Here is a 67,414-nt window from a genome sequence, read left to right as displayed (position 1 = left end):
GCACAAGGCAGATCTGTCTTAAGTTCTCTGGAAAACTGTGAACGTCCAGAAAATGGGAATTTGATCTTTGAGTTACTTCTGCATCTCTAGCTTCTAGAGTAGTGTCCAATGAACTGTGTCAAATGAAATAGTAACAAAACAGTCTTTTCTTGTTTTCCCCCATTCCTCAATTTTATACCATCCTGAGACTTACACATCCATCCAGCCCAAGCTGGCCCAAGTATTGTTCCCTGTGGAATGAAGCATTATGACATTATCTTTTAACCCATAAAACACCTACAAGTAGTATCTACGCTCCCTAAAGAATCAAAATTGAATGTGCGGTACATAGGAAACTTCACATGCAGGGAGGGCTGTTCATGTGTGTAGTAACAAAAGTCCAGATAGATGATAAAGTAATGACTCACTCTCTTCATTTAGAACTGTGAGGTATGATGAGAAGGGTACATGTATGGAACAAGGAGAGCTATCTTAAGGCAGGAAGAAGTAATGTTATCAACTGGAAATGGGGCTTCTCAAATTTACTTGTCTTTTCACCGTGAAAAGTCAGTTATAACAGGAACAGACAGACCGGAATTCGGAGGCAGTGATGGAGAATGCGGAAAAACTGTAGCTTGAATACAAAGGCAACATCCTTGCATTTTATAAAATTAAATGTCATTGAGGAAGACACTAAAGTATACTGGCTATGTAACCACTGCCCAGAGCACCCAGGTATCTCAGTGTTAGGCAAGTGTCATGACAGATTCATTAAACAATCACTCCTCTAATCATGGAAGGCTACATCAGGAATAAAAAAAAATAATCTATTTTTCCATCATCTTTGAGACACAATTAGATCTTACACAGTTACTCTCCAGTGTCTGTAAAAGAACACAACCTATAGGTAAGAGTCCTCTAATACCGTTCATTTGTCCACCTATAGGGTGAAGCCTTGTCACGTCCTGCTAAGCCCTCCTCACTGCCTCTCCTCCAGAACAGAGGCAGGACAAATAACATTCACTTGGCTCTTTTGTTGCTCTTCCTAATCCCACACTTCATCAAACTTCCAAAACCATTCCCACAGTGAGCTTTCTACTACTTAATGATTGCCTTCTCACACAGCATCAGACCGGGAGCCTGATTCCAGAACCATGGTGATGGAGTCCGTTGTGAACATCCACGTATTCTGAGCATCCACTTCAAGGCCAGCCTAGTAGCTGCTTCATGTTCAAAATGCCTATGACCCACACCGGTGTCTGAGTTCCTTAGCTTTATGTGCCCAGTTCCTCTCTGAACACTTTCTTTCAAGATATAAATACTGATGGCATTCTTTCTTGAAGCTGGAAGTTGTAACTGCCCTCTCACTGGGAGAACTAGAATGTTTGAGATAACCCATCTAATATATTCTGCCAAGAGAAACACAGGACAGGTCACAGCATAAAGGCCTTCTGTGTTTTGCAGGAAATTTCTCTCCATTAACAGATTTTTATTTTAAACATTAACTAGAAAGTTTTCCAGTCTTGCTCTTAGAGGTCAGGACCAAGCTGGGGAGACAGGTGGGAGGGAGAGCCACTTGCTGCTGGTGTCGTGGGCCTAAGCTGCCGGTACTCCCCACTTTCCTGCCAAGATTGTGAAGACCAACATTCCCCTCCTTCAGATGATCCTGAAGTGGACATCAGATGGAGTAGTTGAAACAGACTAAAGGACAGACTTGGTTGTTGCTTTGGGAGGAAGAAGAAAAGCAAAGATTAAAAATACTTGCTTCACCCCAGAGGAAGAGGAGACAGAAAGGGTGTAAGAGTCAAAGGAAATGGAGGACCCCAAGAAACCAAGGCCTTCTAAATCAACATGAACAAAGCTCATAGGAACTTAAAGACTCGGAGGCAACACGCACACGGCCTGCACCAGTCTGCACCATGCTCTCTACCTGTATATTATGGCTTCCGGTTTACTCTTTTTATGGGACTCCTGACTGTGTGAACAAGGCGGTCCCTGATTCTTGTGCCTGTTCTTGGGCTCTTGTCCTTCTGTTGGTTTCTCTTGTCCAATTTCGATGTGATGGTTTTTGTTTTCTCTTATTATATCATTTTATTATATTTTATTATTTATCTCTTGGAAGCCTGATCTTCTCTAATTAGAGACAGAAAAGGGTTGGTTCAGGATACAAGGAGAGATGGGAAGGGACAGGAAGGCGAAGAGGGAGGGGAAGCCATAATCAGGATATTATTATGTGAGACAAAAATCTACTTTCAATCGAACAAAACACAGTTGGCTCACCCAGAGTCATGGCCAAGATAGAAGTCTTAGTCCATGGCTTCTCTGGAGGGGAAGCTAAGGGGTAAGTCTAGAGGCAGCTGATAGGAAAAAAAGAAAGAATTTCACCAGTTGTCGCTCACAAAGAGCTAATGTTTTAATATGTAACCTGAGTTTCTACAGGGCCTCCAGGACATTGGAATGCAGTGACAAATGTGTTCTCATTACCCCACATCACTAACACTTGCTCCTAACCACACGCTCAGCAGAACTTTAGTTCCTCACAATGTCTCCCACATATGTGACATTTCTAAAGAGTCCTGAGGATGGGCTGGAGAGATAACACACTCATAGAAGCAGGGAGAGGGAAAGAGGATGGGGAGTTTCCAGAGGGGAAACTGGGAAGGGGGATAGCATTTGAAATGTAAATAAATAAAATATCCAATTAAAAAAAAAAAAAAAAAAGAGGCCTGAGGAAGGCTTTCATAGATATTGGCAGCACCAGCTGCCAATGGCATCTCACACATCCTACTGACATGGGTTCTATTGAATTGGTAATGGCTACCAAACTACTTTCTGTACAATATAACTAACACGCTCTATGGCCAAATCATTCTACATATGTGTGTGTGTGTATATGATGTATATGTCTATGTATAAATAAATGATAGATATTAAATATCAATAAGATACATACACATTTATTCTTATATGGTAAGACTCTTGGATGGGATCAGTAATACAGGAAACTCTCACTCTGTTACTAATAAGAAGAATAATTGGAATGATGGATGTAATCTCATGTTATACATAATTAGTTTTTGAACAATTTAACAGACTTTCCTCCTGCCCTCTAGATTCTCAACACAGTTTGGATCAATTTTGCCTGCTGTTTTTGTTACTCAGGACGGTTCTCACTAGAAGGAACTTGGTTTATCATGCCCTTCATGGGAACAAGCGGCTACATGTGATGGAGCCTAGCCTCTGAAGTCAGAACATTACTTTGTTTCTAATACGAGGGAAGTCAGCCGAGGGTACCACAAAAAATAGCTCCTGGATTCCTCAACGGTTCTCTGCCCAGCCTAATGGCAAGCAAAGATTTCTTTCAGTTGTTTAGTTGATATCTGAGAACTGGAGTAAGCAAATCTGCTCTAAGAGAGATGAGGATATAAAAAGCGTTCGGTACCCACTCTTCAGGTCCCTGGCTCCCTTCACACATAGCTTAAATTCGCCTCTCAGTACTACCTAGTCATTGACCTTTTCTCTCTCCATTCACAACTCTGTGTGTTCCACTCTACACAGATAAGTTTAAAACTACAATCCCTTCCAATTCATCTAAGTAATGTATTTCCTGAGGTAAAAGAGAGAGAGACCACGTCCACCACGAACACCAAAGACAGAAGCCCGTGTCAGATGCCAAACAGATGGGCAGCTTCAAATTCTGTAGCTGGCACACCTGCTTCATAGAAGACTCCACGAATCCACAGTGGAGCTCTCTGACTCCTGGCTCTCCAGCCTGGAGGGATTTCTCCTACTCTAACATCTGGCAGTAGGCTGTGACTTTAGGCCACGAGCTGGTTGTTCTGAATTTAGATATAAAGATGGATAGAATGTCAGGAGTCAGGGCAATTTTAATTATTGATCTCACCTCTCTTGTGCCTGTTTTTGAATAGGGTATCGATGCTAAGCTGAGTCACAGGAAATTGAACACAAATATTAATATGAAAGCATCTTGTCATGTTCTTCACTTTTCTACACCTGATTTGAAAAGTAAATTATTAAGTGTCTGTTGATGAACACACAAAGGGACCTGACACAAATGTAAATAACTGAACAGTGTTATGAAGTTACCACAATTGACTTTAGACAATCTTTTACAAATTACCAATGTTTATTAGAAAAAAAGATGGGCAGGCGTTTTGTAGCAGACCATAACATGTTACAGTATTTTAATAGTTAGAATACTGCTTGATGAAGAGAGAATCATGCCCTTACATACATGATTCATTCACCCAGCAAATATGAATAGCTACTAGGTTCCCAGCGCTTCTCAGGATAACTAGGATATATTTGAACAAGACAAGAACTTATGCTCCTCTCCCCTTAGTTTATAATCTCTTAATTAAAGACACAGAGGAGATATCAGTTACCTATGAATAACAAACTTCCCCCATGTTTTTTAAATTCAATTTCAATGGATCAAGAACTGAGGCACAACCTGACTGGATTTTTACCTCTCAGCTACTTCAGTTTTTTACAGGGTCCTGGGTTTGTGGTCCCAACCTAAAAGTTACTCCTGAAGAATTCATGAGTAAATTCTCTCAGCAACTGTTGAGCGTAGGCATTTTCTTGCAGTTTGGTACAATGGGAAAACTTGGTTACCGCCATGTTATTGCCAAAAGCCCGTGGATCCTTGCCACATAGATCCCCCCACGTGGATACTGGTTTCATCCAAGTTCACAGGCTGAAAAGCCAACAGAGGCTGCTAGCAAGATAGACATTAAATTCTTATATAACCTAATTACAGAAGTGGCATCTTCGCTATGTGCAATTAGTTGGAAACCAGTTCCATGCAGTAAAAGGGTCACACACGCTTTGACTAATGTGGGCTAAAGATCACTAGGCACTAACTTTAAGGTTGTTAAGACGGATTATAATGCTAAGCCAGTGAATACTGGTGACAATGTTTAATAGCATTCTCAGATGGCATCTCATGGAAGTGACAAGTGAACGTATTTAAAAAGAAGTAAAGGTGTCCGGCATGTGAATATCTGTGGGAAACATTTCAAGCTGGGAAAACAATAAGTGAAAAAACAAGTGAAGAATTTCTGCCATGAAAAACAGAAAGAAACAAAGCAAACGGCAACAACAACAAAACCTAAAGAGGACAGTCAATTTTGTTGAACAATGTAAGCAGAGGAAGAAAGACATACATTATGTAAGCAGAGGAAGAAAGACATACATTCAAGTACCATTATATGGCCTGAACAGGCTATATTTAGGAGTGTATGTGTGCATGCATATGTGTGTGCATACATGTGTGTACATGTATGTGTGTGTGTGTTTATATGCACATACAATAACAATTAGTGAAAAAAGAGGCCACGTATTTGAAGAAGAACAAGGATGGTTATATGGGGGTTTAGAAGGAGCAAAGCAGAGGGGGAAATGTTGTAATTATATTATAATCTAAAAAAAAAATTACAACAATGTGGCATACTCAGAAGACAGAGGAGGAAGGTGGAGACCATGCAGGACCATGGGAAGCATCGCAAAGACCATAACTTTTGTTCTGCACAAGGGACCATGTTGTGAGGCGCAGAGTATGAGTATAACTTTTCATACGTTTCTCAATGATCTCTTGAGCCCATCACTTGAAATTCAGCTGGAAAAGCACACAGCAAAATGCATGGAGATGAGGGAAGGGTGGTGGAGAGAATGAGAGGTGGACTTGGTTTGAAGGGGAACCCACAGGACCTCACAGTGACTTGGATTAGGGGTAAAAATGAAGACAAGGAGGCTTCAGGTAGTGTGCCCTTCCCCCACGCTGCCAACCTGTCCAGGTTGAACAGACTACTAGAGATAACAAAGGACCTGGGAAGCTGGAGACCTACAGTCTGCCACAGGAGTTGAGCTGAAGGGATTGCCTGCTGAGCTTGCTCCTACACCTCCAGGTAATTAAGGATGCACACCCCTCACCCACGCTGCTGCTGAGCTATCCTTGACACCTCCCAGACTGCTATCTCCTTGCCCAGCCCCTGGGCTGAACCGAGAAGCGACTCTGGGGGGGGGGAGGGCTTCCCCTTTCCCTTTATATGTGAAAGCCAATTATTAAATTTCAAGCCTTGATCAGAGAACTTTGTCTTGGCTTCTTGTCTTTGTCTTCTTGCCCTCCATCCCCTTTCATTCCCAGCCCCACTTTCAGGTGAACCCAGTTGACTTGTGGCAGCAGGCAGCTACAAGGTAGAACAATAGTGGCAGAGTTGTTACCAGCAAGATTAGGAAGGCTGGAGATGGAGTGGTTTTAGAACTGAAGATGGGTCCAGGTCTAGGGATGATGAGTTTGAAAGCTGGCTGGAAACATGGAGCTAGATATCTGGCACATGCGCAGTATATGGCTCAGGGATTGAGGAAACATCCTTCTCAAAGATAATCAGATTCTGTTCTCATGTGTCCTGTTACTTCATTGAAATACCGTTCAGCAAATGCCAGCAAAAATTATAATGGACAAAATATCTCCCTTACAGACTGATGGATTCAGGGATTTTTTTTTTCCCATTCACTCCTAAAAAACTAATCAATATGCACATTGCAGCAAAAAAAAATTTTTTTTGTTGAAAATTATGTTATGTCTCCATACACGTTCTAACCAGGCTCAACTCCATGTTGTTTCTAAGACCAGACAAGATTGGGCACCTTCATGGTAGCATGGCCATAGAGAACAATGAATTGTGGGGAGGCCAGCCCCAATAGATAGGTCTGCAGCACAGCTCCTACGTCTGTGACTCAGAGGATGTTGTTGGGGAGGGAACTGAAAGACTGTTACAGCCAGAATAGCAAGACATTTGCCATGTTTCAATAGATATGCTATGTGGAAGGGTAAATATAAGAGGGTTCACCCCTAGACAAAGAGCTACAGGCATCCAATGAATACTGAGAGTAGGAGAATTCGCCTCTCCAAGGGATGAGTCCCCTGCTTGGCTATCTAATACAAAGTGGCCAGCCCTGAAACCATATACACACAAACAACATAAATCGACACAAAATGTTGTGTTTTTATATTTGTCCACATATGTAATGATCACAATCAAAAGAAAAGAGGGCTATCGATTTGAGAGTGGGACATGCGAAGGGATGGAGAGAGGTAACATGGAAGAAGCTGGATAAAGGAGAGTTAATGGGAGAGGTTTTGTGATTATATTTTAATTAAAATATAAATATGTATTTAAAGAAAAACGTTTTGTTAATAAAAATAATTATTTAATGAGCGTAAAAAAAGAAAGTAGATATAGTGTCCAAAGAGCATCCTAGGTATACAGTTGGAGAAGATAGATTGATCTGGGCCTTCTATACAAACAGTGAATAAGAACATCTATCTCTGGAAGTCTTTTAATAACCAGGCATAGGGTAGAGATGAGGAGGAAGACTCATTGTTTACCTTCATGTCTCAAATGTGAATGAGGTCTGTTGTAGAGAGCCGCCTGCCCGATGGCAAGTGCTCTCTATGAAAAACAAGTCCCAATATGGACAAGGCTGGTGATCTGTGCTGCTTCTCCTTACGTGTGCCTATCTGCTGCCGCCATGTAGCTTGCCGGGGTAGGTTGCTCCAGGAGTATTTAGCCTGTGGGTGGGCTTTCCCTGGGGGTCAGAAGAAGATACAAAGTTCCTGAATAAACTGCTTGAGGAAGAGCTCCAGCGTTGCATCTTCCTTGCTGGACGAGGTGGGCGTGACAGTCTGTGGAGATGTTCAGTCAGTAAATGCAAGCTTGGGATTAACCCCTCAGAACTCATGTATAAAACATCTGATGCGGAGGTATTTGTTTATAATCAGTGCTGTGGAGGCAGACGGAGGAGTAGCCCCACAGATCACTGGCCAGCTTACCTGGCAGGCTCTGGGATGAGAGACCATGTCTTCAAAGAAAGGAGAGATGGAGAATGGTTCCTGAGGAACCAGATCCAAGGTGCTACCTGTAATCTCAGCCCTTGGGAAGCAGAAAAAGGGAATCCCCAAGCCAAGCTGGCTAGCTAGCCAGACTAGTTGGCATTGGTGAGCTGAGTGGACTCTGCCTTAGTATATAAAGTGGGAAGTAATTAAGACCTCAATGTCAACTTCAAGCCCCTATGTGCACACACATACCTGTTGCCTCCTACAATGCATGTGCACCCACATACATGCCAACACTCATATAGATGCATGCACACCGTACACACATACACAAACGAAGAATATTGCAAATTCTCATGCTTATAGTAGCTGTGATTAACGGTGAATTTCAAGTTGCTAGGAATTACATAGCGTTAAATGTTCTTTGAAGAATATGCAACATTTGAACGATAAATGTCAGAAATTGAATCATTTGAATAATCACAATATAAAAACCTCTACCTACAAAGAATCAGTTTATAGATCAATTTAAGTAGCACACAAGTAAGATATGTTCTACATTTCTAAAATTCTAAATTAATATAATTTTCTAGAAATATTAATCTGGATACACAAAAACGCAACAAAATATGAAAAACAAGACAACTCCCACACTGAGTTAGCACCTCTAGAAAACAGTCTTGTAATGGCTAATCAAGAACAACCGTGAAAGCATAGAGCTATCTCAGGCTAGGGACCTCATAACCTTAGCTCCCTTGTAGCTAACTAAAACCTTCGTGCTGCTTTGAAATTACATGTGCTTGGTTATATAAAGGAAATGCATGGTGAGGCTGGTAATCAATTTTATCTTAACATTGCTGCAAAAGCTAAGGAGAGTTAACTCACCTTCGAGTGCCTTTTAAAGTCCAAACAGCCCTCAAACATTAGTGCTTTCTCTGCTTCCCAATTTGTTTTAATTGTCCTTTGCAGGATAAACCTGGAACAGTGTGCTGCAGGGAGCAAAGCAGCTTTGGTTTGGTAATGGTAGGTTCAGGAGTGGTGCAGTTTGTCTGAGGGCATGATAGCCTCATGGGCAGTAACTTTACTTCAGGCTCATCCCTGTGCAGTAAAAACATGAAGTCGTGAGAGTAAAAGTGATGTATGCATGTGTGTGTGTGTGTGTGTGTGTGTGTGTGTGTGTGTGTGTATGTGTGTGTGTGTGTGTTTGTATGTGAATATATCTGTGTATATGTGTGTGCACTATGTATATGTGTATGGTATATATGCATGTGTATATGTGTATTATGTGTATGTATTTATATATATGTGTGTGTATATACATGTGCTCGCGTGTGTATATGTGTGCATGTATGTGTGTGCATCTATATGTATGTGCATGGTATGAATGTTTGTATGTATGTGTGTGTATTATGTATATGTGTGTATGTATATGCATATATGTATGTGTATATGTATGTGTATGTGTGTGTGTGTGTGTGTGTGTGTTTACATTTATAATGCACATTTGCAGTGAAACCATAACTGGGCTCAAAACCCAGCAGATGTTTGGTTCCTGATTCATGACGTTATTAGGTGTTTTTCTTGTGACCATCTGAGATCAAATCACCGGACTGTGAGCCATATTTGTTGGGAGCATAATTTGAGACAAAGTATCTTCAAAATCCCATTACTGTAGGAGACCCTGGGTGAGTGCAGAGCCTCAAAGCCTTCCATGCCAGCTGTTCCCAGGAGGTTTCCCACCCCTACAACTGTCAGCTGTGGGATAGACAGGCTTAGAGGTGAGGTATTCTTCGAGGAGGTAGGAACCAGTAGGAACCAGTTTAGAATCTCAGGTCAAAGGCAAATCGCTTGGAAATGTTTGGGACATAGATGTGAAGAACAGAAAGCCCATTTTGCTAAATGTGTGTTCAGATCAGCACAGGAGTTACCCCAACTGCTCCGCTTTCCACCTTCTCTTCCCTGCCCCGCTTCCTCTTCTTCTAGTAACATTTGAGGACTGGTAGGAATTGAAAAGACACTGGAAGGTGAGTTAACTCTCCTTAGCTTATGAAGCAGTGTTCAAGTGAAATTGATTACCACCCTCGCCATGCACGCCTTTTATATAACGAACACATGTAATTCCAAAGCAGCATGAGGATTGTAGTTAGCTACAAGGGAGCTAAGGTTATGAGGTCTCTAGCCTGAGATAGCTCTAATGCTTTCATGGTTGTTCTTGATTAGTCTTTCTGAAGCTCTATGCCTCCTAGAGCTCTCAGTGTAGAGGGTGTCTTATTTTCCGTAGTCTGTTGCATTTTTGCGTATCCAGGTTAATCCTTTTGGACTATTAATTATACTGATCATTAATTTAGAATTTTAGAAATGTAGAATGTATCTGACTTGTGTGCTACTTAAATTGGTTTTTAAACTGATTATTTGTGTAGAGGGGTTTTTAAATTATGAGTATTGAAATGACAATTGCTGGTATATTGTAAATATTGACATTTTAGCTCAAACGTTACATCATTCTTCAAGTCCCTATTAGGGGAGGTTATCACATTATTATTTTATTATCCCTCCATTTTAGAAGAATTCAAGGTTAAAAAAAAAAGAAGAAGTCAGCAATTTTTGGCAATCATATAATAGATACCAAAGAAGTCCTTTGTTCTAAATTTAAGGAAACTAAATTATCTTGGGGGAGAAAATCACACGTTTTCTGCTAACCATTAGATATATAGGTGTCTGGTTCTACAATTGCCAAACACTTGGGTAAAAACAGGATAACCACCTTGGGCACATGGTATTTTTTTTGAGACCTAATTCACTGAAACCAGTTCACGGAGCTGCACACACCTGTGTCAAAGCTCTAAACTCGTTTGCAATGGTTAACTCACAAGGACAGAGACGATGTCTAACTTGGCTCCCTCACCTCCCTGTGGCTCTGCCCCCGCCTGTGTCCTGCATTTCTTGTTGATTTGTTTCTCCTATAATGGGGTGGGTCTCTCCTTGACAACTGGGGACCACATTTAGCCAAGCAGCTGTCCGCTGGCATCTGAAGCGTGCAGTGCTCAGGTCTGGCAGCATCTCAAAGGATTTATTATTATCATCCTATGATTTCATTTAGTATTATTATTGTCGCTCCTATGAAATTCCAACTCTGAGCCTGCCACAAACCATCAAGAGACTGCAGGACGTGTGACAGTCTGCTCGGTGTGTTTCCGAGCAGCTGTCGCTCCTCCTCCCGGTCCAGTTTCCACTTACTACTGAAGAGCTTGAAGAGGTGACTATATCCTCCTCGGTGTTCTTTTTGTGGCCACTGCTTCTCGGTGGTGACCTTGGGAAGGGGAACGTACTTCAAAGCAGCTTTATTCAACAATCATGAGAGTTAGGAATCAAGAGATGCTGGTTCTGTGGCAATGGGAAAGTCCCTTCTGGTCATGGTTTCCTCATACACTGAAGAAATAATGTCTCTTTTATGAGTGGGAGTGTCTTGAAGTCCTTGAGACTGGCTCTACTGAGACTGGGAACATCTCAGGAAGAGCCTAGGCCCAACCTTTACATCTTCACTCCAGAACCTGCATCATTAAAAATAAAACAAAAATTAAAAAATAAAAACCTGATTTATATAAGACAGTAGGATGGTTCTGCAACTGGAAATGCCAGGGTCTTTGCCCTACAATCTATTGAGGTTTATAAAAATAAAAATTAAAAAATTAAAAAATTAAAAATAAGGAGTCCTAAGACTTGCTCTCACTCCAGAGTAAGTTCTGTGCATTCAGCAAGTCTCTTGCTGCTGAAGTGGCTTTCAGGTCTCATCTTCCAAATTTCAATACCTACACATCTCTGACGCATCTGCCTCCGACAGGGCTGGAGGCTCACTTTCAGCTTCAAGCATTAAATGTAACCCTACATAAAGACATGTTGTCAAGTTAATATCAGCTGTCTATTGACTCTGACTAAAGCTCAGAAGCACTAGTTCATGGATGTATTTGAAAGAGGCTTTAGTCCTATGGGAATTTCGTATTGGCGTTAAGCTGTAGATTGATCTGACTTAACCTTTAAGCACGAACTGAGAGCTTGATGTGTACCATGCTCCATGCTAGAAACAAAAAGGGAAAGGGAAAAATCAAAATCAGCACGAACTGGGCCTTTAGGAACCCTCGGTATTACGAATTCTAGACATACTTAAAAATATAAAATGGTTGGGTGGTGGCAGTGCATGCCTTTTATCCCAGCACTTGAAAGGCAGAGGAAGGTGGGTCTTCATGTTTCAGAACAGTTTGGTATACAAAGTTCCAGGATAGTCAAGGCTACACAGGGAAACCTTGTCTCAAAAGTCCATGTATATATATATATATATATATATATATATATATATATATATATGTGTGTGTGTGTGTGTGTGTGTGTGTGTGTGTGTATGTGTATGTATATGTATACTATATGTATATTATATTATTTCTATCATATATCGTATATAATACATCATACAGTATACAATAGATATATATAATTATATATAGTATATATACACTATATATAATATTTATTTAATATTAATATATTATGATAATATAATAATATAAGGTAATATTTATGTACATACATGGCAATATATGGCACTATATGGATATATATATATTAAATTTTAAGGCAGAATTATAGCAGGTTAAAGTGTTTATAGACAGACTCATAACAAATGCATAATCCAGCCAGGTTGGAATCTGAGCTATCAGTAAGGCGTAAGCTGTACTGACCAAAGTGTAAGCTGGATCCCTAATAGGCTAGAAATGGGTAACACTAGAAGCTTCTACATTTACTACAGCAGATCTTTATATAATTAATTATAATGCTTTGGTGACTGGAGAGAAGTATTTACTTCTCTCTGATTACTCATAAACAACAAACTTCAGACCAGGTAAATCCATTTAATAATGACCAAAACATCCAAATTCATATTTACTTAAGTTGTATAACCCATTCCAAGCTATAGCGTTCTTTTTAAGCAAAGTTAACCAAAGAATTGTGTGCTCTCTAGAGACTCTTAAAAACTTGGCATTTTCTTCCCTAAGCCTATGCAGAATGGCTGCTTTGTCAGCAGTCTCTGTCTCTGTGCCTTTGCCCTGGCCTTCCCTCATCTGAGAGAGCCCTTCACAGCTCTATCCATGTGTGGAAGCCTGCTCCGTCCCTCCTCACCCAACTGAAGCCCAGTCTCATCCATGAAGCTCTTACAACCTGGCTTTCAAGCCCAGCTTTAGGTACTAGTAGAACTTACTCTGGATCGTCAGTCTAAAATCATGTTCTGTTACATATAGTTTCCTAGATTTAGGTTCTAGCCCCAAAAGAATCAGGATATCTCTCATGGGCATGGGTAGTTCTTCCCAACTCAGGTGTCTAATAAGGTGCACAACAGTCGGGCAAGCACTCACCAAGTACATGCTGCTGAGCATAGACTGCCCAAACTACTCATATTTTCCACAATAAGTATCTCCCCACCAGACAAATATGCAAAGTGAGTTTCAGATGAGCTAAAAGAAGCTGCATCTCAAGTAACATACATTGATGCAAACCTAAAAATGAGGATCCACTTATTTTTTTTTAAATTATACTCCGACTCTTTAAAACAATTCATGTATCGCTTTAGTACACTCTATAAATAGGAACATTAATATGGACTTGCCTATTTAAAAGGGGGATTTAGCAAAGGACATTTCTCTTTGCAGTGGGACAGCTGAAGAGGTGTAATTTAACAGCTTTCAGAAGCCCGTCACTGGAGTGATTGAGATGAACAGAAGGCAGGGACATGACCACGGTCCTTAAAAGACACAAACAGGTGGGAGAGCACACTGGGGGGTGGGCAGCGGGCTGGAAAGTACAAAAGGGAAGAGGCTTGCCTGGAAAAAGCAGAGACTAGGGGAAGGAGGGCTGGCAGGCGTGAGACTGACTGGAAAGAGAGAAGCCCTGGAAAGAGAGAAGCAAGAGAGGAGGAGAGAGGAGCAGAGAAAATGTGTAGGAAGGAGATCAGGGATGAGGAAGAGACAGAAAAGACAGGAAAGAGAAGATGGAAGAGAAGAAGAGAGGATAGAGGAGAGAAGAAAGAAGAGAAGAGAGGAGGAGAGAGGAGAGGAGAGGAGAGGAGAGGAGAGGAGAGGAGAGGAGAGGAGAGGAGAGGAGAGGAGAGGAGAGGAGAGGAGAGGAGAAGAGAGGAGAGGAGAGGAGAAAAAGACAAACCTGAACCCAGAACACATTTGGACAGGTGACAAGTCAGATGCAGAGGTAAAGCTAAAACAAATGACAGTCATTAAAAAAAAAAAAATGAAAGAAACAGGCATGGGGACGGAGGGTGAAATGATAGACTGTCAAAGAGGACAGAGCACATGAGGAAAGGAAAGACCCTGGCTTCTCTGTGAGTGGCTAGAAGGGTAGATTGTGGAGGTAAGAGTGGAACGGAATGAGGGGGAATCTGTAAGGACACAAACAAGGAATGAGTGCAGGCATAGCGGTCTAACTGTTAGAAAGTCACCGGGCTGTTCAGCTGGGCTGCTGGAAGAGCCACAGCTTTACCCAAGAGGGGACCATCAGAAAGACAGGAGCAGGCAATTTAAGCAGCTACTGGGGGGAGAAAAGGAAAAGGAAAGAAAAAATAGATGGAAAGGTGAGAAGCAGGCGAGGGAAAACCCAAAGGAGACACTGGCCCAGAAACCTTTTTAACTTTCTGTAAGAATCTTCAAGGCCCCAAACTAGGCCAAGATTCTGACTGACATTTCTGAGCTCACCAGCTGCTGTTTCCTTGAGAGGATTCTGACAGGAAGGCATAGAAACGCAAGCCAACCCTGCCAGCTCTGGAAATAAATAAATAACAACCCAGGCTCTACACTTCTCAATGGGGGCAGAAGCCTGCGGGGCAAGAAAGCCCACAGAGGAGGAGGGACCCGCCTGCAACTTTTCCCCAGGTATGTCACTGAACTGATTCTGCATGCTGCTTTCTTTTCTACTTGTCCCCTGGCTGTTCCTGATTTATCCAGCTGTCTTTCTTTCTTTGTGAATTTTTTGGGAGCCCTGTGGGTGATCCGCTTCTGTTCTGTGAAGCCAGCAAGGCAGATCTAGGCAAGCAGGTGAAGCTCTGGGTTCTGCATCTCAAACAAGCAGGAGTGGGGAGTGAATGAGAGAAGGAGCCCCCCCCCATGGGGGTGGTACATCTGGCTGACTTGTTGGCTGGTACTGAAGTGGGGTTTCTGTGTGCAGGAGCTTGCAGCAAAGCTCAAAATGAGAGATGTGGGCCCTGGGACACCCAGGGACAGTGAGAGGTTTCCAGAATCCAACTGTGGGGAGAGATTCCTTCATAATCATCCAAGGGACTGGCACATTACCTCAGGAAGAGCTAAAGCTTTAGGGTGTTAGGTATAAGGGAGAAGAACTCAGTATCATGTGACCTTGAACTTACAGCACGCCTTTTGAGTGACTTAAAAAATGTTTTAAACGCACGTTCAATTTTTTCCAAAAAAAAAAGTCACGGAAATATATAGTGTGTGTGTGTGTGTGTGTGTGTGTGTGTGTGTGTGTGTGTGTGTGTAATGGATACATCTCAATGTATATTACAATTACACCCGCAAGGCTGAGTTTCCGGTGACTCCACAAATGTCCCCACTAAGACAATGTGGACAGTGGCAACATTTTGAAAACAAAGAAGCAGTCCCTGAACCATGTAGTTCTTTGGAAAGCTTGGACCAGAATTCAATGCTCCTGACTTGCCCCTTGGACTTTAAGTAACTGTTAGTCCTCCTTCAGTTTAGTGACTGTACTGGGAGGGAGGAAGTGCGGAGGCGGGGCACAGATGACTTGAAAGTAGTGACATTTGCTGTTACTCTGTGCCATTACATTGTTACAGTGCACATTATCATGACAGTCTCTCTGCAAATGGCACTTGAGGATGTGTGAGCCAGTGGCCATACGCTGAGCTGTCTTCTCAGGAAAACCTGTTATGTCATTTTGAACTTACTCTTCACCAAACCCCAGTGAACACCTTACTGATAAACATTGGCACAAAGGGTTCAATTTCAAGTAACACACAGCAACTCAAGTCAAAAGACTTGGCACCCTTCCCACATGGGACTTCCCTCTCTTTGTGGCATGTTGGCTGGCTGTGTCCTCGCTGTTAAAAGAGCATCTAAGGCTTAGAGTCAAAACACAACTTTGAGACATTTCTTTGAGACAGATCACTGTGTCCTGGCCTCTAATAGTTTTTCCTCCTGCCTGTCGCTTCATTTTGTAAGAGGCCAGAATGTCAGGTCAGTTCCTTGCCTTTGCCCTGTACAGCAGCAGAGATGCTAACCTAGTAGTCATCAGTGTGGCCCCCCAGACCAACAACATCAATATTTCCCAGAAACATGCTACAGTCGCCACTTCCAGATCCTACCCCAGACTTACCAAATCAGGAACTCCGAAAATGGAACTTGACTATTCCTGTTTAAGCTGGGTGGCCAGGAGACTATGCACTGACTTAGAAACTCGTGCTTTTTAAAGGTGCTCAGATTTCTTCACAGGTGTGATGTGATCGGCTTCAGGGCCAGTTGTACAAAAAGAGACTCTTCAACAAACAGCACTCATTGTGTTCCGGTTGGTTGTTTCTTTCATCTGGAGCACTTATAATACAGGTTACTTGTTACAGTGCTTACAAGAGTATCTGCACACACATTGCTTCACTGGGGCGGGGGGGAGGGTTAATCTGCATCATTCTTTCTGTGTGGTGGTCCTTAAAAAACATAAGTTGAGGAACCAAAAGCTGAAGCCATCAGGATGCCAGCCAATCAAGAGGAGAGACGGGTGCTCTTCTCACGTGTCACCAAGGTCACATGGGATAATACCATACGACCAGTTACAAACATAAAGTATTTTGTGCAGTGAGGCAGTTGGGAAGCTAATTCAGAAGAGAATAGAGTTCAAGATCAGATTGGGATACAGAGTGAAACCATGTCTCTTAAAAAGGGGACTCTACCTGCGGAAATGAGCAAAGGGGGAGGAAGGGGAGGGAGAGTTGGGAGGGCAAGAGTCCCAGTAAAGATTGCACACTGGTAACACTGGGAAGATAACACACTAGGGTTCCATGTAGGCTTTCTGTTAGCAGTATGTTAACCACTCCTTGTAAAGAGGGTAATCATGTTTCAGACTCTAACTGTGTATCATCATGTGTACAGAAATTCTTCATTAATCCAGATTAAAGTTTCCTTACACTGTTGTGGAGTGCATAGCTTGCAACAGTAATAATTTCATTACTTTAGAATTCAGTCTCTCCTTATCCTGTCCACTCTCAGACCAGTGTTGTAGGAAGTCCTACAACAAAATAAAGTGGGTGTGGCTCCCAGAGTGCCCTTCGACAATATGTCCCCCAGCCCATTGTCTGATTGTATGGCTAGGTCAGCTTGTAAGGACCTGGATCCTTAGTTCCTCCTTGGCACTGACAATTAGCAAGACTCAGAAATGCTAACATATAAGAATGCATATGTGTTTTTAATCAAGTGATAGCTACAACTTACCAGCTGTATGGTTTCCATACGTTTCTTAACCATCTTCGGCCCCAAAATTCATTAACTCACTTGAGATAGGATTTTTATTTCACTTCTTGGCTTTTTAACAAATTTTTCACGTAATATATTTGAATTGTATTCTTTTCTCTCCCTGAACTCCTCCCAGATCCCACCTCCTTATTACCCAGTTTCATGTTCTTTCTCTCTCCTTCTCTCTTCCTCAAAAAACAAACGCGCGCAAACATACACACGCGCACACACACACACAATTCAGTTTTGTGTTAGCCAACTGCTTTGAGCATGGGCCTGCCCTGGGCTGGGGTTGATCTACCCAGTGTCACTCCTTTAGAGAAAATTGATGTTCCCGCCCAGCAGGTATCAATTGCAATGAATTTCTTGGTTAGGAGTGGAACTTTGTGTCCAGGTCCCCTTCTGCTTGAAAAAAATAAAAATTTCAAATATACCTCACAGGATCCGTATAAGCATAAAGATTCCAAACCAAAGCTTTTGTATGCTGTTGGCTTCTTCTCAACCCTGGTGTTATCTCTCCCTGAAGTTCCAGCTCTGAATCACCTGGGTGAGAAGTGAGCAAGGACAGTAGGTTAGTGTAATGTCACCTATGCTCCCCTGTTCTGAGCTAGGTGGCAGAATGCCTGGAGGGAGACAAGTTAGGATTTTGGAGCTGGTGCTGCCCTGGCTGCCCCTGAGAAGTTAAACCAGGTTTATAACCGTGAGTCAATCAACACTCAGAACTGGTCAGTGCTTTAAAAATAGCAAAACTTCCTGGCTGAGTCCCAGGAAAAAGAGGATCCTATCACCAGATACCCCCCTTTGCTTGCCTTAGAGAGAGGGAACCCTGACATGATTTCTACCTTGGGAAGCTTGATGGACAGTCCCAAAGGACTGTAAAACTATTGTGTTTCATGAACAACCACCAAGGTCACTAGTAGTAACATCAGACATCGTATCGAGGCCTCTCTGTGAGGCCACTTCTCCCATGCTCCCACTGTTACAAACAGAAAGCTTGACCAGGCTCAGAGATGGAACAGGGAAGGGTCACAAAGATGCCTTCCCTGGAGATACAGAGAGTGAGCTGCAGGTGACATTCAACATGGTCCAGGTTTTTCTTCCTTGTTCAACGTAGGGCTGACAGGCTAAATGCAAATTTGTCATCAGGAAAAAAAATGCTCTGTAGTAAATAAATGGCGTGTCTGAGCATCTTACGGAGTCACTCATAAAGGTCCCCAAACTGAGACTGATGCCCCAGAAACTCAGCACAACGGAATAATTCTTATTAGAAATGACGCTGATGAAGACCCTTCCTCTCAGCTTCCTTACAGACATGTCAAAATGTTTTAAGGGCTTTTTTGAGGCAGACCAGAATTCTTAGGAGAACATCTTTTAGTAATAGTTAGGCTTTTCTAAATACTTACGAATAAATCCATATATAAAAAATAATTTTATGTCAATGAAATGCTTTTAAGTAGGTCATGCATAACTCCCACACGGTGTGTATACCTAGCCACTACATGAGAAAGTAAGACATTAAGTACTATTATTGTTAATAATAAAACCATTTTTAACTAATGCTACATTCACAGCATTTTACACTTTCCAAACGTCTCTCACTGGAGTTTCTTGTTGAGTAAGCATTATTAGTCCCACGTTTTGAATAAGGAAACTGAGGCTATAAATCAAGCCCTGGTCTTCATCCTCATACCCCCTGCATCCAGTAGCCTTGACGATTACAGCACTGTGTTGGTCTGTAATCTGTTCTTCTCCCTGTCTCAACCCATTCCCAATTTTCCCCAAATCTCAGAAATGTTCCGAAGACCATCACTAGGAACTGACCGTCTTTCATCTTTAGTGTTTGCACCATTTGTGTTCTACTATATAAATAAATGTTCAGCTCAGGAAAAAAAAGAGAAAAAGAAACAGCCGTGGTTGCTGTTTGTGATCTTGGCACCACTCTCACCATTGCTTAAGTCCTGATGCTTTTCAATACACCTGCTTCATAGAAACAGGGAAGAACAGTTCCGAATTGAAGGCTTTTATGAATTAGTCAATTGTGGGACAGAGTTGGGTGGTGGAGAATAAACCCTGTTTCCAGTAGCATGCTGAGTGATATCTCATATTGTCATTAGCCTGTTCTCTTAAGAAACTCAAGACCTTCAAATGGCATCTCACTAATCATCAACCACCTTTTGATGGGCGGATGGGATTCCTCAATCGATAATTTCAGATAAATGTCCTGGTATCTGGGGCACAGATGAGGAGAAAGGTAGGTGCTTGTCAATACAGCACAACATACAAGTGTCTGGACAGCATGCCATGTCTCTCATTTCTCTTCAGCACCACCTATCAAAAGCATAAGATTCTAACTGATAGAAAGTAATGAAATGGTCTGGAAACACTTAGCACACAGTTTCCTTATCAATGTTCTTTGCCCCGTGCCAACCCCAGGGAAGCCTGTGTCTTCATGTCCGCCATCTTACAACATTTCCTACCATTTTTCTTGCCCATCAGGTATACAGACCGCTGCAGTTTGGTTTTTTTCCAGTCTGCCATTCACAACATTTTCAAATTCATTTTATGAAGGTCCTTCCTTGCATCCTCAGTTAGATGCCCAGCAAAGCACAACAAGAATTTAGATGTGCCTTTCACTGTAGAGTCATCCCTTGGTCTTTCTGTTGACTCTCCAAGTTCTCTGTGTATTCTAAACCAGTAAGAATGTCAGCTTCCCGAACTCATGAACTGCAGAGTTATTCACGTTTTCATTTTTTTCCAGAATATTTTACAGAGAACTTCAATATGACGCATTGACCATGTGAGTTTGTGCTTAACAAAGATCAAACAATTCACACCCAAATGGTAAACACGGTTATGTAGTTACATCTCCTAGTTATCTCAAAGGTTTTCCCTCAAAACCTTGTTTATTTGTATTCCTACATCAACTCACCACCATCAGCCTGGCTCCTGAATAGTTAAATCTCATAGAACTGGCCCTTACAGTTCTTAGGAACAGAAACCACAGAGGCTTCTCTTGACTTTGCAGACGTTCACTCCTGACAATTCATGTGCCAAACATCTTGGAGGATTCTGATATGATAAATTTGACAGGTGAGGATGAAAATTGGCCCTGTTCTTGAGCACTATGGCTCTCTGAACAGATGAGACGTTTGTACTTTTCTCAAAGTCATCTTTGAGAGATGACAACAATCTCATTTGACCTGAGCAGCCCCCTCCAGAGACATCTGTCCCAGACACTGTGCTTTAGATAGACCACTCCAGCAAATGTGCAGGACACTCATCCCTAGACTCACCTACACAAAGCTTGGGTTTGACCCCAGAAGAATGATGTCTTTTGAGAGCAGAACCTTAAAGAGCCATTAGACTGCATTAAATAAATTACTGGATCATTTCCAATGACATCCGGAAAGGTTTTGACTAGGATGCCTGGGACATTTTTCTACACACCTAAGGGAGGGAAACACACACACACACACGATTTCTAAATCAGTGCAATACCAACACTCCAAGCTCAAAACTGCAAAAGGATGAAAATGGAATATAAAATCCCCATGTTCTTCCTTCCTCTTTCCTTCTTCCTCCCTTCCTTCCCAACACCTTTTACCTTCCAAGCTCTCATGAAGAGAACCTGTACTGACCCAAGGCTGTTGTTCTTCCAATCTGGTTAGTTTTTTTTTTTAATAATTGCCATTTGCATATAAACAAATTAATTCATTTCTAGAGCCATATCTTCATGTGTAAAACACCAGAAAGAAGGGGGAGGGGACAGCTTCACATGGACAGGAGGATTCAAAGAGCTGGCATAGGGAAAGCATTGAAAATGATCCTGTCACAGAAAATTTGTCTGAAAAAAAGTTACTTATCATTATTATTGTTCTTTGAGTGCATGAAGCAGCCCTCACAGAGCTATGAGCCGACTCTGGGCCCTACTTCTCCTCTTAGCTTACTTCTCTACTTCCTGACAGAGAGTTCTATGCCAAGAAGCTCCAACCCTTCATTTTCCCCAGCCAGCGTGATCAGTCTAGACTCTGAATGGTTCAACAGCTGCCAGTGCCCGTTCTTCTCCTACAGCCCGGGTCTCCCAGATTGTGAGGCAGGTGATGGGCCACGGGCAGCAGAAGCTGAACAAAAAAGATCCTCTCTCCACAATGAACAATTGTGCTCAAATGCTCTGCGGGCAGCTGCAGCCTGTCAACACATTCCGAGCACCCCAAGTAGGAAGCACAATAGCGCCTGGGCCAGCCTCTAAGCTGAGCAGTTCGCATGCATGGAGTCACCCCTTGTTTTAATGTTCTGTCGGTTTCATAACCTTAAAATAATAATAATAATCATTTTGAAATCCACCCTGCAACCACAGCAAATCAATTAATAATAGTGATAACAAAATTGCTAGGCCATAACTGCATTGGACTCTCTAGTGACCTTTGGGCGAGCCTTGGGGTCCTTGATCTCAGACTGAGGTGTATAGGAGGAAAGTTGTTCCCAACAAACTCTATCTGTTAGGCCAAGATGGCAACTTTCTCTGGGGTGGTTTCTGGGAGTATAGGACTGATGACATCAGGTCCCAGGGATGCTTGGCATTTGTCACCTGTGCAAGGAAGAAAGCGGCTTTGCCTTCTTCGTGACGAGTGCCTCGGAGGACACCGCTTACCCAGGCCACATGCTTCTTTATATCCTCATAGATATCACTGCACTATGGAATGTAAGGAAGTGTGTGGTTTTGGCAAGTGCTTCTTCACGGCCGATGGCTACAACCAGAGAAGACGCCAGTGACTTCTTCGTTCCTTGGCCACATTTTTTTCTACCTGCAGGTGCCCTCTTCCCCAGCAATCCACCTCTACAGACTTCTCCCACAGTACGGGGTTTCAGGCCACCAACTGTTGCTCCCCATCCTAACCCCTTTATACCAACCTCCCTGACACCATTCCTCACACCTGCTCTCAGAGAATCAGCTCCTAGGGTTCTAGCTCCTTCCTCTGCTCATACCTCTACTGCAATGGATGTTTCTACCCAGCAAGCTCAGTGATAGTTCATGGTGCGGGATACGTAGCATTTGCTGTGTGTGTGTGTCTTGCATTGTAAACAGAGTATACAATTACTGGGCTCTGAAGAGCACCACCTTGGTAAAGGCTCCACGCCTCCTGGCCCTGCTGTGCTGTTCTTTCTACTTCATGACACCGTTAGTGTGTTACTTCCAGACCACACTGTCTGTGGAAAGGCGGAGGTGCCAAAAATCGTGATGGTTTCATTTAACAGCCTATGTTCCTGTGTTCTCAACCCAGTCCCCTGTGTTCCCAATTCTGACTCTCTAGTGTCTAAGCTCATTCCATGAGGGAGGTAAACTCTAGAGGGAAACAGAAGAGCCGCTAACTCGGGGCTTGTACCCTCTCCCAGCAGGGTCAGAATTAAGAAGAAAGATGAAAGGCCCTCCCTTCCTCATTTGAGTCCCAGTCCCAGGATGGCTTCGTACTTTCCACTGCTCTGCCTCCTTGTTTTAGAGTGATGTGTCAGATGCAGACTGAGACTCAGTTAAACTTGCAGCCTGAGGTCATAAGCAAAACAAAACGAAGCACCATCGCATTTGAAGTTGTATGCCCAGAAGCCCAAGATGGGTATGTAAATGTAATTGAACAGCACACGAAGAATATACAAGAGGAGAAAAGGAAGAAAAAGGATATGTGTGTTTCCTGGACTGATAGCTGAACCCTCAAAAACATCAGCATACAGAACACACTGAGCAACTCTCTCATGCTCCCAAGGGAGAGGCAGCCAAACTGGGGACCACTACATCACTTGTTCAGGAACCAGGTAGTCCCCTAGCTACCACCAAAAGCATGCCACCCTCTTCTTCTGGGGATAGGTGAAAGGGCAGGGGGAATTATTAGAGCTGGACCAGCTATAGGACTGAGCACAGGATCTTACCACTGTAGATAAGTGCCCAGGGAACTGGGTAATTTGGGCAGACTTATTGTGCTGTCACACTTCAGGTATTCCTGGAGTCTGGGGTGTGGAAACCAGGGATGCAGCGAAGCATGTACAGTGCACAGACCATCACCATAGCAAAGAAGTCCAAAATTTCAATGTGTGAATATCGAGAAACCCTGTATTTGATAGTATGGTGTCTAATACTGGCATTTTCAGGAAAAAAAAATATATATATATATCTGTCCTTTCTGTTTGAGACTTTAGTCTTTTTTTATATATAAAATATCTGGTGCCTCAAATTGAACTGCTTTCTATTGATAGCCTGTCTTTTTGTCTAACCTTACCTGCTCTGCCCATGGATTTTCTCTTTCTACCCTGGTGTTCCATTTCACATCATCCTGAAATCAAGGATATGTTATGTAGATGACTGTTACTGAGGCTGCGTCAAAAAAATATGGGCAAAGAAAAGGAAAGAGTTGGGGAAACAGTGTTCAGAATTCTTGTGTGCACTTTTTCAGGAATAAACTCAGCCAGGCTGTCTCTGCCCCTGCAGTTGCCTGGTTTCTTGCCCCCTAACATAAGCTGTAGGCAAGATAGACATGGGAGAAGATAGAGGACAGGAGCCACAAGATGCCTGTCATTAGAAAAATGACAAGATGGTAAGATTATGAGTGCCAAGCCAGGATGATTCACACTGAGGAGGTGTGACCCGGGACACAAAGAACTTCAGTGTTATCCTAGAGTCACGCCGTATTTCATGATGTTTATTTCTATCATCCCTACATACATACATGATAGGTATGTTTTTTATCCAGTTGCCTTTTCTGCAGTGCCCTGTTGAGTACTTTGAGGTACCTTGTTGATTCGAGACAGGCTTCTCAAACTGGAGCCCATCTGGAAGAAGCCAGGCAATCGCCTGGCTACCTCACTTCTAGACATATCCGGTGGGTTTTAACACATTCATGAATAAGTACAAATCCTTGTTGATGAATGATGGGGCACACTCATGAGGAAAGATGGAGTTGAAAGTGAAGTTTGGGCCTCAAAAGCAGGCAGATTTGCCCCTCAGACTCTCTACAAGCCTTGGTAGTCTCCACTGTGTACTCTAGGGACTCAGTACACCCTTCATTACTAACAAAATTCACAAGAGGCAGGCAAACTAAGCACACTTCCCACCGTGTAGACAAACACACTGATCTATCAAGATGCTACTTAACACCTCAATGCCAAACATCATTGTTTGATATTTCTCAGTATAAAATTTTCAATATCAAATAAATAAATAAAATAAATTAAGAAAGCATCGGTGGACTTTGAACCCAGATAATTTGAATCCAAGGCTACACATTTTCTTCTCTCTTTTGGGTGGTGGTTGGTTTGGGGGGGGGTTGTTTGTTTGTTTGGTTTGGTTTTAGATACAGGCTTTCTCTGTGTAGTGTTGGCTGTCCTGGAACTCACTCTGTAGACCAGGCAGGCCTCAGACTCAGAGGCAGATCTACCTGCCTCTGCTTCCCAAGTGCTGGAATTATAGAAATATGTCTCCACTGCCTGGCCATACTTTCTTCTCAATGACTTCTACTTATCAAGATGAAAAAAAAAAATGTTAGCCAGTAACTATCCCCAAGGGAGAAAGTTGGTTTTCTGCAAGCACTCAAACTATCTTTTCTGCCTATGTCTTTCTTCTCCTTATGCCAATACTTTACAGAGATAGCCAAGCCACATTTTAGGGGAGTCTCTCCTTCTTACCCATATTTGATCTCACTTCACTACTAACAAGTCAAAACCAAAGGATACCCCTTCTAGTTTAATGGTTCTCAAACTTTAGATGCCTCAGAATCACTCCAAAAGCAGGGTAGATCATGACTTTGGGGGCTCCATTCTTGTTTATCTTGGGGTGGTAAATGTTGCTTTTCATTTACAAGGTCAACTTGTAAGTTCTTACATACTGGAATCCAAGCTTCTTCATGATCTACGAGAACCAAAAATGCTTCAGTCTCCCTCAATAGACTCTTACCAAAGTCAATTCCATCCATTCTTTCAAACCAAAGGACTGTGATATCTATTACTAGGGGAAGGAATGAAGATAATATATTTACATAATAAAACCATCAAATTATATAAGTTAGTGAATTGCAGTTGCCACATTAATATGTATGAACCTTACAGACATCATGCAAGGTAAAATTAACAAGCCACATAAAAATATTTATAATATGATACATTGAAATATATTAATTTCAAACATGCATAAATGAGAAAATCTATAAAGAAAAGCATCTAACTTCCAAGAAAACAAGAAACTCAGTATCATAGTTACTATAGATTATCCCCACCTACTTATATTTCATTTTTAATGGAAGTATGATACATTCAGAGAGGATTGTATAATACACATTTACATATGCATACAAATACACTTGACGATATTGAGTTTATTTTAGAATATAAAAAAGAAGAGTTTCTATTGTTTTTTCCATATTCTATAACGGTATGTCATTTTTGTGCCTAATGTTTCAATTTGAGAAGAATAATAAGAGCTAGAGGAAATAAATAAATTAAAAACTAGAAAGCAAAATCCGGACTTTGTGAGATTTCTTTCAAGTCATGCGAGAGATCTGTCAAGGTAATGTACTCTTTGGGGGTTGATTCATGCTAATGTGGCTCTCTCTGTTACAGGCTTGGACAAGTGATGCTCGAACACTCCAAGGACTTCACACACTAGAGGCTACAGTCACCTCCCAAGGGAGTGGCCCCCTGCTCTGGCTGGTCAAACGGAACCAAGTCCGTCTTCCTGAGAGGTTTGGTCCCCTTCAACCAGCTACAGCAGGGCTGGCAAAGCCCAATCATGGAGAAAGAGAAGAAAAGAGAAATTAGCTGCTTCAACCTTGCTTATGAAAAAAAAATCTGGTTTTGCCATCATAGCCTCGTGTTCCCAGGAAGGAAGAAGATAGGAGAAAGCCCAGGTTTGCAAGAGCTCACAGATCTCATGCTCAGCACACAGAATCCTCTGCCTTTGCATGCACATCTACAGCCATGCACACACCTTTCACACACACACACACACCGATGATGCTAAGGATGGAGCTTGGGCTAACCTTAGGCCAGCCAGTGGCAGAATACGATACATAGGAGACAGGTCTTCTGTTCTCAAAGACACAGAAACATAAGTAAAGCCACTGACCATGGAAATACAACACAGCTCAGTGGAATTGCAGGCTAGAGCACGCTTAATCCAAGATATAATTCGTATATATGTGTGTGTGTGTGTACTCATGTATATATATGAATATGTGTATATATGGATATGTGTGTGGATATATATGGATATATATGAGTATATATAGTTCACCGAATTTGACTGTGACATCCTACATCATTCTCCACGAAGCCCAGAACTTAATGTACACTGAAATTAAAGTACACAGAAAGAGGTTACTGCGGTCCCTGTAATTAAGGTAAAACCCTGGCTTCCTGTTTGAATCCTGCCCATCTTGTCTGTTAGCTATGATATGAGCTCAGTCAAATAGCCTCAGTTACCTCTGTAAAAACATTAGTTGCTTCTTCGCCAGTAAATAGAAATAGTGACCTGGATAGAATCATTGCTCTAAGATTTTAAAAAACAATGTCTGTAAATAACCACCCATAAGCATTCAGAGAATGCGTATCTCGATATTATGACAATGATGGTGTCATGCCCAGAAGCATGGTCCCTTAAGTAGGAAGAACAAATTTTAAGAGATGAAATTTCCAAAATAAATTTTACATTTATTTTGATATATATATATATTCCCACTATTGATTCTACTAGCATTCATCCTAGTATGTACTGTTAGTATGTAGTGAGTTTTACTAAAAATTGCTTTACACATGAGATTTTACTGCCTGGGAAGAGGTTTCTGACAGCCGTTGAGCTTGCTCTATAGCCATAGAGGTTACAGAGTGTGTGAGGCTGTGGAGCGTATTGTCTAAAGGCAAACAGAGAATAAATACGGCTGCCTGTCCCTCCACTCTAAACCTGTTTCCTTATGGAAAGAATGGAAACATAAAAAACTATATTGCAGAGAATTCATGGGAATGAGAATAATGCACAAAGGTCTAAAACTAGGACTGGGTGCACCATAAGGTTTTTCTCTTTGACAATGCTTTTAAAACCACATTGGTATTCAATAAAGTTTTCTCTAATAAATGCTTGCATTTGTCATTTATTTATTCTCAACATAAACGGTAGAATTGTGAGACTTCCATTAACTCTTTAGATACACAGCTCTTGCTCAAATCAGTGGTAAGAGAATGGGTGGCAGGCCTCTCTCTCCTTCCCCAACTTTGTGGTGTGATGGAACTTTACCTAGAGCTAGGCACGTGTACCAACCTTCAATAGTGGAAGCAGGGGAATCTGGAGGTAGCCATGTTCCTCTAACCTGAAATGCACCTGAGAGAACAAAAAGGTTCAGTCCCATACAAACAGACATGGCTCGATCAAATGTTAGGTGAACTGAACAGATGGGAACTTTTTCCTCCAGGAGGAAAGAAATCGGGAACATGAAGGTTAGATGTGTGGGCTGGAGAGGTGGAAATATGGCTTGGCTGTTAAGAGCACTAGCTGTTCTTCCAGAGGTCCTGAGTTCAATTCCCCGCAACCATGTAGTGGCTCACAACCATCTGTAATGGGATCTCGTTCCCTCTTCTGGTATGCATGAAAATAGCATACTTATATACATATACATGAAATAAATAAATCTTTTTAAAAAAAAAACAAAAACCACTGTGGTGTATAGACACATAGGGGCAAAGTACTCATATACATAAAAATAAAATAAATCTAAAACATTTTTTGAAAAAGATTAGGTATGTGGTGACTGAGATAAGCATCAGAAAAGTCAAGAAAAAGTCATGTACAAATGTGGGGGTTTATGGCCAAAGTGCTTGATACAGCCAGACAGAACCTTATAAGGTCAAGATGAAATAAGTTAGAAAGAAGCCAACCCATACACGGCTGGAGTTAGAGAAGTGAACCATGCCTCTACTTACTCGGAGTCTTGGATGCATGGGTCGAAGACTTCTTGGAAGTATTGGAAAATGGACTGAACATCATCTTTAACATCCCTCTGCCCCTACCCTTGGTCACAACACCTTTGAAGGCTGCAAGATGGGACCATTAGCAGTCACAGCCTGACACCAACGCCAAGGTAGCATACTGACCCCTCGCTATATCAAAGCATCAAGTTTCTGTTTAATCGTCCCAAGAGTAGGAACGGAGCAAATGGAGTTTGGCTCTCACTCATCACCAGCATGACAGATGGGACTTCTGAGAACATATGTATTCTGGGAAGTTTATCTAAAAGGTCCTCAAAACCAAACTCTGCCCTCAATAAGAAATCCAACAGAATTGAATAATTGGGCATCCTGTCCCAAGCTGCCACCATTGATCTTGCCACAGCCCCATTTTTAGGGCAGAAATCTAGGTTAAGCCACCCTGTGGGGCATGTGGTTTTACTGTCAGTATGTGTCCCTTCCTGTGTGTTCCTACGTAGACAGCATCCCCAAGCTTCTTCTAACTGGCAGGGCATGGTGTCACTCTGGTAGAACAGAGACTCTGGGTAACCCCCATGGCTGGCAAGAAAGACAAAAATCATTGCATAAAAATGCAGAAAGGGCTTTGCCCAAGAGGAATTGATGAGAATAATTTGAGGCTAGCTACCCTGCAGACTGTCACAGGAAGAGGAAAATTCCATTACACACAATTCATCAAAGATTGCATCTATGAGTTTATTTATTTATTTATTTATTTATTTATTTATTTATTATATTTTACAAGGTCTCACTTGTAGCCCAGACTCCAAACTCGTGTTCCCCTGTTTCTACCTCCCAAGTGTTGGGTTAGAGATATGGATCACTATGCCTGAAAATTCATTTTTCCTTTGTAAAATTGTGTGTGCACGTATTGTGTTGTATATATATGACATGATACACGCTTTTGTGTAAGAGTATGGGTGCATGCATGGCGCTGTGCACATATGAAGGTTGAAGAACAAACTACCATGTCTGAGGAAAGGTCTCTCATGGATTCCCACTGTATGAGCCATACTAACTAACCACTGAACTTCTAAGAATTCTCTTGTCTGCACCTCACATGCTCCCACAGGAGCCAAAGATTACAAACCTGTTACTACACAGGTTTTTTATGTGGGTTCTGGCAATCCACATCCAAGCTATCTGGCTTGCCAAGTCATGGTGATCCCCAATGCTGATAAGCCTGCTGACCAACAGGCAACTCTCAAACAGTCAAGGTGTGATGCTGAGTCCTGCATCTGCTTTTGATATCACACTTCAATACATAGCATTATCGTCCCATAACAGAGTTCTTTCTTCTTCTGTTAACCTTGTGCCCCTGCCCACTGTGCCCACTGTTATTGAAATCTCCCTTCAGCCCTCCACATAACATGTCTCCACAAGCATCCTCCATGACTCCCTGGCACTGTCTGATAAACTCTTCCTGACAAGGTGTTTGGACTTGGGGTCTCTAAAAGTAGGGGAAGTCTCTAAAAATAGCGGACATATTTCTCAGAACATGAAAAGGCATGGAAGACTCTGACTACTACCAGTATTTTCCATGAGTGTCCAGTAAGGGAGGGAAATAAAAGAGTAGTATAAATAATGAAACAGAAGATTCAAAGTCCCTAGAGTCTTTAAGTCCCTCTCTCGATTGTTCAAAAGGCCAAATTATTTTATCTTATATGTTTTTTAACCTATGGCACTTGCACCTGACTCCATCCTTAAAAACAAGAGTCCTGATTCCCAGAGTGTCAGATTTATACTTGTTGACACCTAGGAGTTCATATCAAGACAGATCAGACTTGTCACTGATACTCAAAGTAAACCAAAATCATCCATTTTGTTTGGTTTTTTTAACATATGCAATTGTATGTTGAGAAAACTATGGATCCATCAGGAACAAAGGTCAACAGTAAATATTCTGACAGTGGATTTGTGAGGAAAAGCTTTCTGGCTTTTCCCACTGTTGCCCAATTCAACTATAGTACTTGTGAAAAGGCTAGACTGACTCCATGACAGGTTTCAAATTGCCAGTTTTAGGAAACTAGGCCTAAGAATCAGGCAAGTCCAGGCAAGCCCAGGCAAGTCAGATACAAAAAACAAACAAACAAACAAATAAACAAAAAACACAGGGATTCCTCAGCAACAGTTTCCAGCCACCATGCCCAGATAATGGCTCTGGAATGCCTAGAGGTAGAGTAAGACAAAGCCCACCTACCCCAGAATCCCCTAATGTGCTTTAAGTCAGGTCTGTGAGCTCACTTGGTTGTTTCTCTGTCTTGCTGTCATGCTGGAGACCCCAGCATGCTGGACTTCTGCAGAATAAAACACTCTGCGGTCACATACTTTTTGAGTACAGGTATCATTCTTCGGTGAACATGGACCCTTACAGTTGTAATTAAAGTAATAGTGTTTTAAGTTTCTCAGACATAAGGATGTGCTATGTGGTCCAAGCTGGTTTTAAATTCTGAGTTTCTACTTCAGTCTTCCAGGCATCAAGATTATAGATATAAATCACCATACCGGATTCAATTTTTTCTCTATTATTTTTTTCCCTTTATTTTGGTTTTCTTTTATTTGGGGGGGGTAGTTTTGTTTTCTTTTCTTTTCTTTTTGAAGTATAGACTCTAGTACTTTAGGGTAATCTTAAACTTGCTATGTAATCAATGATGGTTTTGAACTCCTGAGCCTCCTGCCTACACGTCCCAAGTGCTGGGATTAGAAGACCAAGCCTCCATGCTGGACTTGAGATTTTTGCAAATATGTTTTATTTTTTCATGGTTGAGCACCATCTATATTTTAAACCAATAAAAAAATACATAAGCCAAAAAAAGGTCCTCACTAGAATCCAGTTTGGAGGCAACTGGACCAGATCTGTACTTGCCCTATATATGACCTTCCCTCAAGTTAGACGCTCCCCCCAAGCAGAGCTGAGATCTAGCACTGACTTCCCAGAGTGCAATTCTCCTGTTTCATTGTAAGGGCAGATTCTAAAAGAAGATGGATGATGTCACTACAAAACCTACTCCATCCAAGACCAGCGATGACCCTGCCCTGAACATCTCATCTTCTAAGGAAAGAGACTCCATACATGTTCTCGACAGAAAGGCATTTGTCTATTTCCTATGTAACCTGGTGTTACCCATTTCCTCAAAAGTTTCTTCTGAGGAAAATTTACATTAGCTGCGTTTTATTCACCCCCCAAATAATTCCCAGCTCTCTCATAGATATCTAGCAAGAGGCCTTTATACACTGAGAGCTTTCCACTGAAATGCCAGGAATACTTGTTTTCTTAAAGGAAAGTAAATAAGAGGCACACTTATGAAACTTAACAAAATACAAAAGCACATGGAGACTCACTCCCATGCTACTCAACAGTCCAGAGCTTGCCTCAAGGAACCTTACCCAAGGGGTTCCTTTAATGAAAAAAAAAAAAAACAAAAACTTAATTATTCACTATTTCTTTGAGAAATAAAACCAATAGGGTATGGGTGTATATTTGTATATTTGTGTGCATCTGTCTGTATTTGCTTGTGTATATGTCTGTGCTTGTATCTGTATGTGCCTCTGATTGTCTGTGTATGTGTGTGTATGTGGTTGAGTATCTGTATATGTGACTATGTGGCTCTGTGTGTGTGTGTGTGTGTGTGTGTGTAGGTATAGATAAGTGGCTGTGTGTGTGTGGTCATACACACTCGCACTTGTCTATCTGTCTGTCTGTGTATGTCTACATGGTCATGCAGCAAGAATTGTTTCTTCTTTGGAGTGAAGCTGGAGGTGTTTCGGATGTCACTCTATCTCACTTTCCCCATGGTTATGAAAACCCCCAAACTCAGGAGACCCTTCCTCAAGTATCAGGAAATCATGACCACCCAAAGATCACAAGAAACCATACCTGGATGCAATCAGCAGAGGCTTTATTAGGGAAGTTGGCCAGCCAAGGTCAAACCACGAGCTCTCTCAAGAGCAGAGTTTGACCTCGAGTGGCAGGCTAAGGGTCTTTTAAAGAGGAAAACTGCAAACCAGGGGAGTGAGGAGGGGGTGACGGGTTGCCAAGGATACATAACATAAGAATAGCGAAACATTCCAGAGAAACCCACCCTGAAAGGTTAATAGCCATGGAAATTACTCAGTACACTCATTCTTCTCAAAAATGTGGTTTTACCATATCACTGCCCTACCCTGTCAACTATCTATTAACTATTTCTCACTAGGTCCAGTCGTAGAGACACAGCCCTGTCATTGTGTTTTTACCACCTGAATGACTTTCATTCTTTACAGCCAGTTCCTGAAACTGGCCTGGCTGTTTCAGAGAAAAGTTTCCATGTCCCTAAAAGAACTTATATGTATATATTCTATAAAAATGATTTTTATAATTTTTCATTCTTCAGTTATATTCTGGATCTCCAATCAGGCTGAGTGGTTTGAGGACTATATTGTCCAGCACAAGAGGGAGCTGTGGCCAAGAGAGAAGGAGAGTTAGCTCCAGGAGCTAGAATTTAAGCAAAAGATCTGGAAGCAGAGGGAAGAAAGACTTCTTCAAGCTGCCCAGCAGAGCTCCTGAGACCTTCAGTTCCTCAAGTTCCAGCTCTGTTCCCTGCCCACCCCCCACCCCCACCCCAGGAAATAACACACACTCAACTCTTTATTGCAATAAATAAATAAATAAATAAATAAATAAATAGATAGATAGATAGATAGATAGATAGATAAATAGAAAGAAAGAAAAGAAAAGGGAATTGTTTCTTCTCACAAAAAGGTTAGCCTTTCTTAGTCTATTCAGGCTTTTGATTGGATAAGGCCTATTTACACAATAAATGGTAAAAATTCATCACTTTGAATGTTATAGAAAGATCCAGAATAATGTTTGACTGAACACGGGTACCTCATGACCTGGACCAATTAACATATAAAACTAACCATCACAATACATTTTTTTTTTCAGTTAATTCTGTAAAGAAGCTGAACAGGTTCAAGAGCCATAGGCCTTCAACACTGTGGCCTATTTCCTTACAGCTCACTGACCTGGAAGAAACCCTGGGGTTGGAAAGACTGTCTTCACCACTTCACCACTGTCACTGAACTGTGCCAAGGCAACATAAATAGACTATCATCAGTTACAGGAGACAAAGGATGAGCTTCCTGTGTGTGTGTGTGTGTGTGTGTGTCTGTCTGTCTGTCTGTCTGTCTGTCTGTCTGTCTATCTCTGTGTCTCCGCATCTGTCTCTCTGTCTCTGTGTCTGTCTCTGTTTGTCTGTGTCTCTCTGTTTCTGTGTCTGTCTCTCTCCTCCTCCTCTTCTTCTTTTTCTTCTTCCTCTTCTTCTTCTCCTTCCTCTCTCTCTCTCTCTCTCTCTCTCTCTCTCTCTCTCTCTCTCTCTCTCTCTCCCTGATAATCCACTGAGTCCAGTCTGGTACTGCTTACAGGAATGGTGACCAATCTTTTTCATTTGATCTTGTACAGAACACAGGAGCTGCAGTGCATTCAGAATTCGACAGCCATGTTTCGTCCTCCGACAGCTCCTCCAGCCTCTCTGTCTCCTCTTCCTCCATGTTCCCTGAGCCTTGGTGGAGACATTCCATAGTACTGAGCACTCAGAAGAGCACTTAAAACAGTTATGGGTCACTTCATTAACTGCTAACCTCTTCCTACAGAAGCTCCCCTGGCCAAGGCTGAGAGCAGCACTAACCTATGGGTATAAAATATAAATACTTAGAAAGGAGGTTGATAGAGAGATCAATTTAGCAAAACAACAATATTAGGTACAGAGCACACACACCTCGTAGGGTCTGTGATGGAAGCCATGGGCTTTTTAATCATGTTTACAGTGCTTAGGCACTAGTTGCTAAACAGACTCCTTGATAGGCTGACAGGGAACAGAGCCACGGCTAGGTAATGAAGGCATAAACGCCCAGGATGGCCAGCATCTCTCTCACCTTCTAATCTGAGACACCAGTTTAAAACAAAGGCCTTGTGGACTTTTTCTTCTGCCAGTAAGCCACAGGCTGATAGACTGACTCAACATGTTCAAGGCCAGATAAGGAATGTTTACACAACAGCTGTGGGCCAGTCAGCTCTGCTGTCTTTCTTTAAAATGACCAACCCTAAATTAGGGGAGAAAGACCTTACAACGACTTTAAAAAACTCTCAGGAGGCTGGACTTCTGTTTGGCTTCCCTAGTTTAGTGTCTTGCACCCCACCCCCACCCGACCCCCATCCCCTGTGTGCCCCCCCATCCCTCACTCCTCACCCCTCTCACTGTCCATCCCCTACCATACTTTGCACAAAGCCTTTTTCTCTGTGTGCCTACTGTGAGTATATGATTCCTCTCCCCTGGTAAAAGTCTTTCTTCACCTTCCAAATCCATCTGCTTCTGTCTACTATGTTTGAGATTTCTCCGCTGCTACCTGTCCTCCCTTTTAATTCTTTAACAGAGAAAATGAATCCAATTAAGACCCCCTAGATAGTAACAGTACCACCTCTGAATTCTGTCCCCTGAAACCCCAGTTATCTCTCTTCACCTCCAGAGAACTCAGTGACGGACACGTGAGCCAAGCATTCACACCTGTTTCTTCCGTTCTAGTTGAAATGCACCTGTAGTTTCTTTTTAATGGCTCTTTAAAATAGTCCTTCAAATGTACAGCTTGCAAAGCTTTTCTCCCGTCCCATACCCAGGCCTGCATCCCTTTAACTCAGTCCTTTGCTGTCAAGGAGCTTTGAGAATTTCATGATAATTTGTTGACCTTATTTCCTGAGCAATGGCCCTATCCAGAAAGGCCTTCCCAGGCCTAAACACTTGGGGGTTGTCTTTCTTCTTCTTCTAATAGTTATAGAGTTCCCATCCCTTATATTTAGGTCTTAAATCTTTGGAGTTGATTTTTCTACAAGGAGAGACACAGGGATCTAGTTACATTTCTTCTATGTGTGGCTAAACAGCCAAAGAACGCAAACGCAAGACAGCAAGAAATCAAACAACCCAATAAATAAATAAGCTAATAAAATTAATACTTTTGTTAAATGAAATGTAAGTGACCAGTAAGTACTGATAAAATATCCAACCTCATTAGTTATGAGAAAAACATGAATCTGGTCCCTATCAGATGGCAACCATTTAGAAAACAAACATAAATAGAAAAAATATTGACAAGGATGTTGACTAAAGTGAACATGATATACTTGATATACTGAACTTGATACACATGATATACATGATATAGTTGAACTTGATATACTGCTGGGAATATTAACTAATCTAGCCACTGTGGAAGTCAATATGGAGATTTCACACACACACACACACACACACACACACACACAAGCTCTACCACGTAGCCCACTCCTGAGTATCCACCCAAAGGACTCCAAGTCACCACATCCCAGAGAGCCAGAGAGACTTGCACATCAATGTTTATGGCAGCATTATTCACAACAGCTAAGTGACAGAGCCAGCCCATGTGTCCAACACTGGAGGAGCAGGAAAACATGGTGAAACAATGGAAATGTTTCCAGCCATAAAGAACAAAGTCGTATTGTTTTTAGGACAATGGATACAACTGGAAATAATCATATCAAGCACAGCAAGCCAGTCTCAGAAAGACAAATATCATATGTTTTCTCTCATTGGTGCTTCTGAGACGGTGTGTATATACATAAAATCACCTAAATACGCACAATAGGAAACTATCTAGAACTACAATGAGAACTAACAGACGAGGTGGTGAGCTTTTTCAAGGGACCCCAATGAAAAATGCTTAATGCAGAGAGAAAGAGAGAGAGAGAGAGAGAGAGAGAGAGAGAGAGAGAGAGAGAGTTCAAAATGTAAATTTAAAGATCCCTACAAATGAAGCTCAGGAAATTCGGGGGCGGTGTTTCAGAACCCCAGGAGCTACTGAAAAAAAGCAGCTTCATGTGTTGATGTCCCCTAGAGAGCAGATTCCAACGGATGGTATCATCTGGAGAACTGTGCATACTTTCTTCCTTTAGGCTCTGTGCCCATCCCCATAGTCGAAGAAATTCTATCCAGTAGCCTCAGCTCAAAATAATGTCCATGAAACTGCCTGACCCTGCATGACTCAGCTGCTTGGCACGTGTGCCAGCACTTGCTCACGGCCTCCCTCAACCTCCAGTCTTTCCATCTTTTTTTCCAGAACAGCAACTGTGAGCACCTTGGGGAATGGGGAAATGCCGATTCAGAAGAACCACCACCTGTCAACATGCATTTCCTGAGCTCCCAAACCAAGGGTGCTCAACAGGACACAGTAGCATAGTGATCCGTGGTTCTGTCAACTCAGTCAAGCTGGAATGTTTGCAGAAGCAAAGGGCTCTACCAACAAGAAGCAGTCAGTCACTCTGCAGCGGGAAGAAGCATTCTCACTCCCTCCTCTCTCACTGTCTCTATCCTCTCTCTCTCTCTCCTCTGTATCTCCCTCCCTCCCTCCCTCCATCCCTCCTCCCCTCTCCTCTTCTTGATAGAGAGATAAAGTCCAAAGAAGGGGGGAGGTGTGGGTGGGTATTCATGGTATTACAGATATTCCTTTGGCTTACTGCCTTTCCAAATGGCATGTTCAGCTTCAGTTCCTCTCTCTTATCAGTGGACTTTATTGACCATAGCACACATGTGCACAGAGTTGGGTATGCTGGGACATGAAATGATGTGGAAGAGTTGCAAGATAGAAAAAAAGGAAAAGGGAAATGAATTTTTAAAACTTCCCTTTCTTTCTTTCTTTCTTTCTTTCCTTCTTTTCCTATCTTATATGCGTGGGTATTTTGCCTGCATGTATTTCTGTACACCACATATCTGGTGCCCAGAGAAGTCAGAAGAGGACATCCAATCCCCTGGAACTGAAGTGATAGACGATTTGGAGCCACCATGTAGGTGCTAAGAATTGAAGTTGGTTCTTCTGCAAGAGCAGCCAGTGCTCTTAACCACTGATGCACCTCCAGTATAATATATAATGTGTTTATTATTTTAATAAAAATAAAAATTTTTATTAATGCAGAAAGAAAATACTATATTTTGAAATTGTGTGTTTTCCAAATAACTGTCTGCTGGTAGGAAAATTTCTAGACAGGAGACAGCTGCTTCTTAAACACCGGTTCTCTGCAACAATGAGGTACAGAAGTGCCTTTCAGTGAGAGAGAGGATTCCAAAGACCCTGGAGGAGACTTAATTGAAGAACTAGCAAGAGGCAAAATTTTACAAAAGGAAACTCACTATGCAGAGTAAAACTGTAGAATCCTGTATGCATGACTAGTGTCTCTCTGTTAACTGAGTTTCTTCTCTTGCCTTCACTTTCTCCCTGATATGTTTTATAAAATGGTGGGAGAGAGAGAGAAAGAGAGAGAGAGAGAGAGAGAGAGAGAGAGAGAGAGAGAGAGAGAGAGAGAGAGAGGAGAGAGAAAGCTAGAGATAGAGACAGAGATAGAGGAGATAGACATAGAGTTAGAGATAGACATAGAGATAGGCATAGGTATGGATGGTAAATATTATATATAATGCTGAGGGAGGGAGCATTTCAGCAAGCCCTGCCAGGATGTCCTATAGGGAATCACACCATGTGACAGACCTAGTATAAAGACTTATTGGGTGAGGGGAAGGGAGCACAGGAGTAGAGACAGAGAAAGTGGTTTGGGGGATGGAGAAGGGCAGAGAGAAGAGAGAGGGGAGAAGGGAGAGAGAGAGAAAGGAGGAAGAAGAGGAAGAGCCATCAGGGAACACGTAGAAACAGAGTGGAGGAGAGAGAGAGAGAGGGAGAGAGAGAGAGAGAGAGAGAGAGAGAGAGAGAGAGAGAGAGAGAGCTGGGTTGTGAATAATCCTTTATACACCTGTCTCACATCTGGAGGCAGGTGATGATATAAGCTGTTGCTAGGTGGCTGTTGCTATGGTCCTAGGAGGAGCCTAGTGGAATTGTCTGCAAGCTAACACCTGCTTCCTGCTTCCAACACAGGGTTGCCCAGAGGTTCCAGCCTGTATTCTATGAATCTCAGCTAGTCACGGGCTCATTCACGGCGCTGACCCTATGCATTTATTTCATTCTGGGAAGAAGCCTTGGTTCTTTCAGTGCCCATGATTTCCACCTAGTCTTAACCCCCTCTGTGGTTTCTAGAAATATCACTGAGTCATTCCAACAGGTATTTCAGGTTTCACAGTGGCTATAATGGTAAAGGAACTAGGCCAACACATCTCCCATCTACACCAGCTTCAAGGGAAACGAGCAGAAACAGATGAACAGCATAAACTAACAGCATCTTGGGAGTGATTCAAGACCTGAGTGCCTCCATTAAGCCCTTCCTTGTAGGAGACCTTACTAGCCTAAAGAATATACCTCTCCTTCCTCAAAGGGTTGCAATTTTGGAAATCTGTGTGGCACTCCCAAAGCACCAGATGTAGTCATTTATAGTGAGAAGGCTAGGCTGAAGGGAAATCCCACAAGTGGTCCATAATCTACTCTCAAGAACATGCTTACCTCCTTCAGGATCCCAGCATTGAGAAGGATGAAGCCACAGAGGATAAATGGGATCATGTGGATTTGTCCCTATCAAATGAGAGCGAGGAGTCTCACAACAGAGGCCAGGCCAGGCCAGAGCTGCAGGACTTCTCAGAGACTGAAGAGTCATCCACCAGCCAGGAGGAAGACATTTTGCAGGGAGTAATTTCTGAGAGGAGACAGCCAGACTACCTGAGACCTGAGCAGAGCCTGGGGAATGACTCAGTTCCTGACTGGGGAGAGATGGAAGCATCTGTGCTTGTTGATCAGGACTCTCATCCAACACTGGGTCCTGCTGGTTCTCTCAGAGTAAAGGGTGCTACTCCAAGAAGTCACTGTTGTAGATGCTGTGCTATTGTTCACCCATATTCTGTAAAGAGATTTAGCCTTGAATAGGGATCTTCCGCACCTTCGTGGTTTCAACTTACCCACTTCCCAAGGAATAGCCTCCTATACAATACATAAGATGGTCTAGAGGCTGCTAACCCACAGCCTGTAGTACAAGTAGACATTCTTGCTGGACAGGCTCAGTTTCAGTGTACTGAATGAAAAAAGAGGTTTCTTTACAGGGCTCACTTTGACCTCCACCAGAGGTCATGCACAGCAGAGAGACCCTTCAAGTGCAATTGTGCAACAAGGCCTTTCTACAGTCCTCCGACCCCCACTCACGTATACTCTATTACCATCATTCCTTAAGATCTCCGTATCCCTCTCTCATGGTACCCTTTTCAGTTCTTGAACCATACTCCCCTATAGACACACACAGACACAAATACACACAGACACACACAGACACACATAGACCCAGACACACACACAGATACAGAGAGAGATACACATACATATACATACACACAGACACACATATGGACACACACAGAGGTACACACATAGACATACACACAGACACAGAGAGAGAGAGACACACACAGACATGCGCACACACACACACACATACAAACACATGTGGGGTGGTGGGCTGTGAGAAGCAGCTGGGTGCTTGGTCAAGCATGAGCTTGGAACTCCAGACCATTATTGGAAGGCAGGAGTTCGCTCTGCTCCTGGGCCCTGGTTCTTTTCATTTAGCTTCAGCCCTCCACAACCACTCCCACAGAGAGGTCTATGGCCAACAGTCCAGAGGAACAGGCCTCAGGCCCTAAGAGATTTACATACTAATGAGATGTCTGAAGGCCAGAGGGTGGAGCCAATTAAACATTCTTCCCCAGCCCCTCCCCCCTCTCTCCCTCCCTATTTAAGTCAGGTCTGCCCTGGGTTTCAGGGGAGTGCATCCAGATCCATCCACCATCCGCCATGACATTAAAGCCTGTAAAAATCCAAGGACTTTCTCATGTCATTGGGGCTGTGCCATGAGGAACATGGAGCCACAGCAGCCCTGCCTAACTTCCCCCTGGAGGAACCCCCAGCGTTTCCAGCCATGCTACAGTGTTTCCCATACCGACAGACACACACACACACTAAACATAGAAACCTTGGATCTGCATATAAGAGATCTTCCCAGATGCAGTGCTGAACATTGGTTTGTACCCAGTTATTCTCGCTGCTGTTTTCATGAGCATCTTTGTGATTGCAGCTAACATTGAAAGTCTCTTTTCAGGCTAGTTAGCTCTGGGGATTCCTTCCTGCTGAGTGCTTGGATTTAGTGCACATTATCAAGGCATTGCTAAAACTTGCAATCACCATTTCCATACTTTGAGATGTCTCTGAATCCCTTCCTTTTGTCAGTGGAAAGTTTCTGCTTTTATATTTGGAAGAGAATGAAGACTTAAAGGTAATACATTTCCTGGAAGTGTCCCCTCCCTTCCTCCCTTTCTCCCTCCCTCCCTTAGTCCCCCTTCTCTTCCTTTCATACTTTCTTTCCTCCCTCTTTTCCTCCCTCCTCCTTTCTCTTTCCCCTTCCCTCTCCTCTTTCTGTGGTTAACTAAAGAGAGAGAGAAAGAAAGACAGAGAGAGAATCCTGAAGAATTTATTTCAAAACTTCTCACCAATTCATTTTTTTTGTCTTCCAAAGCCATATTGATAGTTTTAGACATATTTGTATGTCTACACTTCCCTCGATGTAGTAGGTGAAAAGAAGTTCATCATCTTGTAATCATACTCTTTTTTTTTTTTTTTTGCTTTATGGTTAGAGGTTTTTTTTAAGAAATATTTTACTCCAAGCAGATGTCAAGGTGCTAGAGTTTTTATTCTATAGACTGCACAACTGTCCTTCTCACATACAAATGTCTACATGGAGCCTACCTCTATATTTAATAGGAGATGAAAGTCTGGCTTCATTTTTTGGATGAGAAGCAACTTTATCTGCAACATGTTGCTGGAGATTGGTTCTGAGGCTTTGATTCAATCAGGAATCTGTGTGTTCAGACACTAAAGGTTTTTGTCCCTAATTGGTTTTTGATGGATCAATAAAGATGCCAAAGGCCAATGGCTGGGCACAGGACTGGACACTTAGAATTGTGAGGGCAAGGATGCAGAGAGTGATAGGACACAAGTGCCATGAGTAGGGGTAGCAGGAACAGCAGGAGATAGAGCCAACCACCATGTGAGATTTCAGGTAAGTGGCCAGTGGCCACTTCCCCAATTAGGCCTTTGGTAGCAGGGGAAGGTTTAGCAGTGCCCAGCCTTTGAGGTGGACAAGGCATTTTTAAAATGTGTGTGTGGAACCAAAGCGGTGAAGCAAAACTCACCACTACATCATGTTTCTCCACTGACCTATGGGACTCTTCAAAGAAAATATTTGTGTTAGGTTTTCTATGTATTCAGGGATATCTCTAGGGTCACCAATAATTTTCCAATAATTTAGCATCCATACCACACCAACCTAACCGATGGCTACAGTTTTCTGGTAAGCCTTAATATCTTGTAAAGGAAAATCTCCGTTTTCAGGTTGACTTAGCAAGCTGTCAACCAGACATATTTTTGGTATATGCTGACAGACAGCTAGAACCAAACTATATGAGTCAAGATTTCCAGTCTTATGTACATGATAACTTCAAGAAATTCTCAGACTATGTCGGGCAGTGGTGGCACATGCCTTTAATCCCAGCACTTGGGAGGCAGAGGCAAGAAGATTTCTGAGTTTGAGGCCAGCCTGGTCTACAGAGTGAGTTCCAGGACAGCCAGGGCTATGCAGAGAAACCCTGTCTCAAAAAACAAACAACAACAACAAACAAACAAAAATTCTCAGACTGGCCTGTAAGAGTACACAGAGTTATTTATTGTGTTGTTACTTATAGTGCTGTGGGTTGGAGTTGGCATTGCTCTGAAATCCATCACTAGAAGAACATAACGGTATCTGGAAAGTAAATACTATGGGGTAAAACACAAAGATCACAGTACACAAAGTACACAGCACAAAGTACACAGCAACTTGGCTTCCTTTTCAGCATCATCCTGGGGAAGTGAGTACAAATAGGGAGACCTACAGTACAGCATCCTTTGAGTTGCAAGAAGTCATAGAAGCAAAACCAAATATATTAGGTTCTTTTTAACATCTTTCTGGGGTGCAATGACAGATAAGAAGAGAATGTTGGGTTCAATGGGATAGGAAGAGGGCCGTAGAGGGAGGGATTTCAAAAAATAAAAGCCATGTTAGCATTTAATATACTAAAGTTGATTAGTTTCAACCCTATAATCCAAAATAAGGGCGATTCACAAGACTCTTGGAGCTCCAGGGATGGCTCAGTGGGTGCAGTAATTGATGGACAAACCAAAGGCCTGAGTTTGGACCACCACATCACACATGAAAGCGTGGCCTGGCATCATGTACCTGTGATCCCAGGTGAAGGAAAATGAATGCAGGAGGAGAAGGACAGATCCCTAAGACATCTGGCCTTCCAGTACAGCCAAAAATGGTGCGCCCCAAGCTTGGTGAGAGACCCTGTCTCAAAAATTAAGGGAGACAGTAATAAAGATGCTCAAAAGCAACTTTGCACTTGCACACACATGCATACACATACACAATTTTAAAAAGAACTTTGAATATATTCTGTCTTTGTTTTCAAGATTTTTATCTTATGCTATGAGTGATTTCATTCATGCTCTCTCTCTCTCTCTTTCTGTGTGTGTGTGTGTGTGTGTGTGTGTATGTGTGTGTGTGTGTGTGTGTGGTATCCTCAGCAGAAGGTGTTAGATCCTCTAGGACTGGCATTTCACATGGTTGAGAACTGCCCTGTGTGTGCTGGGAATCTAACCTGGGTCTTCTGGAAGACTGCTGTGCCATCTCTCCAAACCCTGAACATATCCTTAGCTATGAAATTTTTTTTAAAAAAAGACCTTTTCTATGACTATACCTACCTGACCACCCAATCCCTCTTTGGTTCCCACCTCCCTTAGTCTCTCCAACTCATCTGTGCGAGTGGGAGTGGGAAACAGCAGCACATGTACCACGAAAGTGAAAAGAAAGTGAGTTGCCCAAAGCTGAACAATTAAAAGCATAGAGCACTTGTTGAATGACTATCAGAATGCTGAACTTAGGAGATCTGAAATAAAGATGTTAGAACCACAGAGCTTCTGAGTCCCCAAATAACTGCCTATAAGACACCTAAGCTATGTAATTTACCATCCATGATTCTCTGTAATAAAAATTGGGGAAATCAGTGAGTGAAAAGGCAATTTTAAACTAAAGTGAATATTGAGTAGGACCAAAAGTAATACACGTAGCTCCTCCCCTAACATGCTCCTCCCCCAAGAACACCTGGATTTCTTTGACAGTTATAGGACATCTGCTATACAGTAGGTGACAGAAATAGGTATTTTTCAATGTTTGGAATAAACTTAGCACCCGTGATTAAAAATCAAAATACTTTATGTACTATAAACATACAACAGATCATTGAGATAATATGGCAAGACCAACAGAGTATAAATATGTCTAAAATTATCAACGTGCTTTTGGTAGACGAAAAGTGTGGCTATGAACTTCAAAATTAATTGTGTAGGATCTTCTTTCTTTATTGTCAATAGACTGACCACAGAGAAATGAGAGATGAAAGAGAGAGAGAGAGAAGTTTTAAAGGTCTTAGGAAAACATGTTACTTTAAGACTAAACTATTCTGTTCTAAATATAAAAGCAATGGTTTTCCATTGTCAAAGATCTCTCTCTGCACTCCTTTCGATGTATTTTAAGTACATGTTCTAAATACCATAGGAATAACTGTTTCAAAATTCCACATAGAAATAGAGGCAGGAACTGATACAGAGGCTGTGGAGGACTGCTGCTTCCTGGCTTGCTCCTCTTGGCTTCTGCATTAGTTAGTGTTCTATTGCTATGAAAAGACACTATGACCCAGGGAATGCTTATTTAAAAAAAAAAAAAAGAAGAATTTAATTGGAGGCTTGCTTACAGTTTTAGAGTCTTAGTCCATTATCATCCTGGCAAGAAGCATGGTGACATGCATGCATACATGTTACTGGAGTAGTTGAGTGAAGGGAGAAGTTCTGATACTAAGGTCTTATTCCCCAAATGGTTCTTGATTTATCAGTAAAGACAGCCAGGAGCCAATTGATGGGCAGAAGGTACAGGTGGGACTTCCATGTCCCAGGAGGAAAAGGAAGATGCAAGGAAGGACAAAAGTTTTTTCTGCTATGCTTTAGAGGAAGAAGAATGCAACAACCATGTAAGGTCTTGAGGGGAGCTGGACCCTGTGGCCTCCATTACAGGAGGGTGACCAAAGATGTTTGGCAAGGGCTAGGTGGGACTAGCCACTGAAGTTGAGGGCAAGTGGAGAGACAGAGATAATAAATTGATAAGGACAAGCTTTTCCAGGCCAGAGATAGTAATGCCCAGCAATTGTGCCTAAAAGGCAAGTTGTAAACTCTGTGTGTGTGTGTGTGTGTGTGTGTGTGTGTGTGTGTGTGTGTGCGCGCGCGCGCGCGCGCGCGCGCGCATGTTTTATCCTTGGATTCAAGATGAGGTGGGGAGGGGGCGCAGCTGGTAACTCAGTCACCTCCTGGAGCAAAGGCAGTAAACTAAAACATCAGTTGAGAGCTTTGTATTCTGCTCCTTGGCAGCAGGTAAAGAGACCAACACTAGACCGGACATGGGCTTTTGAAACCTAAAATCACACTCACAATGATGCATTTTCTTCAGCAAGGTCATACCTACTCCAACAAGGCTACATCTCCTAATCCTTCAAATTCTTACAAACAATTCTACTCCCAGGTGATCAAGCATTAAAATACATAAACCTATGGGCGCCATTCTCATTCAAACCACCACCACCACCACCACCACCACCACCACCACCACCACCACCACCACCACCACCACTACCATTTGCTCAACTTACTTTAGTATAGAGCCCAGGACCACCATCCCAGTCATGTCTTCACCCACAATGGACTGCCTCCCCCTTAATCAATTACTAATTAAGAAAATGCCCTTCAGGTTTGTCTGCTTTACAGTCCAGTTTTATGAAGGCATTTTCTCAATTAAAGCTCCCTCCTCTCAGATGACTACAGCTTGTGTCAAATGGACAGAAAACTAGCCAGCATAGGGTCTCATGAATATTAAATAAGACAACCCATGTAAAGATCCTGTTCGTGTTTACTAAGTACTAGTTACTAGTGTTATAACTGCAAGACAGCCAAGAGTATATATACTAATAAATTTCAGCTTTGTCACGAGCCACCGAATGCTCATAGATTGGGAGGTGAATGTTCACAAATATGAAAAGAACAAATTGGTCTCTGTACTGGTGGCTTTTGCTATTCCTCAAATTTGCCACCAGATGACAGCAGCTGACAACAGGAAAGACAGCTCAGCCCCAAGAAAGAATCCTTCATTTGAAGCATCAAGGGTGTCTTTTCAGAGTATCTGTGAAGCATGTATATTTCGAGCCTTTTGAGGAGTCTGGGCAATCAGGTTTGTTTTTTTTTCTCTCTGGAACTTGGTAGAAAGAGAGTAACAACAGCCTTCCTCACTTATTACCAGGGTTGGGAGGAAGATCCTCCTCCAAGGAAACAGCTCTCTGAGACTTAGCTAGTGCATGTTTCTTTACTCGGGGTGGGCTTATACACATACCTTTACTCAGACCAGGAGTGTGTATGTGTATATATGTGTATACACACACACACATGTAGATAGATGATAGATAGATAGATAGATAGATAGATAGATAGATAGATAGATAGACAGACCTTGGACAGTGGGAAGGAGTTTTCAGAATAAATGAAAATCATTGACTAGAGTCTTAAAGTTCTGCGAATGCCCTATTGCATGAAGAGGCATTCCAGGAATCTCAAGTACTTGCGGGACAGGTTCTTATCATGAGAAAGGAAGCTGAACCTGTAATCTCACCAAGGCTACCTGACAGTCAGCAGGTAGAGGGTATAGGGATTGGGGGCTCCCCAGACAAGGTCAGAGAAGGAGAAGCTGTGTTTGTAAAGGGAGTGTCCCATTTTGTTCCAAGCTCAGAAGGCTATCCAGCAATGGTAGATTTCGACCTTAATTAGCAAGGCCCAACAATGTGCTTATGGAAAGAATGGCTACTCAAAAAGGTCCCTTTGTTCTGATTGTTTCTTCATACTATGGTCCTTCCCGTGGGAACAGAACATGTAAGGACTATCTAGAGAAAAGAGGAAATCATAGACCTGTCTGGTTTTTATTTCAGAGGCAAGGAGTTCTGGTCTACAGAAAAGGAAATTCCAACTTCTACAATCCATTTAGAGAAAAAAGCAGATTAAAAGGAAGGGGAAAGAGATAAGGATCTGCAGACCCTGCTCCTAAGCCCTCCTGATCTCCCTCAGTTCAAAGCACTGGGCGCCCTATGTTGAAGAGTCATGTCAGAGACCCAGTAATGCCCACTTTAAGATATGTGCTACCTGTGTGAATTTCAGCACAGAAGAACATATTATTAATATGTATATTATTACTAGGCACTTTGAAGTAATTATTGGCAATGAGAGATCAGGATTATAGGACTGGCCCCAAAACTAGATCTTTCATCATAGATTTATGTCCATCAGAAGAGGCAACTGTTCACCAACTAGGACTCCATACATTTGCAAAAAACACCATCAAAAATCCAGAGAACAGTCTTGTATGGTTTGGGCTTATGGTTAGTTAATTTTAATTTTGTATCTGTTGTTTAAAAAATGAAAACACACAGCCTGACATTTCCTGTCTTAACCATTTTTATCAGTAGAGTTAAGCCCAACACTATAGCAGACCTTCTGACCTTCTTACAAAACTGAAACCCCACCTCATTAAACAACAGCTTCTCATTTCAGTGCTCTTGACAACAGCTGTCAACTGAAGCCTTTAGAGATGCATCAAAAAGTAAACAGCAGGGTTCATACAGAACAGAGGCTTGCATATGCCTGAGGTAACCCCAAGAAAGAACCCTTGCTTGTCTTTCTGCCTTAAATGATGCTGCTGGGGGGCTGGGCACAGCCCTTGCGGGAGCAAGGGAGCAAAAGTGGAAAGCTTGCCGCAAAATACTGCCAAGGAGAAGGAAAAAATATAATCTCCTGATTTCTTACACTCCAGCCTTGCAGGTCTGAGATCTGCTGCAGGGCTGCAGACTGCCCACGCTACATGTTCACTGAGAGTGAGAGATCAGAATAAGAAAGCCTAGGTTCAAATTCTGTCTCTGCCACTTGTCACTCTTTAGCCTAGATTTTTCTTAATTTCTCTTAAGCCTTACTTAAGCGGAGATAGAAGCAACAGCACCTTTCCTGAGAGAAACATGAATGAAGATAAACTTTAACCAGTGAGTGAGCACTCAGACACGTTAGGACCACTAGCAGTGCTTTTATCACTACACAAATACACCAGGTTCTGAGGATACAGCGAAGACCGGAATAGAGACAGAGGTCAACCCAGAGACCTCAGATACAGATAAGGGAAGAAAGGTATTAAGAGTGTGAGAAATACAGAGCAGCCAAAAGGTTGTGGGAGGGGTCTCAAAGCGTACTTCATGTGGACCGACCCTATTCCTCATAGACAATTACACACTGTGTCTTGGCTATCAGAAACTGGATATAGCTAGTGTTATAAAGAGAAAGTGGTACTTCTAAGTGCATGTTGAAAGTATTAAGTGTATACATTATTCACTTATTATAATACTACTCATGAGCTACTGACTATGTCACTTATAGATTCCAAAAAATAAAACCTGAGGCATGGTGGGATTCAATAAATGCCCACAGTCTCATATCCAGTAGAATGTGGACTTGTCTGCTCGGCGTTGACTTGTAGTAAACTCTATTTAGCTCTATTTGCTAGAAAGAAATTTTCTCTAAAATCTATTTCCTCAAAGGTGTTTGTCAGTCTGTCAAAGAAATCTCTAAAGCAAGTGGCCAGCACAACAGCTGCTAGCTACGTGTGCCTGTGAGTACTTGAAAGGTGGCTAATAACACCAAGAAGCTGAATTTCAAATTTAACTAATATTAATTAGTGAAATTTTAACTTTCAATTGGAGCATTTGTAAAATATTTCTTTGCTAAATGCAAGGTACCATTTCAGTAAGACATTTTCCTATAAGATGTATTATAGTGGTTGAACTAGGTTATCCACTGTCATTTCTAATATCTTATTGTGATATTTGACATATTAGGTGTTAAAAGGATAGTGTTTTAGATATTAATGAGCTAAATAATAGATTATTTAACTCACCCCTATAATTCTAGCATTTGGGAAACTGAGACATCAGTATAAGTTCTAGGCCAGCCTGGGCTACAGTGTGAGCCCATATCAAATTATGTATGTAAATTCATTTCCCACAGAAAAATGTGAAATGACACATGCAGCCCACATTTTACCTCCTACACAGGTCTGATCTAGAGAAGCCCTCAAGGTTTCATTCAAAGACTCATTGGGGAATTTGGACCTTTGCACACACTTTTTGACACTACATCCTCAGGCTTTTGGTATTTGAGGTATTGGAGCTCAGTAAGAGTGGCTCAAATTTTCATAGTTCAAATGGCCACATCCATCGTGTTGTAGCAAAAAGAACAACCAACTAAGGTATCCAACAGCAAGAAACTTGTCAACCATAAGCTACTCAATCTTGGCCAATAGCTTTAATCTTTAGCGTGTGCTTTGTCACTTACAAGCAGGCTAGATGCTTCCTGACGTGCACTAATATATAGTTGCATGATCAAAAACCATCAGAAGCTGTTGGAAGAGAGCCAGCCTATGGTCACAGATTTAGTACAATGCCTTGGAGATGTCCTTAGTGACAGAGGGAAAGAATGTGGGTGAAAAGTGGAAGGGTAAGGACACGGCCTCCACCCTAAGAAACACAAGTTCTGTGGACTCATTCACTGTCATCTACTTGGTGGCTCACATATCTCTTCCCCCACTTGGCGTACCATGATGTGGGTAACCAGAGGCATGGGTCTGTACTGAAGCAAAATACCACTGCAAGATGATAGTGAAAACCGTTCATTCACTCAACCGATCTTTCTGCGCTCATGATGTCCACAAGGCTATGATAAATGCTACGGGGCATTATGTGAACAATACTGGCTTACCCTCCAAGAGCTTAAACTCCAGCCAGTGAAGAGACACTCAAGAACGAGCCATGTAAGTACTCTTTAATGGTGTACAAAGTCTGCAGAAGAAACATTCCGCGTAACAAGGGCTCAGAACAGACTTACCTGCCCTGTCTCGATGCAATTTCTGTGTGGGAAGCCAGAGCAGCTTAGAGGTGAAGCGAGATTCCCTCCATGCAAACTGCTGCATTCAAACAAACAAACAAACAAAAACTTTGAAGCCTGCTGGCAATGTGACTTAGGGCACATTAAACAAATGATCTTCATTTTTCTCACCTGAAAATAGGGACGGTAGGAGAATGAAGAATCCTATCCAAGGTAGTTGACAGGGAGTCCGTAGGTTAATACAGAACAGCAGCTGATGCTGTAGAAAACCTGGAGAGTGGCCAGCTCTACTTCGCTAAGACCCAGTAGCATCATAGAGAGTCCAGTGGACTGTGATGGTCACTCTGGGATACTCACTTTCAGTTGAGATTTTATTTTTATTTTTTTTCTTTTCTTTTCTTTTTTTAATTCTTTTTTTTATTTTGTATTTATTCTTTGTGAGCTTCACATATGCACCCCAGTCCCACTCATCTCCCGTCTCCTCATATCTGTCCTCTGCCCTTGCAACCTCCCCTTGAAAAAAGAATAAAAATAAAAGCGAACGAAAATAATAAACAAAACAAAGCATAGAAAACATCTCATCATGGAAGCTGTAGTGTGCCGTGGTGTCTCCCACAGTACACCCCTCTGTCCACACATCTTCACTTGCAAATGTTCCTTGTAATGAGTCACTGGTCTGGTTCTAGATCTCTGGCTTCTGTGACACCATCAATACTGGGTCCTCATCAGGACGCCTCTCAGTTATCCTGTTGTTGCCTGTGTCAGCAGAATCAGCAGGACCACCCTTTCATTTACTCCAGTAGTTCACAGACAACGTAGATTTGGGGATGAGCCAACTCAAAGCCCTGAATCTGGGCCTAGATGGTAGCTCAGATAGATGGTCAGCCTGCCAGCTCTTTCTTTTCCACACCACCAGGGTGAGCTCTCCAACACTCCTCCAGCTTGGCCATCCAATGCTGCCACTGGCAAGAGGCAGGGTCAGCTCTCTGCTCTCGTGCCCTCACCTGCACCCATGCCTCTAGAGCTACCTCTGCAATGCCACTCATTTGAAACAGGAGGCCCAGTCTCCCAAGTGCATTCAGCAAGGGGCTGGGTCCGTCCTCATGCCCTTGGGTTTGGCTCACCTGCACGCCCTCCATTTTAAAACTTTGATATTGTTCTTGTTTGCTTGGCTGTCTTTTTGAAAGTATGTATAGCTGTGTAACCCGGGCTTCCCCTGAACTCACACTCCTTTCCTTTCTTCTCAGCATCCCAGTGTGATTCTAGACATACGCCACTTAAGAGATTTCCTCCACTCACTGCTAATAGATTACCTTTAGGGCCAGAACAATCTCACACACACACACACTGGGTCCACCCCCCTTAAAAATATTAAGAATCTCTCAGAGAGTGCTAAGTGTCATGGAAATGTTTCTATACATTTATAGACCAAGAAAAATAGCTGGCAACTCACAGAAGAAAACAGAAGGACAGATAAACGTGAGAAAAGGTCCCAGCTGTATCACTTCAAAGAAAAGTAAACTACAAGAGCTAGAGCCAATACTCTGTGTCCACTATGAAGGTATCTGTTGTTACTGATGGCTATCCTACTTAAGGCTTCCCTTGCTGTGATGAAACACCAGGTCCCAAAGCAAAGTGGCGAGAAAGGGGTTTATTTGGCTTACACTTCTACATTGTAGTTGATCACTGAGTCAAGTCATCACTGAGGCAGGAACTCAAACTAGCAGGAACCTGGAGGCAGGAGCTGTGACCCACAGGCCATGGAGGAGTGCTGTTTACTGACTTGCTCCCCACGGCTTGCTCAGCCTGGGGTGGCCACACCAACAATGGCTTTGTTTCCTCCCCATCAATCATAATTAGAGAAACATTCTGCAGGCTGCAGCACTCCCTTCTCCAAGTCTTCCCCTCTCCTTGTTCTCTGAGAAGGGGAAGCCCCCTCCCTCAGGTATCACCCCACCCTGGCATATCAAGTCATTGCAGGACTAGGCACACCCTCTTCCACTGAGGCCAGACAAGCAGTTCAGTTAGGGGAACAGGATCCACAGACAGGCAACAAAGTCAGGGAAAACCCCCACTCCAGTTGTTGGGGAAGAAGACCAAGCTGCACATCTTATGGAGGTGTTTTCTCAGTGAGGCTCCTCCCTCTCAGATGACTATAACTTGTGTTAAGTTGATGGAAAAGTGCCCAGCGTGGTGGCAATGCTGCCTTTTTTTCTCAGAGATTCTGGCTTTAAAAGCAAGTGAAAATAGAATTTCCTTTGCAGTTTCTCTATACAAATAACATCAAGGACAGGTAACCAACTAAAGATGCCCAGAACTGCAGCTGAACATGCATTTGAAGGGAAAGCCTGCAACTCTAGGGTTTAAGAAAATAGCAACTGGTCTCTCTCTCTTCTCTGTCCTATGAACACGCTGTGGTGGGTGCTGTCCTTGTTCCTCTTTTTTTATTAATGCTTTAAGATTTTCATATAACGTATTTTGATCAAATTCACCATCCTCCCCGATCCAGCCTCCGTCTTGCCACACCCTCCAAACCTCGTGTACTTTTTTGTTTCAAATATAATCCACTCAGTCCAATTTATACTACCCATACATTAGTGAGCATGGAGCCATCCATTGAAGTGTGGTCGCCTTACACATGCATGCTTTTAAACTAAACTGACTCTCCTTCCCAGAGAAGCCATCACAGTCCATAGCTCCTCACTTAGTGCTGTAGGCTCACGAACCTCTTCCTCCTAGGGTTAGGGTTAGGGTTAGGGTTAGGGTTAGGGTTAGGGTTAGGGTTAGGGTTAGGGTTAAGTGTTGCCTGGCTTTATCTTGTGCTAATAGAAGAGGTGTGAAGTGGTCCTACCCTATGCTGAAAACTGTCGAACTCTGGTTCTTTGCAACCTCTGACCCTCTTCCTTGATGCTCCAAGAACCTTGGCTGCAGAGGATGCAATCTAGAGGTCCCATTTGTGATCCTTGCTCTCTGAACGTTGATCAATTGTGAGTTCCTTGTCAGACACAGTCCTCTGTACAAAGAAATATTCTGAGAGCTGCACCAATCTGTGGGAATGTAAATACAAATTTAGAGGGCAGTTTGATGCCATGTTTACTGTGTACATTATTAGTAGTATTTATAGTAGGTTCAAGCCTGAGACCTATGAGCTCCCAACCATGTATTCTTGGACACATTTACATTAACAGGGATGTATTTCTTCCTGAAGTGTGGTCCTTAACTCAGAAAGCAATTGGTTATCCCCATCATATCCGTGCCAAGATTGTATCTTTGGGCATATCTTGCTATACTGGCCTCTACTGTAATTCACACAGTTCACAGCTAAGTAAGACCACTGATGAATCACCCCACCAGCAGCAGCAGTGTGCACAGCATCTTCCCATACCACAAAACTACACAGCAGAGAAATGGTCTTCCTGGTCAGGATCAACTTGATTTATCCATGTCCTATAACCAAAGTGTCTAGTGCCTTCAACACTATGGTTTTGTTATGGGCAACCAAAAGCAGTGGGAATAGGCTATATTGGTTTAAGGGTTTCTTGGACACCCCTGAATGCCAATTTGTGGGGGTGTGCCCACACCTGGCACTGGGCTTTGTCTTAAACCACCTATAGCTTCTAGGAGCATTATATTCTGTTTGAGTAACCCCAATTAAACTCCTTTACCTGAATGAATAAATAGATCTCCATCCCAAATATGAAATGGAGCTCGTAAAGACACAGCAGAGAAGAAAAGTCTGGTTGGAAAGAGACAGATGCTGACGTGTGTCTCTACAATGGGGGTTTTGTTGGCTTGGTTCCTGGTCTCAGCAGACCAGAGCATGTAGGATGAGTTATTAATGTCATGAACAATCAACCAGACAAACAACAGTGGGGGGGGGGGTGAAGAGACTTTGGACCCAAATGTAGAGACAGGATCCATTGATACAGGTTTCAGAGTAAGGGGGAGGTTTCATGCCATTTAGTTGATGGGTTGTTTGGGCTGTCTGTAATTCCAGGTAACAGTGAGGGAAAAGATGGTCCTGTATTCTTTCCAGGGAAAGAATGTGTGTCCCTGATGTGTGAGAGAGGGGAAAGCATTTAAAGTGTGCCCATTATACTTTTGGGGGTACTGGTGGAGGATTTACCACCATCTATAATCCTCTATGTCTCTGAGTCTGGTACATGGGCCTGTAAACTCCATTGAGGAAATAATAATTATAGCACCTGACATTTTTCTGAAATCCAGGCACCTAGAGAATCCTTTACAGAGTCATAAGTAGGTTCTGGTAGGGGGCTTGTCATTTCCTTTACAGAACCCGAGAGGTAGTCGTTACTGGTTTTTAGTTAGGCCTCAGTCCCCAAAGCAAACACTAACAGAGTTTGCTTTCCTTGGTCCCCATCTTGATGCTGAGAAAGTCCCTCAGCATCCAGCCCTAGTGTGTTTTCATCCATCTGCAGCTACATGAAATTAGGGATGACAGAACGCAGCTTCCCAAGAAAAGCTCCCAGGGCCTCGCAAGACTGTTTGCAGTATGAGACAATGTCCATTATGGTTATGACTGAGAATACACCCTGTAAACCATGACCTCCAGGCTCCTGTTCCGTTGTCTATACTGGCCAGACCAACAAAGGAAGTGGAAAAACTAATTGGTGGGTATTGTGGATTTGGTTTACTGCTTGCATTGTTATTTTGGTCCCCCCAAAATTACACAGGAATCTGCGCATCTGCATGTAAGACACTGAGGGTCCCTGCCCCCAGTCGACTTTGATTGGTAAATAAAGTCGACAGCTGTCAATGGCTGGATAGGAAGACAGAGGTGGGACCTTTAGATTTTCAGGGCAAGGAACGCAGGAGGGAGGAAGAGGTAGTACCGTCATACCTGAGATGCAGAAGGATCAGGCTTGAGAAGTACAGGACACACAGTGCATAGCCAACATGTGAGAGTCAGGGATCATGGTCCAGGAGGGTTGCAGGCAGAGGCATCCAGAATAGAATATAGGTTTTAGTAAGTAATAATTTAGAAATATCAGACGGGAGAGTGTGCTAGCCACATGGAGGTTTGGAAGTGACCCATCATTGGTTAGGGTGTATTAAATGTAAGGCTGTGTATGTGTGTCTTTCATTCGAGAATCACGCTGCCATGGCCAGGAAAGTAGAGCAGATTAATCAACGACAGCATCAAGTGGGCAGATAAATAGATGGGTGGGTGGAGGAATCAACAGAAAGACAGACAGACAGACAGACAGACAGACAGACAGACGGAAGATACATGAGAGAAAGAAAGAAAGTCAGACACAGAGAGAGAGAGGAGATAGGGAGAAGAAGGAAAAGGGGGAGGAAGGGAGGAAGGAAGAGAAAAAGGAAGGAAGAGAGGGAGGAAGGAAGGAAGGGAGAAAGGAAAATAAATAATGTTCTGTGAATGAGCCAACCAGTAAGTAACCATTTCTGCAGAGATCCTGGTTCCCCATCCAAACCAAGGTGTCTGTTAAGCTCTACTGTGAACACGTCATCAAGCACCTGGCTGAGGTCCCCTCTGGCTGGAGATGAGTTTCCCAGCTGTGGCAAATGTTTTGTCAACCACTTCCTCAATGGCTGTCTACTCACCATCTCCGGCAGAGGCTGCATTTTGCTGAGATGGGGCCCTGGCCCCTGTGTAGCACTCTTCAGCATGAAGCTACCCACGTTTGCTTACAAAGGCTGACGTAGCAGATTTTACCTTATGAAAGCATAAAAAAAAAAAAAAAATCACATGGATTTGATTCGAAGAGATCTGCCCAGGCCTACATAACGCACATACCTAATACAGTTTGCTTGTTTTTCATTTTTAGGAACCAGGTTTCACTCTATATCCTAGGCTGTCCTAAAACTGGATAGTCCAGGCTGGCCACAAATACATCGTGATCCTCTTGGTTCATCACGCCTGCTTCTGGAATCACAGGTATAAGCCATCACACCCAGTTCGTAAAACCCATGACTAATTTCAAAGGTGAGAGATGGAACTGTATCTAACCTTCTCAGGCAGAAAAAGCATCCTGAGGAGATAGCTAACAGGCACATATTAAAATTTCAGTTTATGTTTTGTGCTATGCTTAGAACAGAACTTTATAAGTGTAACCAGAAAGAAACAAAAAAAAAAATACAGAGAAATATATTTAAGTTGACATACACAGGCATAAAATTGTAACACATATGCATGTATATGTATGTGCATAAAGAATGTGTATAATTGAAACCTGATGCCACAAACAGAATAAAAGCAATCACTTACACTGAGGGAGGATAGTGGAACTAACGGCATCCCGGCCAAGAGTTGGTGGTGTGAAGAAAAGAAATGAGTTTGGCATCTGCAGCTGCATGATTTTCCTCTGTTGTAAGAAGATAGTGACTTACAGCTCATGCACCATTTACTCATACATACCATTTAGATGTCTGTCAGGAACACGGTTTTCTTCCTCTTTAGGAGCAGGGCTACCCCAACCTGAAGGCTAGGTTCTTCTCTACAGGCTCATTTGTGCTATTACTACATGATCCTGTTCAACTGCAGTTCGAGACGCGATTGGTGTAGCTAGTAGGTCAACCTGGAATTGTCAGAAGCATAGGAAGCAGAGAAAAGGGATTTTCAGGGGGAAAGACACAGTTGAGGACAGGCAAGAGTTGAGAGACTGTTTTTAGTTTATTGTGTGCAGTGCTGGTCTGAATCCCTACTTGTATGTCTTCCCCTTGTTTCATTGAGATATCTCTGTTCCCTTATAATTGATTCTGACTTTTGATCAGGCTAGCTCAACTGAGTTTCAATCACAGAGAACTTTCATCCTTACAACTTTTCAATAAAACACAGGGCATGATAGACGAGCCATCTCTGCCCTGCAGTAATAATATGTATTTAAACAAAGACCTAGCAGATAATTTTTATTATTGGATTCATTAATATACAATGCATATTAAATGCATCAACAGGAAATTAAACAAATAGTGGAATATATATGCAAATTTCTAGGTGCATATTTAAAAATACATGTGTCAAAGTTCTTGAAATTAGTTTCTCTTCACTCATTTTCATCTTAATTGTGGAACTGGGTACATAAAGCTTACTTAAACTAATACTAGTCTGACCCTGCCTCTTTCCTCATTGCTAAGATACATGACTATAATGTTTTATCTCCTCAGAAAAAGATGGGAACCAATCTAATTCTCCAGCATATAGTATTATCCAAAATTATTCTCTAGTTTACATTTGATTTTGTTCAACTTTTTTCTCAGAAAAAATATCTTCAAGTCAGGACAGGACATTAAGCTTTTTAAGACAGACAGACAGACATAACCAATGATAAAAGCAAGAGGTGCACCAGGAAGACAGAATGAACCAAGACAATGTTTTCAACTTGCTACTCTAAAAAAAAAAAAAAAAAAAATCACTGAAGACTCAGAAACTCAACTGAAAAACTAAGTTTTCAAAGAGTATTATTGAAAACTAAAAGCTGATTCTGTGACCCTAAAGAAGTGTAAGGTTAATAAACAAACCACAAAGACAGAGAAAGAGAGAGAGAAAAAAGAGAGAAACTTTATGTCAGAGAAAGAGAGGAAGAGCTTCAAAAGTTGACAAAGGCACAGCTGAAGGATGCAGAAAACAAGAGGAGACCTTGAAAGGGAAGGCAAACTGAACATAGGCTCAGCCGTGCTTCCCATGGAAGGAGAGGACATGTGTGTGTCTATGTATATGTGTACGTCTATGTGATTCTGTCAGTATGTGTCCCTAGATATGTGTCTGTGTTTGTGTGTGTCTATGTATATGTGTGCATCTATGTGTGTGTCAGTTTGTATCCTTATATATGTGTCTGTGTTTGTGTGTGTCTGTGTGTCTCTATATGTGTATCTGGGTGTCTGTTTTTGTATGTGTCTGTGTGTGTACTTGTGTGCGTTATCTGTGTGTGTGTGTATGTCTGTGAATCTGTGTCTATGTGTCTGTTTCTATGTGTGTCTTCTGTGTATGTGTATCCATGTGTTTATATCTGTGTCTGTCTGTGTCTGTGTATGTATATGTGTTTGTCTATGTGTCTGTGTCTGTGTATTTGTGTGTCTCTGTGTGTGTTCATGTGTATGTCCATTTATGTGTATCTGTATGTGTTTGTGTATGTGTCTGTGTGTGTATTTGTGTGTCTGTGTGTGTCTGTGTCTGAGTATCTGTGTGTGCGTGTGTGTGTGTGTTTGTGTTTTTTGTGTGTCTGTCTGTGTGTTTGTGCGTCTGTGTGTGTGGCTGCCTCTGTGTATGTCTGTTGTATGTGTTGAATCAGTGTCTAAATCTGTGTGTCTCAGTGTATGTATGTATGTATGTATGTATATCCATGTGTCTGTCTGTGTGTATGTATCCATGTGTCCATGGGCATGTCTGTGTATATGTCTGCGTGTATGTGTGTGTGTGTGTGTGTGTGTGTGTGTTTATGTGTCTCTGTGTGTATATCCATGTGCCTTGTGTGTCTGTGTATCTGTATCTTTGTGTGTATGTGTGTGTTGTATCTACATGTCTGTGTCTATCTTTCTGTCTGTGTGCGTTTGTGTTTGTATCTATGTGTGTTTGTTTTTGTATGTGTGTGTGTTTCCATGTATGTGTGTGTATCTGTATCTGGTGTCTGTCTCTATGTCTATGTGTGTGTGTGTCTGTGACTATGTGACCTTGTCAATGAAAGCCCTCAGGAAGACAGAGACTGAGTTTCAGGTGTATTCCTCAGTTGATGCCCCTCACGTTTTCAGACAAGGTCTCTCACTGAACTTGGAGCTTAGCATTTTGGCTAGACTGGCCGGCCAGCAAGCTCCCAGGTCTTCCTGCCTATACTATCCACCCTCCATGCTGGGATTACAAATATGCAACCCACACTCAACTTCTAAGTGGGTGCTGGGAATCCATGCATGGGTCCTCACACTTTCATGCCAAGCACGTCACCCACTGAGCCATTTCCTTAGACCTAAATTAGTCACAATTTTCCAGTATTAAAAACTACAAAATCTTCTCTATTTTTGCAACCAAGAATGTTCATTATTTTTCTTTACATTTCAGTCTTCACGGCAGTATTATACAACCAAATTGAGTCACTATGCAAAGGTAAAATGGCAATAATTCTACTTTACACCAAGATATTAATATTGTTTATGCTGTGGGGTGATGATTTAAGGTAAAGGTATTAATCAGTAAATAATTGGTTAACTGATCTACTGTCCATCCATTTTTCAAAATGTTAGGCAGACAAACAGAAAGACAGATAAACACAGACTCACAAAGAAAGAGAGACAAAGACAGAGAGAGACATATTGTGGTTTAGGTGGAAATGTTAAAATATATTGTAATAAGAGAAAAAAACAGAATTAATGCTGTTTCTTAAAACTTAAAATGATTGCAACAAGGGGTACACCCTAAAAGCTTTTTTCAAATAATTATAATTATGGATGAGTAATCTCTCCCTCTCTCTCTCTCTCTCTCTCTCTCTCTCTCTCTCTCTCTCTCTCTCTCAGAGTGAGGCTTATTTTGTCTCCTAGCTTCATGGAGTTTCTATAATGGTTCTTAGACTTAGGGAAGACATCGTGGCAGTGGGAGAAGTCGGTAGATTACTTTCTTGCTACATGGTGAACAGGAAGCAGAGTGAGTGAGAGGATGAGCAGGGCCTGGGACAATACAGACACCCCAAAGCCACCCCTCATAACTCTTAAAGTCTCTAGTAGTTCCCAGACTAGCATGACCAGCTAGAGCACATGACTTGAGCTCATTAGGGACATTTCATTTGCAAACTGTATCAGTGTGAATATATGTTGGTGGGTGTATGGATGAGACATAGATAAACTATGGGACGTAGATAGACAGACTATAGCCATAGCTCCCTGAATATAATATTCCAGTCTTTAGATAGATAGATAGATACATACATACATACATACATACATACATACATAAAATATAGATGCATGCAGAACTGTGTTCTGTATTAACTCAAGTAAACTGTGCTCTCTCTCTTTCTCTCTCTCTTTCTCTCTCTCTCCCTCTCCCTTTCTCTCTCTCTTTCGTCAGTGCAACAGTATGTAAGAACAGTTTCATCATTTTGAATTTTGAGCAGGGACTGTCCCTGTCCGTTGCTAGAAATGCTTATGTCTGCCTTGTTTTCCAGGTCGTCAACACAGTCTGTTTAATTAGTTGATCAGCAAACCGTATAGTGAGCACAAAATAGAATAGGGGGCCTTCATTAGCCTGAATTACTCTTCCAAAGCCAGCCTTAGGCTGTAGCCTCAGAACAGCACACCATGCTTCACCTGAAATAGCCTCTTTAAAAAACAAACAACTCGTCCTCTCAGCTCCCACAGAGTAGCCTAAAGTGTCAGAGCTGAGCCTCTGGGGCCCTTCCTGGCCTCAACTCAGCCCTCTTGTCCCTTACCCCAATAAGGGAGAAGCCATGTGCAGGTCTCTTAAGAGCTGAGAGTTGAGGCCATTTAACCAATCAACAGACTGTGACCTCTGCACCTGCAAATGCCTTCACTCTCCATGCTGAGCCAAGATGGGAAATCGAACAGATGAAGATTATAATTTTGTCCTTAAGGTGGTGCTGATCGGCGAGTCAGGCGTGGGCAAGACCAATCTGCTGTCCGGGTTCACCCGCACCACACTTGCACCACCATTGGGGATGAGTTCTCCACCCGCACTGGTGCTGTCAAGGCACAGATCTGGGACACAGCTGGCCTGGAGCGATACAGAGCCATCACCTCTGCGTACTATCGTGGAGCTGTGGGGGCATTCCTGGTATTTGACCTGACCAAGCACCAGATCTACGCCGTGGTGGAACGCTGGCTAAAGGAGCTGTATGACCATGCTGAAGCCACGATTGTTGTCATGCTTGTGGGGAACAAAAATGACCTCAGCCAGGCCCGAGAGGTCCCCACTGAGGAGGCCTGCATGTTTGCTGAAAACAATGGTCTGCTGTTCCTGGAGACCTCAGCCGTAGACTCCACCAATGTTGAGCTAGCCTTTGAGACTGTCCTCAAAGAGATCTTGGCAAAGGTGCCCAAGCAGAGGCAGAACAGTGCACAGACCAGTGCCATCACCCTGGGCAATGCCCAAGCTGGACAGGATGCTGGCCCTGGGGAGAAGAGGGCCTGTTGCATCAGCCCCTGACTTCAGCTTTGCCCAACCCTGTATCCTGCCTTCAGCCTTTGGGTACCTCCACCATCCTTACCGCAGGACTTCTCCCTATCCTTGAGTCCCTGTTCACAAGTACCCAGGGTCATCATGATCTGTCCAGAACTTCTTTCTCCATCACCTGGACCCCTTACAGGCGAAGGCCAACAAATAATGCTGTTTTGTATCATGAAAGAAAACAAACAAACAACTATTCAATGGAATTCTAGTTCATCTGGGCCATCTGGAAACCTTCAATTTCCCTGGGGAGTACTCATTCATACTAACAGACAAACAGCTAGCATTCCTAGTATTCTGCAGTATTCAGACCTGCAGATCATCTTTCCTTCAAGAGTCCTTTGACAGGCTGTTTTATGCACGATGTATCTATAAACATTAACAGCTTATTCACACCTATTGAGCACTGGATTTATGTCAGAACACAGGCATGAGCTTATTTCTTGCAACTATGGGCCCATTGTGTGAGCTCTACTGTCAACTTCCCTTTACAGGTAAGGAAATGGATTTACAAGTGAGCTGGTGTTCTCATTGGCTCACAGATGCTAAGGTGGGACCGGACCTGATCTTCAGAGTGTCTGAAGCCCAAAACAGGCCCTTAACTGATGCAATATCCAGAGTCTTTTATAGTTGACAAATTTTGTGTTCCAAAAGCACTGCTAGGGAAAATAACAGAGTTTTTTGTTTTGTTTTGTTTTGTTTTGTTTTGTTTTGTTTAAAGGTTCTGTTAAGGTCTTCCTTTCTGTTAACGTAACTGAATTCATTTATCTTCTCTTTGGATTCCTTGAAGCTCAAAGACGTGTAGATATGTAGCCCTCGTGGACAGTGCCTTTCGATTTCTCGCCAGATTTAAACTTCGGATTGTTTCAACATTTTTATTACTTGATTTTTTTTTTTTTTTTTTTTTTTTTTAGTATCATGGCATTTTTAAATCTTCCAAAAGATTTTGAAACACAGAAATACCAAATCACAAGGTCTTGATTTTACCATCCTCCAGTTCGCGCACCGGTTCCGTCATCCCGGCAGCCTTGATATCACTGAAGGAGCAGAATACCAGTTAGCAACATTTTCCAAGTTCGTGTGCTGTATCTTTCTTTTTTTTCAATGCAGTCTGTGGTTGTCTAAGCCATGTTAGCTGCAATTCTGTTGAAAGAAAAAAAAATAAAGATAGCCCAACCACAGCATGTGGTTTGGTTTACTTATTTAATTTTAGACGATACTTTTCAGTGACATCCGTTTAGACTTGAAACCCAGTCAGTTGCTGACCTTGATTCTAAGGGTGTCAGATGAAGTCAGCATTACCCAAGTGGGGGCCATCGGTCAAACAATTTGCATTCGCCTCCTAACATATAGGCATCTGATTCTAAATGCACTTGGCTGAAAAAAAAATGGAAAGTTTTCTGACCCACTTTAAATCAATGTTTCAGTAAAAAACCAGTGAGGAACTCACCTAGAAAGTAGTCTTAGTTTCCATGAGGTCCGTACTCATTACTCAGAGGAGAAACTGACAAGCTAAGAGGATCTGCTTGATGCGATTTTCAGGTAGAGACTGGGAAAACACTGATAAATTGTGGTCATTTTGAGATGACATCACACAACACATCTTCTTTCTCTTACCCAGCTTCCAGGCATGATTCTCAGGGCTTTGGGGCTGGCAAAGAGGATGTGCGAAGAAAAGCCACCATTGCCAAAGTGATGGTACTGTTTCGAGCTTTGCCAAGGGAGCTGATTTTATATGGATAATGTAATGGATAATTAACGATCTTTAGTCACATGGGTTAGGTTTGCGTTTTAGAGCTGTACAGTCACATATGATCTGATTAGATTGAATAAAAATAATCAGATCGAAATTAAGTGAAGTGGCTGTCAGCAACCAATAGGGAAAGAAAGAAGAGAATGTATGCAGAAGCATCTCTCATAGCTGGTCTCTATCAGGGAAGAATCGCTATAATAAAACGAAAATAAACAGAATTGGAAGATTAGACAGGGATTCTGGGGCTAGAGAGATACCTGCCATGCGAGCATCCATGCCTGAGGTTGGAGCTCTAGCATCTATGTATAACGGAGTCTTTTTGACCCTAGCTAGAAGAAATAAGGGAACAGAGGCAGGGGGCAGAGGGATCTCTGGAGCTCCCTGGCCATCTGGGCAGGAAACAAAAATTGGGGGTATTTTTATAATTTCAATATATATTTAATTCCTTACCACATGGAGACAAAAGATATTCTATCTTGTTTAACAAAAGTGAGAATTTTCCCTTATCCTTGGTATTAAATTATCCTCTAAGATAGCTAGAAAATAATGCTGTATAATGGCCTAATGATTTCAAGAAGATCACAAATATCCCTTTCCTTAAAACATCATTTGACTACAAGCTTCCTCCTATTGCATACCCTCCCACACACAGCCCTGATCCTGAAACTCGTAGCTGTCCGGCGTTGGACCTGCTGTCTTGAGTCTGAAGAGAAACAAGACAGATAAACTTAAAGACCACTCCGGAGCAAAACCATCATTCCTAGTCTACTGCTTTTGGTTATTCATTTTATAAAGCAGAACAGCATGTCTACAAAAAGATGACGTAGGTCTCAGCAAGGCAAAGGCACAACAAAAGTGAAGATGCCCGCAGCACACCAGTTCTCACTACAGCCTTCTATCTACCTCTGAAGGCTAAGATCCAAGCCTGAAGGAACAGCAAGCACAGAAGCAACCTGAACTTCTGTGCACAGCCCCTGTGTTCCCTGCTGCTCCTCCAAGAGCAAAGCTTCCAAATAGAGACTATAGCTAGGCAATCTGTCTCCAAAGCCAGTCACAACTGCTTCATGTCTAAATAAGCATCTACACTATTGTGAAAACCGATCTTTTCTCTCCCCCCCCCTCCCCTTTATTTTAAGATAAAGATTGTCACCTCTCAAAGGCCCATACGTAGGCAGAGTTTCCCATTGGACAGGGGGGATAATTAGAGCCTCCTCTTCATCATCAATCAACAGATTTGGCAGCAAGCCCCTTCCCCTTCTGCCCATCCTTGCCAGATAACAACAAGGAATGTCTATTCCTCGGATTTCAGCATAGGCTACAACGTGATCATATGCTTTTCAAAGGCATAATATGGATTTGGAGCCAAGGAATAAGATAACCCAGGAGTGTCTTAGAATGAAGCTGAGTTCTAAAAAGAAACAAGGTCATGAATTTCTGACGTGTTTCATATTGTCACTCAATAAAAAAAAACTTAGCTGTTATTTACCAAACCCTACCGTAACTTACAAAATAGAAAGGAAACAGTAAGCAAACAATATACAGTTCAAGAGTAACAGACAGCCACATATCAGAGACAAGTGAGCCAAAAGTAATCCATGGGGCTGGAGAGATGGCTCAGTGGTTAAGAGCACTGACTGCTCTTTCAGGGGTCCTGAGTTCAATTCCCAGCAACCATATGGTGCCTCACAACCATCTGTAATGGGATCCAATGCTCTCTTCTGGTGTGTCTGAAGATAGCATCAATATATATATTGAGATATATATATATATATATATATATATATATATATATATATATGAATCCATGAAGACCTGTGTTATATAAAAGATTATATTACATACAACAAAATTTAAGAAAATGAGTAACACATTAGCCTGTAAAGAAGCCAGTGTTGTAATATGTTTATTCCAGTGACGTTATTTCCCACTAGAAGAGCTATGTGAATAGGATCCTACGAGACAGCCAGAGCGAGAAAAAGGACCTTGCCGAGGTTGTACTTTAACAGAAGGTATGCAATTTGAGGGAGGAGCATACATAAAAATCTAGGACCTGGTGAACCCTAACATGGAGCATAGTAGGAGTGAGGCTAGAAGGGACTGTTCTAGAATTGTTGAAACTGCAATACTAATTCAAGAGCTAAGGAGTTCGTGTTTCTCATACAGGAAGCTAGAGAATGGGGGGAAATGGGCAATCAGAGGTGTGTCTGAGCATCATTCCAGGGGTATTAGAAGTGTCAAAAGAGCAAACACAGCCCAAACAGGTGGAAGTTGGAATTGTGGGCCAGCAGGAAGCTGGAAAGAGGAGTGAGGTGTGAGGTGCTGCAACTTCTGAGAACAACATGATCACAACCGGGATCCAGAAATCCTACCGGATGTGCCGTCTACTGAACAGGACCTGCTGCTTCACCTCATGGTTTTGTGCTGAATGTCAGACGGGAGCTGAAGGCCTGGGAAGTTGTGAGACATGGTTCACCTCATTAGAGGTAGAGACAAAGAAAAGGGACATGTAAATAATCTCTATATGTAATGACCTAATGACCTCTGTATTTGCCATAATGACATGCAGATGACCTCTGTATCTAATGACCCCTAGTCACTGTCTTGTCCTCATATCCTCTATTCCTGAAGAGAACGTCTTCTCAGGGACTTAAAAGACAAAGTCCTTTCACTGGGAGAAGAGAACGTGAGTTTCCATCTTCCCTTCTCATCCCATCCGTCCTGTTTGTAGCCTCCACCCGGCAGTGCCTCCGTGTCTCTGTCGTCTTTCAGCTTCCATTTTGATTTCAAATTCGTTCTTCGATTTGTCCAATCGGTCCCTTATTCTTTCACTTCCGTTTCCTCCCTCCTTCAAAGAAATGCTTGAAACTGAACTTCAACAGTGAGTTGAGGTTCAGTTCGCTCAAACAGCAAGTATTAATACGTTTCTTGAAAACTCCCAGCAGTCGTGTCTTCACTAGTAAACCTCATGTTTCTAGCTATTCCTTAATAACTAACTGGACTTTGTGATTGTTTCTTGCAAAGAATAGACATTCAAGGAAAACAGTCGCTGTACTCAGTTAAATAAGATGTGTTCATCAGTGTTGAATTATTTATTTTGTTTGTCTGTTTACACAGCAAGATATTGAGTGGAGGGTTTGGGGGAGATGCTTTCTAGCTAGGGAGTCTGGTAGAAGGGGGATAAAGATCAAGTCAAACTTTAAAGCAGGTGACACTAGACTGTCAAGAGACTCACAAACCGTTAAGATGAAGCCTATCGCTGCAACAGCTTCAGATATGTCCATACATACACACATAATGCTTAACTATAGCAAAGCATCTCTGTTCAGCTCCCAACAAGTCATGCTTCTTCGCACAGTGAACTTCTGCCCTTCCCATCTACCTTCAGAGACAGATGTCACCCGTCATAAAGGGGTGGTTCTGTTCTGACCTCATTTGAGGATGGAACCTTTACCCAAACCGTGTCACCCCCCCAACCCACTCTCGACGTAAGTGACCACAGAGGGAGTAAAACCCTATAAAAAGAGAGAAGGGAGAGCTACACTTCATCCACCTCACACGAGGCACAAGCGCACCCAGCACCAGCTGATCGCGACAAGCAACCATGAGTCCTGGGAGAACTTCATCTCTGGTGAGTCCTGCACTAATGTACAAGGCGCTTGTTGATTGAGACCAGGTTGCATTGCTGCTCCTGGTTTCAATTCGTGGACTCCAACTGTTGGGGTCCACGAATCGGTACATGTAGAACGGGAAATGAAACCTTTGGTAGATGCCTAAATCATTGCACAGCATTTTCAAGATCTGATAAGCATCAGTCAGGAAGATAAGGTTAAAACTGAAAGGTAGCTGTGATGAAACTAACCCACGTAAGAAATGTCACATGATGCTACGCAATGAGAAAGTCTATTCTTCTGAGTGCAAAGGACTTGACATAATTCTCTCATGTCCTTTTTTCTTTAATCCAGAATAAAGTGGGTTGCTGTTCCTGCAGATTTGAAAGCCTTGGGAGCAGTTTTTGCTCTATCATTTTATACCAAAGTCTGAGGACATGCAACCCATTTGATTCTAATTAGATACATGTATAAGTCTCCTTCTGAATAAAGATTTATATTTTTTAAAATATAAACTTAACTTTAAAAGTATGTTCTGAAATTCGATTTTCATTATAGAATCAGTGTGTGCTAAATTTAGAACCAGAAAAATATACCTAAGAAAATATAAGGGAGGTTCAGTTTTTATCTGGAGGATAGATGGTATACACATACTGTTTCTAATTCTAATTCTAACATGAGTGCTGACAACAGGTAGGTTCTCTCCAGTCCTCTCCTCCTAGGTACATATTTGACTGTGCACAAGGTTTACAGAAGGAGTGACTAAGAACGCTACTGCATAAGGACAAGAAAATTGAGGTCATTTAGCGTTCCATTGACTCATGAGCTGGCGGGCTGATGAGATGGCATGAGCTGACATTTTTTACAAAGACCACTGCTGTCTAAGGCATCACGTGTCTGTCCTCAGTCACAGAAAGAATGTGGGAAACTGGTTAAAAATAAGATAAATTCTACGTTTTTAGCAGGATTTTGGCCATCTTATAAGTTTTTAAATTTAAAATTACTTACATGGTAGGAGAGAGATCTTCCCAGACTGTTGTACATTTCCTGCAGTTAGCTATGTACTCATCATAACGAATTTGTCAGAAAAAAAAAATATATATATATACTAATCCAAACCCCATCACCTTATTTCTCCTTTCTAGTGTCTGATGCTGTTGCTACTACTGAGCCTGGAGGCTACAGTGAAGGCAGCAGTACTCATCCCTCAGAGTTCAGCATGTCCAAACACTGAGGCCAAGAACTTCCTGCAGAATGTGAAGGTCAACCTGCAAGTCCTTAACTCCATTAGCCCGAAAGTGAGCTCCAGAAGGTCCTCAGACTACCTCAACCGTTCCACCTCACCATGGACTCTCCAGTACGTAAGAACTTCTATTCTCTGATGCATCACACAGGCCCTGAACACTTCTTTTTTTTTTTTTTCCTCTCAGAATCCTCAGAGACCTA

The 67,414-nt window shown here is 42.3% G+C and overlaps 1 protein-coding gene and 2 pseudogenes across 1 annotated transcript in view; all 3 read left to right on the top strand.

Annotated features, from left to right (window-relative positions):
* The first annotated feature begins 14,699 nt into the window (after nt 1–14,699).
* On the top strand, nt 14,700–40,452 carry LOC117722266 (uncharacterized; annotated as a pseudogene).
* Nucleotides 40,453–59,885: 19,433 nt separating this feature from the next.
* On the top strand, nt 59,886–60,586 carry LOC117722265 (ras-related protein Rab-25 pseudogene; annotated as a pseudogene).
* A 5,375-nt stretch (nt 60,587–65,961) lies between these two features.
* Nucleotides 65,962–67,414, top strand: part of Il17a (interleukin 17A) — a 2,968-nt gene continuing 1,515 nt past the window's right edge. The window contains exons 1-2 of the mRNA XM_034521928.2: nt 65,962–65,988; nt 67,114–67,325. Of these exons, the coding sequence (XP_034377819.1) occupies nt 65,962–65,988; nt 67,114–67,325 (239 nt within the window). The remainder of the gene's footprint in view (nt 65,989–67,113; nt 67,326–67,414) is intronic.

Source organism: Arvicanthis niloticus, chromosome 17, assembly GCF_011762505.2.
Source record: "Arvicanthis niloticus isolate mArvNil1 chromosome 17, mArvNil1.pat.X, whole genome shotgun sequence".
NCBI classification, from domain to species: Eukaryota; Metazoa; Chordata; class Mammalia; order Rodentia; family Muridae; genus Arvicanthis; species Arvicanthis niloticus.
Note: the sequence above shows the minus strand (reverse complement) of the source record. Positions and strands in the feature narration are given on the sequence as shown.